The sequence below is a fragment of the Pyrus communis genome, chromosome 14 (assembly GCF_963583255.1).
Source record: "Pyrus communis chromosome 14, drPyrComm1.1, whole genome shotgun sequence".
Classification (NCBI taxonomy): Eukaryota; Viridiplantae; Streptophyta; class Magnoliopsida; order Rosales; family Rosaceae; genus Pyrus; species Pyrus communis.
In genome coordinates this window covers 12,679,325-12,751,413 of record NC_084816.1, presented here as the reverse complement: position 1 = coordinate 12,751,413, position 72,089 = coordinate 12,679,325, and the positions used below count along the sequence as shown (strand labels likewise).

Genomic DNA, 72,089 nt, shown 5'->3' with positions numbered 1-72,089 from the left:
GCAAAGTAAAAGAAGCAATCAACCGGCACTTGGAGTCAGTCTTCCGATCTGGAGCCAACTGCCTGGAATCTATTCCTGATTGCTTACCTAGCGTTGCTCTCGAGTAGTCATCTTCAACGGTTGTTACACTTCCAGAGAAGGGACCACTCCTGCAAAGATTGAACAAAGAAACAGATAACAGGAGGAAGCTCAGACCTTCGGGGGAAACCAAAAGAACCATCCTGCTGCCCAGTTCAAGAAGTAGCACAAAGGAAAATCAACGATGGGCAGAAACCAGTTCAAGAGTAAGCCTGTGGAATCACAAAGATCAAAGCCTCAATGCAATCACCAAGGAGAAGAGGGAATTTACACTCCATAACCAGATTTGCGTCCCTAAACTCTTCTCTTTGTTAATTACATTATGCCATGTTTAATATGTTTAGCTGCTTTTTGTGTGTTTACTTATGTTTTGTGTGAATCTATGCTTAAAACATTGAGGACAATGTTTGATTTAAGTGTGGGGGGGTAACTAAAGTGTTTTGATGCAAATTCGTAGGGTTTTATCCACCATAACTTCTAATGTTGTTCCTTGCTATTTTAAGGTGTTTTTAAGTTGTTTTAGAGTGTTTTAGTGTGTTTTGTTTTATAATTCGAAAATCCCATAAAAATTTGAAAAATTGTTTTGAAAAACCCAAAAAGAGTTGTTTTAAAGTTGTTTTTGTGTGTGTGTTTGTGTCTTAGGGTACCTTCCAACACAACGATAAGGATTTGGTTTATAATTGCATGACGGTTAGAAAGAGTTATAAACATAGAGAAAAGTTTGATTTACTCTTGGTATATGCTTGGTTATGGTTATAATGTATGACTTCACATGCAATCATAAAAGAAAAAAAAATTCGTTTTTGTAACATGCTTGAAGGAAGAAACTCAAACAAACGCTACATCCCTGTGAGACTCGAGCCATTACTTTCTTTGGAGAGTTATTTTCTGTGATTCTTTATTTTCTAAAGTTGTTGCATGATCTCATTATTCCTTGCTTGGTTGCTACTTAGAATGCAATTGTATCATGATAGAACTAAATGCTAGAACTCATGCCCATTTCATTCAAAGCATGTTATTGATTTGCATAACACATATTCAAGAAGAAGTTGTGTAGTGACCACCACCATAGCCAAATAGCCTTACTTCCCATACTTCATATATGTTGTAAGTTTTAACCCCGTTGAGCCTTGTTTAGCCTTTATTCTTTGTTTACCCACATTTTCCTCACCTAGCCTAGTTTAGGACAATCCCCACCCTTGTTCTTAAAAGATAGTGAGCATGACTTAATTGAATTCCTTTTGAGTTACATTATGAAAGAAAATAAGTGTGGGGGAGAGAATGTTTAAGTGTTGATGTTTTGAGATTCAAAAGAAAAGAAAAAAAAAAAAAAAAGAGAAAAGAAAGAAAGAAAGAAAAAAAAAAAAAGAGCTTGAAAAAAAAAAAAAAAAAAAAAAAAAAAAATGAAAGAATAAGTGATTGAAGAAAGGTTCCAAAACACCAATTCTGGGCGTAAATTGTCTAAATTCTCCCTTTTTGTTCAAAAGTTGAGTTTTCATTCAAAAGTGAATTCTAAGTTGATTCAAATGCTTTGCTCACTATTTCTTTAAAAACCTTTGTTTTCCATATCCCTTCTTTGTTATCCACATACCCCAAGCCCCGTTACAACCCTTGACTTCTATCTTCAGTGTTGTGTATTTCAATTTGTGGAGTTTGAACTTGGTATGAGCATATGGTATCACTGGTTCTCGCGTCTAAGTAGTAGCATTCCATTCATGAGATCATATCTAAACATGCTTATTAACTCCAGAAATTGCTTCCTTTGAAATACATATATGTGAGTGTTCGTTTTTATGATTACATCAATCTTCTCACATATAACTAGTTTAGGGTGTGTAGTCAGAAAATCTGTGTGAAAAACGAGAGCATATCTTGTAAGGAATTGAGCAAATTCTCTAAGGCATGTTACTACATTCAAAATATAGTTTTAAATGCTTAATTGTGAATTAGTATGTGGTGACTATGATTAAGAATGTACTTAAGTGTCAAGATGGCTAAAATCTGTGGGAATAATGATTTTTAACTTGTCTTGTGCATTGGAAATCCGTGAGACGATTGTTGGAAGGTGTAGGTTGTGTTTTGTTCGTTTTGTCTAGTTTCGTGTTCTTTTGTTTTGTTTTGCTCGAGGACTAGCAAAAGATAAGTGTGGGGGTATTTGATAGGAGCATATTCATGCGACTTAAATAGCTTGTTCTCGTACATTTACGTTATGTTTCTTTAGTTATTTTAGTACTTTAAGCTATTTTCGTGTGTTTGTAGGTCCAAAGGGCTAAAGGAGTAAAAAGATGCATTTTGGAGACTTTTGGAGCACTTTTGGGCTAAGGACGGATAGCTTATGCTTGAAGCCAAAGTGTTGGACGAAATTGAAGACCTAATTGGAGCCAAAGTGTTGGAACTTTGTTCTCTTTAGTTTTAGGACATTTAAACCTTTCCTAATCCCAATCATGCCATGCATAACACACATCCATTCTAACACATTGTCATTGAACATGCATTTCCTTCATTAGTTAACCCACATGCACTTATCACTTATCATCACCACATATCATATCACTTATCACTTATCACTTAACATAACATCCACCTACTTCACCTACAACATCCACTTCACCTACAACATCCACCCACTTCACCTACAACATCCACCCACTTCACCTACAACATCCACCTACTTCACCTACAACATCCACTTCATCTACAACATCCACCTACTTCACCTACAACATCCACCTACTTCACCTACAAATGACATAGCCATATATTCCCTCCACTACTCCTATAAATACCCTTGCATTCATTCATTCATGAACATCTCATTTCATACACAACACATTACAAACACATTCTCCCTTCCCTAGCCGTGAGCTTCCCATCCATTCCCTTATAATCCAAACACCACTCCTCATCCATTTCCATAATCCCCCAAACCTCACCTTAGACCTTGTGCTACAACAACGAGGAAGATAAGAGGGCCTAAACGTTCATACAATTCAACTGTGAGTTGTTGGAATGTTTAGGTGTTTCTTTGATTTCAAAGTTTAAATTTAATTCTCTTTGTTTTGTACGTATGAGGAATGGAAGAGAAGAGTGCCTAAACGTTCATACAATTCAAGTTTGAGTTGTTGGAATGTTTAGGTGTTTCTTTGATTTCAAAGTTATGAGGAACTAAACCCCCTTTAGCTAGGGGGTGATTCGAAACTATGTTTATATTTGCAATATGAATTGATTAACTTTCGTTGGAATTTCATAAGTTGTGGATTCAATTTGTTTAACCGTTTGATTGATAACTTATTTATGAATGTTTATTAAGAATGCGTGCTTAATTTTCATGCATGAATATGACACTAGAATATAAGTGAATTTCACCTAATCGTTATGAACTTATATTCACAAGTAGTGGAGGTTGCTTATAAACAATCGCGTTAAATGAATTCTTGGCACGAGTTTCATGCTCATCATAGTAACGAATGCCTCGTCAACACTTATAGTTTCCATAATGCTTAATGATCTTTGATTGTATCTTTATTGTGCTTTTCACGTAAAGGACTTTTGGAGAATGTGGTGAATTGCGTTGCGCTAACCCATCCAATTCATTAACTTAAGGAAAACTTGACGGTTAATTTAAGCGGACCTAATTAACCCGGGGCGTTGAGTTTCATAATTTATCGAAAGACCAACTGAGAATCAATCTTGTATGCAAGTGTAACATGTGTGGAGAAGAACCCCTTGGCTATTCCATCATCCATATTTTCATCACATTCATATTTACGTTTTGCCTTTAATTACAATTTGTCCATTTAATTTAATCTCGTCCAAACACAATCCCCCCTTTACTTTATTGTTCAATTTAATTAGAAATCAATTTAGTTTATGTTTTAAAGTATTTTTGAATTCTTTGAGTCTAGTATAGTGTTTTATATTGTGTTTTTACGTTTTTGAGTCAAATCCAAGTGATTAACAATCCCTCCTAATCCCCGGTCCAGAACGATCCCTACTTATATCATTACTACAATTGTCAAAAAGAGGGTTTAATTTGTGTGCGTATAAATCTCGCACCACCAGGTAAGCGTTAATTAACGATTGCATTAATTAGTGGTTAAAGATGCTTAGAGAGCTCATAACCTGCACCCCCGGTGTTAGTGCTCCCGCCCAGAGTAGGGCACAGTCCTTCACGTGTTGTTCACCTCCCGCACCATACGCTCAGCTTGGATCCAAGCTAGGTGCATAGGCCTGTCGTACAGACCACAATAGGTGGTTCCGACTCGTAGGTGACCCGCGATTATTCGCACAGCCTTCACGTGATCGTAGCACTAGAGCGTATATATATGTTACACCCAGGCTTGTCGTACAGACCACTTTAGGTGGTTCCGACTCGTGGGCAGGTTTAGATATTGAGATTGAGATTTGAGCTCTAGATGCAGCCGTACAGGTCACGTTAGGTGACTCCGGCTGCCGGATTACATGATATTGATATGGTTATACCTGGGCACATGCATATCACTTTGAGATTGTGGCATGGCATATTTTGAGCATGATTGGTATACCCTTGAGCATGTTTTGCATGTTTACACATACGTATATATGTTTATTTTCTGGGAGGTATACAGGTTTTACGGCGAGGGGTTAGAAAGTATTTTGTAAATGGTTTTAGAAAGAATTGTTTTTGCCCACTCACGCTTTTGTTTTGCGCCCCTCCAGGTTCTAGTTGCTTAGCCGTTGCGGTGGTTTCCCTTGTGAGCTTTTCGGCGTTCTGACAGACACTCCACATCGTAGGGTCGCCTTCGGGCGTACTATTGTTGTCGTTTTATTTGGACTGCTATAGACCTGCTCTGAATTTGTATCGCACTAACTAGCACTCATTTTAGTACTTGTATGCTAGTTTTTAATTATTCGTACTTTTATATTACTACTTACTAGCTTCCGCACGTGCACATGGCTACGTCACCTTTGTGCGACGGCCAGCACGCTCCGATCTCGGTCGGAGTGTGTCAAGACAAATGTGAGAGATATTGCTCTCTTTAAGCCTTGAATGAGTTGTATAACATTGATTTTGGGTTTTTATTTTTTGAATGGGTGCAAAGATAAATTTTCTAAATTGAATTGAGTTTGTGAGGGTAATTTAGGTAGTGAGTTTGGGTTTAAAGAGATATTGATAGTTTAATTAAAAATAATATGGGTCTAGAGAGTAAGTTGGATGTAAAAAAAGATTATATGAGTTCAAATAAAATTTTCCAAATTTAACATGTACATAAATTAATATAAACAACACACTCACTTACTGACCTATTAAAAAAAATCATAAAAACTCACTGTAAATATAATACTAGATTTTTGCATAAGTTCTACTCATGATATTTGTCATTCCATAAAGCTTAAACATAAAACACACAAATTTCTATGCAAATATGTACTCATTATCTTGTGTCCCTCTTCACTTAATGCCAATATAGATCCCAACAATCAATTTTCACTTCAATTCTTCAACAACTCATGGCAAAATCAAACCCGAAATCAATTTGGCCCTTTGCCTTCATAACCTTACCCTAACACCACTACAGTAAAAAAAATGTCTTTTACCTTCGTACAAATTGATTCCAGCGAGCCCTAGGAAGTGAATTTACTTTCAGGAAAAATAGACGGAAAGTAACGTAGGTAGTAAATTCCAACAGTTAAGAGAATCTAAGTGGTAAAAGTTAAAAGGGGTTTTTGAACTTTAATCCTTAAAGAAGATTAAAATTTAATAAAAACTGATGTTAGATTACATATTGATTTTAGTCCTTGAATGTGTACGTAATTCAAATTTATGTTATACTTTTGTTTTAATATTTAATGGAATTTTTTAATGTCTCCACATCAAATTTTAAATTTATTATTATGCACATTTAATTCTTTAAGTTTGTTTAACTTCCTCTAATTAGTATACCTAAATGTCCCATAATATATTTTACTGAACTAGTGTACTGAAATGTCCGTACCTAAATTATCATATTAAATTAGTGACACATAAGAAAATATACAAAAATATAAGTGTACTGAAAAGTCTATAACTAACATATTATACTAAATTTGTGTACCGAAACGTCCGTATCTAAATATATTATACTAAACTAGTGTATCAAAATGTATGTACCTAAGTATATGAAAAATTAGGTTCTCATCCCTATTTTTCCTACTTCATTGATTAAAACTTCATTCGTTTTCAATTTTTGATCAAGGTCTTTAGATTTTAATAAACGTTAATTATTTCAACGATAAAATATTTTTTATTTCTAATTATATTTATTTAGTGTTAGAAACATTACATTTGGTATATTTATACTTATGGCTAAATTTTTTATCATATATTTTTATTTTTAGTTTGTACCCATTTTGTCACATCCCAGACTGGCTCCATCGTAGGATGATATTGTTTGCTTTGAGCCCTGGCCACGCCCTCACAGTTTTGTTTCTGAGAACTCGCACGAGGACTTCCTTAGTACTTGGTAGTAAAACTCACATCACGTGTGAAATGGGTTTAATCCCGCTCACCCGTGCACTCTTTTGATTAGACACTTTTAGGTTTAAATTTATTCACATCCTTTTCCCATTACACTACACTACACTACACTTTATGGCTTCATTACCCTCCAAGTGTCGGCCAGTACAAACATCCCACATCGACCAACGGAGAAGGGGTGATGTGCCTTATATGTACATGCCCACCTCCATATAGCATGAGGCCTTTTGGGAACTCACTGGTTTTGGGTTCCGTTGAAACTCTGAAGTTAAGCTAGTTCAGGCGAGAGCATTCCCAGGATGGGTGACCCACTGGGAAGTTCTCGTGTGAGTTCCCAGAAACAAAACCTTGAGGGCGTAGCCAGGGCCTAAAGCGGATAATATCGTGTTACGACGGAGTTGAGACTGAGATGTGACAGAATGGTATCAAAGCCACTCTGCCGTGTGGTGTGAGTGTGTTGACGAGGTCGTTAGGTCCCTAAGAAGGATGGATTGTAACATCCCACATCGACCAACGGAGATGGGGTGATGTGTCTTATATGTATATGCCCACCTCTATATAGCACGAGACCTTTTGGGAACTCACTAGCTTCGGGTTCCGTGGGAACTCCGAAGTTAAGCGAGTTCGGATGAGAGCGGTTATAGGATGGGTGATCTACTGGGAAGTTCCCGTGCCGAGTTCCCAAAAATAAAACCGTGCAGGCTGGGCCCAAAACAGACAATATCGTGCTATGGCGGAGTCGGTCTAGGATGTGACAACGCCGTAGCACGATATTGTCCGCTTTGGGCCCCGTGCTATAGGAAGGGAAGCATGTACATATAAGGCACATCACCCCCTCTTCGTTGGTCGATGTGGGATGTTACACATTTTTAGTTTGCAACCTTCTTTTTTTAATTTGTACCAATTTTCTTTTCAGTTTTAATTGTACCCATATATTAATTCATTTTTGTGCCCATATTTTAAACTTTTATTTGTACTTGTACCCTAATTTTTAATTTATTTGTACCCATTTTTAATTTTGATAAATGTACCATGCTAATTATATGTATTTATTTTATGTTTTAAAATATATCAATAGTTATTTTTTAAAAGGGTTTTTATCACAAATGCCTGAAATTGAAAATCAATCAATGTGGTTCTTGAAAATAGGTGTCGCAAATCAATGTGGTCTTTCCGTCACAATTCTGTTAAAATTTTCGTTAAGTGCTGATGTGGCATATAAAACGGCCCCACAAAATTTACAGATTTTTATCACAAATAGTCCCTGAAATTGACTCACACCATTAAGAGGATCCCTGAAATTGACCCACACCATCAAGATGGTCCCTAAAATTGAAAATCGATGAATGCAATCCTTGAAAATAGGTGTCCCAAATCAATATGATCCTTCCACTACAATTCTATATAAAAAATAAAAAAATAAAAATTTATGTGTTTATGTGGGTTTAATAATTAATTAAAAAAATTGTCTAAATACCTTTTTGCGCAATAGAATTTTTTTTCTTATAGTAGCACCTACTCCGAAGAGAGATCCCTTCCATAAATTCTCAGAGGCACAAGGCTTAACCAAGGCCTAAGAGGGGGTTTGGAAATAGTTTTCAACCAACAATAGACGCACCTCGATTATACCCTCATTATCTCATGGCATACCTCGCTGTTATTTGAGTCACCGGACCATGAAAGTGCCAAACAAGCTATCCAAGATTAAGGTTGTGAGGATGTTAATCACGTAAATGTTAATGATGATGTCCTATGACACACCCTGAATGGACTCGAGGCATGCTGGCTGACACCCAAAGGTGACGTAACCAAAAAGGAAAGTGAAGCATAAAAGTATGGATAGATTTATACTGAAACTAACATTTATTTAATCTAAAGTAGAGAGTGTGCAGTAGTGGGAAAAACCCATAAAAACACAATTGTTCAAAGCATAGATGACAATTTGACATAAGTAGTGCAGTTGAAACTAGTTAAAGTACTTATTACACAACCGGGAAAAAGTTTCTACATTTATTTAGGGATAAGTCAAAACCACCAGAAATTCCTCGTATGCTACAAAGAATTCAACTATCTAAGTCCTGAAGGGGCAAAAAACAGAAGGGTGAGTGGGCAAAAACAAAGGTTTATAAACACATTTATTTTCTGAACATACTAACCCCTTACCGTAAAACATGTATAGTTTCCAGAAAATCATACTATGTATAAGTATGAAATCAAATGTAAATAAAAAATAAATCCAGAAATACGCCAATCATAATATCTCAATCGTAGCATAAGTAAAATCAGGTGCTCGTTAACTTATGCTAACACACGAGCACATATAGATAAGTTCAGTCATGAACAGGACTGGGTCTAATCATAAAATACGTTTTAGTATTACAATCACGTGAAGACTGGCGCTAGGCGTATCACATACGAGTCGGAGTTGCTTATTGCAACCTGTACAACAGGACTGGCACCTACAATGGATCCAATGTGAGTGTGTAGTGCAATGTGAACATACATGTGAAGCTTGGCCTTGGCCCGGGCTAGTACTACACCTGTGCAAGCATGCATGATGAGCAAGTATAATATATATGAACATGCCATGACAATATATAAATCTCAACAATATAATGGCATTTTTTAAAAATTAAATAAAACATGGCATGATAGGCGTAAAATTAATCAAAACACTTGTGGAAACTATAAAACTTTATATATTATATATAAAAACAAATGCCCACTCACTGATACGTGGTTAGATCGTAGCCTCCTAACCTTGCTTGTCCTCATACCTCCTTGGGGTAATTCTCACCTATATGTGAAACAACTATACCAATTAATTAATTAGGACATACACTAAAAGGCTAGGAAAATCCCTCATAGTTTGCTCAAACAGAGGGTTTAAATATACAAAAACATTCTACTCGATGTCATAGACATGTAAGCGTCAACCACTCATCGCCCGGAGGCCGGACGCACCCTTACGCACAGCCACGCGTCGCCAGGTCGTGGCCACATGCGCAGGCCATGCACCGACACGTTGACAGAAACCCTAGAGAATATTCCGTCATTTTTTGACAAAATATTCTGTTAAGTCTAACGGCGTTACCTAATGGTGTCAGAATATTCCGTTAACTTCATCGGAATATTCTCCTTCTCCGGTTGTCCTCTGCCGTCTGTCGCCGATGTCTAGTTCGTTGGATTCTGGAAAAAAAATTTAAAACTTTATATCTTCTCCAAAACGTGGACTAAAATAGACTGAAAAAGCTCGAACGTCTCGGACCTATTTTCAACTCCTTGAAACTGCATCTTTCGACGCTGGTTCATTTCCCAACTTAGGTTAGTGGCCAATGGGAGATGTGTAGTGGCTTCTAAGCTTCCCAAAAACTTGTAACTCGAACCGGAAATCATCAAAGAATCCACACCCAAGTCAGAGCTCCAAGTTACTCCGAGTTGGAAGTTCAAAACTCGATAATTTCATGATCGGTTTGTACGGTTTTAGAGGAGTGTGATGTGGTTGGAGGTTCAATCTATAAGTGTTGTTGATAGAGTATGGTTGTTGCAAAGCGGATAGAGCTATAGGTGAGGGAGAGAAGGAAAAAAGAGAGAGAATGAATATGATTGGACTAGAAAGAAGGAGAAACTGTCTAATTGGTGAGGGAAATAAGGGATAAAGTTGATTGGTGGGTTGTAACATCCCACATCGCCCAGGGGAGTGGATCCTGTAAGCCTTATATGTATATTTCCATATCTTCCTAGCACAAGGCCTTTTGGGAGCTTATTGGCTTCAGGTTCTGTAAGAACCCCGAAGTTAAGCGAATTCGCGCGAGAGCAATCCCAGGATGGGTAACCCTCTGGGAAGGTGCTTGTGAGTTCCCAGAAACAAAACCGTGAGGGCATGGTTGGGGCCTAAAGTGGACAATATCGTGCTACGGCGGAGTTGAGCTGGGATGTGGTAGGGGCCCAAGCCGGGATGTGACAATTTGGTATTAGAGACAATCTCTGGCCAAGTGTGTCGACGAGGATGTCGGGCCCCTAAGGGGGGTGGATTGTAACATCCCACATCACCCAGGGAAATGGATCTTGTAAGCCTTATATGTATATTCCCATATCTTCCTAGCACAAGGCCTTTTGGGAGATCACTGGCTTCGGGTTCCGTAGGAACTTCGAAGTTAAGCGAGTTTGCGCGAGAGCAATCCTAGGATGGGTGACCCCCCTGGGAAGTTGCTCGTGAGTTCCCAGAAACAAAACCGTGAGGGCGTGGTTAGGGCCCAAAACGGACAATATCGTGATACAGCAGAGTCGAGCTCGGGATGTGATGGGAGCTCGGACCGGGATGTGACAAGGGTGAGTAAAGGTCACGGGACCGATTTTTAAAGACAAAGGGTTCATATTTTGTACAATACAAAATGTACATAAAAACTGTAAAAAATCTAACTCACCCTATCTAAAACAGTGTTTCCAACACTGAATAATTAGCACACACATGTACAATTCTACCTGTTATTAACGCACTTTGTAATTTCTTCGTTACAAATCCGGTTCAAGTCTAAGTCGTGCTCGCGCGTTTATAACAACGAGTACTATTTAATTGCGATAATAGGAAAATTAAAGTAAAAGCCGAATAACTATGTCCATGTCAGGTTCCACTTTGCCAATAATGGCATAAACGTCATTTTACATACTCAGGAAGGAAATTATATGGAAAATTAGGGACGGGTCGTCACATCCTAGAAGTCATTATCAATTAGCCAAGTCGTCACCAAAAGTGATCTTGATCCAGGTTCAATTCAGTAAAGAGTGTCAAAGTGTGTAAAGATGAGTGTATTGAGATTTATTTTTTTTTAGAGAATAGACAACAAATAAGGTATAGGAATGTGGACTGGGATCAGAGGTGATTATAGCACTGGGTTTTTGGGTTCACAACTTTTTATTAACTATTAAATTATTGGCATATTTGTCGATTTGCCTCCTGAACTTGTGCAGTGCTGCCAATTTCCCCCTTGAACTTTAATTTAGTCGATTACCTCCATTGAACTTTTATAGTTAGCCAATTCCCCCTTGAACTGTAATTGAGCTGATTATCCCCCTAAACTTTTATAAATAGCCAATTCCTCCCTTGGCGTTAGATTTTAAAAAATTTCATCTAATTTTCCATCCATCTTGTTCACAGAAACAACACATGACAACTATATAAGGGCAAAACGAAAACAAAATTGGATGGATGAAAAATTGAGTGAAAGTTTTTAAAATCTAATGCCAAGGGGAGAGTTGACTATTTATAAAAGTTCAGGGAAAAGATCGGCTAAAATTAAATTTAAGGAGGAAATTGGCTATTTAAAAAAAGTTCAAGAGAGTAATCAACTAAAATTTAAGTTCAGGGGGAAAATTGACAGTTGCATACAAGTTCGAGGGGCATATCAACAAATAACTCTAAATTATTAAACTTATTTGTAATTTTTTTTAATTTAATTAAACTTGTGTGATCCATTTATGTGTCACATCAGCACATAACAAAATTTTGGACAGAATTGTGACAGAAATGCTACATTGATTGGGGACACTTACTTGCGAGACTACATTGATCGATTTTCAATTTCAATGACCATTTTGATGTCGCAAGTCAATTTTAGGGACCACTTTGATGTCGTGGGTCAATTTTAAGGACCATTTGTGAGAAAAGAAGACTTATGGGACTCATTTATGTGCCACATCAACACTTAATGGAATTTTTAACAGAATTATGATGGAATGACCACATTAATTTATGACACCTATTTTCAGGGACTACATTGATTGATTTTCAATTTCAGGGACCATCTTGATGGTGAGGGTCAATTTCAAGGACTATTTGTGATAAAAACCCTTATTAAAATATGTTAGTAATTATGTGGGTACATTATTTTTTTTTTTGCTATAATTTTTGTAAAGAACAATATTACTCTAAAATTGATTTTTAAGTATTATTATATTTTTAAAATGTTATTTGAATTTTTTTAAATTTCATAATTTGTGGGACATTAAATGCATAAATGCGTGAGTTAAATCTCTTAAATAAGACTAAGCACCTCGATCAAAATATATAAACAAATAAGGTTTCAGTCTAACAATTAGGTTGATTAAGGACTGGAACCAAAATAACCCTTTTAATAAACTAGTGTAGCTAAATGTCCCCATGACATACCCCGACCCGAAATGTCTACCTAGACTCCAAATTGAGTTGTGCTGTTCAACACCAGGAAGGTGACTAATCCATAAAGTGTAGTGATGTGGAAAATGTGAGTAAATTTAAACCTAAAGTGCCTAAATGTAAAAGTGTGCTAGTAAGTGGGAATGAACTCATTCCACACGTGATGTCAGAGCATAAGTAAAGCATAGTAGAGTAGAATGAGAATTATACCATCGAAGGTAACCTCCCATACGAAGATTTGCCAAGAATCCTTGTTGATACAAAAGCTTAGCTACTAAAACCTAAAGGGGCAGAAAACAAGGGTGAGTGGGCCTAAAAATAAGCTTTGTAAAAACCTTTTCGAAAACATAATAACCCCTTGCCGTAAAGTTTCCAAAATATACATACTACATGTAATATGGAAATACTTACAGTAAACCGTAATATTTCGAGCATGTAATATTTCACAATATCTCATAAAATAAGCACATCACATCAGATAATCATCACATCGCGTATAAACGAATATATCATATCGAGTGCTCATCGACATATGTTGACACATGAGTTCATGCAGAGATTTTTTGACATGAACAGGACTGAGTGTATTATGATTTACACTCTAGAACTACAATTACGTGAAGACTGGCGCTATGCACTTCACATACGAGTCCTAATTGCATATACCAATCTAAGACATGACTGGCACCTACAATGGATCCAAAGTGAGCGTACGGTGCGATGTGAACATACACATGAAGCCGAGCCCTGGCCCAGGCGAGTACAAACACCAGTGTAGCACACGTTGAGCATATAACGTAGATACGATCATTCAATGGTAAATCGATAATTCAATAATTCTAATCAGTGAAATACTATTCATGACCACAAATATAATTAAAGCATCCATACTAAAACGCATACATGTGCGTCATGTAGAACGTAGTATAATTTCATGAATTACATCAATACGCGAATTTTTATATACGTTAACCTAATCTGGGTATAACGTAGAAAATTTGTTATCAAATATGTAAATGGAAACTAAATAAATATATAATATTTAAAAGCAAAGAACCACTCATAGATACTTGTGATGTAACATTCGTTCGAGCTAGGAAAGCTAAAGTCTCCGGTAGTAATCGCACCTAAGCATAATATTGGGCCTCGTCAGTAAAACTCAACTAAAATGATTAAATTTGGAAAAACAGAGTGCGGATTTGGAATCAGGGCGTCGAAATACGCTTAGAAGGGTCTTGGGCAAGTTTTGTAAAAAGTTAACAAAAAGTCAACGATCAACCCTAAAAGTCAACTGATCCGCCCCGGCGGTCAACTACGTTAAAACTTCAGAATTTCATTAAATGGGTGTCAAAAACAAACTCAGGACGTCGAAATTAATTTAGGAGGGTTTCTGAGAAAATTTCAAAAAAGTTAATGCAAGAAATATTCCAAATCCATTAGAAAGTGGACTGGGCTGAATCCCAATTTAGGGTTAATAGGCCAGAAATTTGGGCCGGCCCATGGATCCGATTTTGGGCCCTTTTTTTTTTGTCCGCTGGTTGCTGCCGCAACTGCCGGAACCTGTGAAAGAGAAAGCCAGAAACGCAGAGGATGGTCGAAAAACTTCAGAGGCTTATAACGGGACCAAAACTCAACCATTTTCAAACATTTAAAAGCCAAAGTAAAGCTTAGGAGGTAAGAATCAAAGTATACCAATCTTGGGTTGAGTCATGGCCAGAAGATGGCAGGAAAACGCCTGCAACCTCACGGGTCCTTGGTCGAAAACTGGGGAATGTTTTCCCCGAGTGGTTTCTGCATCCAACAACACCAAATTGTCTCAAAAACAACCTAATCGTACTCTTAAACACAATTTACAAATTTTTTTTTGGAAGGTTTCAGGCCTTACCTTCGCCGGATTAAGTTTTTGCACACTGATAGTACTATGCAGTGAGGGAGAGAGGGAAAACAAGAGATCTCGGCCTCGTCTGGGTTCGTGATGGGAAGAATCTGAGGGTGGTGGTGCTCCCTGGGTAAGACGCCGGTGATGGTAGCGGTGCTGCAGCAGCACAAAGAGGAGAGAGAGGACTCAGGGAGTTTTTGAGAGAGAGAGAGAGAGAGAGAGAGAGAGAGAGAGCGAAAGAGAGTTGAGAGAATTAGAGAGAGGTCCATGAGGTGGAAGAGAGGAAACGGGGCAAGAAGAAAGTGCAGAGTTTGGGATGTATGGACCCCACGGCCAAATATAAATTATTAAAATATCCCACCATTTAATATTAAAGTAATAATATCCCACCAATTAATATGGAGAGTTAGTAATTTTTTACAAAAGTATTTTTCGGTTAATTCTCGTTCGCAACTCCAAATTCGATTTTGTTTGTGCCTACGTGTTTGTACCGTTGAGTACTTTGAGAATATGGTAAATTAAAAGCTCATATGTGTCACATAATGACGGTCAACGAAAATCAACAATCTCGCAACTATGAGTATTTTCGTCAATTCACTCTTTTAGAATTTATAAAATCGTAAAATTAGAGACGGGTTGTTACACCCCATATTTAATATATTAGCCTTTTCTTTATTAGTAGTCAAGCATTTTACATCTACATCTACGTATTAGTTTAAGACAAGATGTCATATATGATAAATGCTCTTAACTGTGAATACATAACAATTTTGTAGTTCGAGTGATTGAAAATAATGTTCATGCACACCACGTTAAGTATTCAATTCCCCATCTTCATTATCATTTGTATTCAAGATGAAATAGTTAACAATTTATTCCAAAACACACCTCTAACTTTTCAAGAACTAGAATCTCATTTTAAAAATGTAAAAGTAACACTATCATTCATTATCCATATGAAAATCGACGATAAACTTCAAGTATAGTCATTTCAAAACTTATAAATCAATCATATAATATGAAATGAGATGGGTAATATGTGCATGAGCGAATTGGGGCTCAAAATTAAGTTGGGTTTGTGTTGACATGAACGGGCAAGACATCAACCCAACCCAACCCAACCCAATAAATGATCGGGTTGAGGGCGGGTTGGGTTTAGGCAGATTTTGTCTTCATTTTAACTAACCAAATCGGTTTTGAAATAGGGTTGAGCATGAGCGGATTCGGGTTGACCCAACCTAAGTTACATGTGGGGAAGTAGGTTGAGCCTCATAACGGGTTAGCAATAATGTGGTTCAAATTCGCATTTAGCGAGAATCAAACCTAAATCTTTCACTTACCAGTGAAGAAGAATTCTCTGACCCTACTAAGTAACTGGTGTGTGTTATATTTGCAGTAAATTTTTATGCCAAATCACTCACAATGTTATCTTGTACAAGTATCTATCAAATATAGCAAAATTTTAACTTTTAATTTTAAAAATATCAGTTTTTATAATAAATATCATATGTAGCCAAAAATGAACTTCAAAAGACTTAAATGCCCTCAACTTCTATGAGCTCATGGAATATTTTCTTTGCATACCAGTAATTGCAAAAAATTTCATTTGCAAATGGGATTTTTTCTATTCTTTTTATTTATTTCATGTTCTTTTTCATTTTTAGGGATTTGATTATTTTTATACATCTCAATTCAATAAGTGGAAATAACGAAAAGAGATTGAGCCAATCAACTTGTCTAATTCCTTTATTGATTGATGAACACCTACAACTGTATATTCTTGCATAATAATCAGTTGATGTGTTTTCTAAAAATTTCATAGACGTGCAACTTCTGCATATTTTTAAGATAGAACTTCATGTCTTCGTTTGGATGGAAATCTCTAGTACACGGTTCCATGGAATTATGCATATATAATATTAAATTTTTTTAATAAACAATATTATCTACGTTAAGATGAAGGAGGGTTGACTTTGCCTCACAATGGGCTAGTAAGAATGTGGTTCAAATTCGTCTTTGACGAGAATCAAACCTAAGACATTACTTGCAAGTGAAGAGGAATACCCTAGTATTAATTTAGGTAAAATACTTTTGTATCGATCTAATTGTTGTTTTGATTGCTCCCATAAATTCAAATAAATCAATTTCTACTTCATTTTTATACTTATAATGCATTATGGTTTTACAATGGTGCAGTTGACATACATTCATGGTGTTCGGCTTGTTCGACAAAGCTTGCAATATCCCCGTTTGCCACTCCACCCTCCTGAACAATGATTATGAATAAAATTTAGGCCTTATTGGATTACTAGTCTCCGTGGTGATAGAATAGTTGGAAGATAGTTTATATGGTAAGAAAACTAGAATTTAAGCCGCTGTGGTGAAATCTTTTGGGATTTATGCCCAAAATTAATATTCGATCAACTATTCGCTAATTATTAGCATCTAAGCCACACATATTAAGCTAAAACGGAACTCTCTGCTAACTATTAGCACGTAGGACTTACATGTGAGACTAACTTTGTCCTTGTAGTCTCACATGTGAGCCTCATATGCTAACAATTAACGGAGAACTAACAAAATTTTCAATTTAGGTTTAAATCCTAATAGACTTCATTACAAGAGCTTAAATCTTAATTTCTTGGGAATTGTTATTATCACTCCAAAAATCTCATTTGGCACTCCAAACTTTCTATAATTAGAAAGAAAAATACACTTGTGAGGAGTGCATAATGAGATTTTTAGAGTGCTAATAACAATTCCCAATTTTTTAACCATGTGAACTATCTTACAATTACTCTATTTCCATGAGACTATTAATCCAATTAAGCCTAAAATATAAAAGACTGGTGACTTTTAGTTGTAATTAGGTTTTAATTTTGAGGACAATTGGGTATTTTTATTTTTATTTTTTTGGAAAAAGTTTTGACTGCAGCAAAGCCACACACAGGGCAATTGGGCATAATCAAGTAGAATTTTGATACATTTGAAATTCTTTATAAAAACCCATATTTATGAATTTAAATGCTTTGGTTGTCAATGATAAAAACTCATCTGGTGCCTCTGCCGCTTCAGAACTAATTATTCTGTCCGTCCTTCAATGGAAGCTCAGCGTCTGCTTTCTGGGTTTTGCTCAACATCGCCGATTCCAAATGCCAAAACCCAATGCTTCGCCAAATTTCCCTCCCCTTCTTCTTCCACCACTTCTTTTGCTCAATCCCACAAATGGGTCTCCTTCAAAGCTCGCCCTTTGTCTACCAAGTTAATAAAGTGCACGAACACCACACACACAGAGACAGCTGAGGTGGTGGTTTCTTCGGATTCATACAGTCAGGATTCGATAAGTGGGATTCCGCGGAAAAAGCTTGCGGTTTTTGTCTCCGGCGGTGGCTCCAATTTCCGGTCAATCCATGAAGCGTGTCTTAACGGTTCGATTCTCGGAGACGTCGTCGTTTTGGTCGCAAGTAAACAAGGTATCCTCCGCTCTCAAGTGCTTTTGTCATTGTCAATCAATCCAGTTTGCTTTTCTTACTGGATAATCATGGTATTTCCCTTTTATGCAACTGCTCGTTCTTAACATTTGTTGTTATTGCTTGCTCAAAATTTTGCTTGTGACCTCAAATTCTGATCTCGGTTTTGTTTTTGTTGGGAAAAATTGTGCATAGATTGAATGAAAAAGTTTTCGTAGTCACATGTATTAGCATCCTTTCGATGCCAGCATTGATGTTGGACATAGATGATGCATTTCTGATTGTGTTTGGAACAAAATGTTAAGTGTTTGGTGCTTTTCTAGGAAGCACTTAGGTTGTGAATGAAAATGTCTTATGCTTCTCACAAAAGCACTTATGAGCAGGAGTGCCTCCTGCAAATGCTTTTCTGAATCAGAGCCCTTAGACTTGCTCTGAAGGCTTGTTTCATAATGGTATATATTGGTACTTGGGGTTTCTTCTGCTAATGATAGAGTGTGGTAAAAATAGAAAGCAAGTTAGGAGCTTTAAAGATATATCATAGAAATCTTTGATGGGAATATTGTATATCCATTCATGTGTACTGTATGTTATTTTGCTTGTCAGGTTGCGGAGGTGCCGACTATGCAAGAGATAAGAGCCTCCCGGTTATAGTGTTCCCCAAAACTAAACTTGAGCCCGATGGAATATCTCCGGCTGACCTTGTTGCTACCCTTAGGTCAGGCTCTTCGACAGCTCAAAACTTTTGTATCTAAGTTTCTCTCTCACTTGGGTATTTAGAATGCTGAATCATCTACTTATACTTAAGATGGCAGAAGAAGTCTCCCTAACTGTATTGATATTTTATTTTAACATGAGAACAATTATGGTACTTGTTTGATTAAATGCCTCAAAGGGGAGGCTGAGGCAAGCACAAATATTATTGGCGTCCAATTTTTAAATAGGGTAACCCGCTTGTTTTAATGAATTTATACTTCCAATTTTACTCATGGCAAATTGAAAATCAAGGACACAACACATATTATGTTATTTACATTAGTTATCAACCTCTGCATTTTGGTTGATTTTGAATAACAAACGTGAGTTTTATTCACTATAAACAATCTGTAGGACCATAGTTAAAATTACATGCTTATTCTCTGGTGTTTCACTAGCCTAGGGACATAGCCCAACTTGAGCTGTTGCTAGCGTGGCACGAATTATCTATGAGCAGTCTTTTAAGCATCGTTTTATTGCTAATTAGCTTTTGATTGTTGATATGATCAGGGGATTGGAGGTTGACTTTGTCCTCCTGGCTGGTTACTTGAAACTTATACCGGTAGAGTTGATACAAGCGTATCCCAGATCCATACTGAACATCCATCCCTCACTCCTACCAGCATTTGGAGGCAAAGGTAATTATGGTATGAAGGTCCACAAAGCAGTCATTGCTTCTGGGGCAAGGTATGCATCTTTCACCAATATCCGATTGGCTTTTGAATCAACCTTCGCTCATTTGAGTTACATTTGCTGTTTGCATGTACGAGGAGAAGTTCTAATATTAGGTATTTCATTTTCATCAGATACTCAGGCCCTACAATACATTTTGTTGATGAGCACTATGATACAGGACGTATCCTTGCTCAAAGAGTTGTCCCTGTGCTTGCTAAGGACACTGCCGAGGAGCTGGCAGCAAGGGTTCTTAGGGAGGTAATGCAATTTTTTTGTCTTGTTGAACCACTGATTGAATCCAAAGAAGCTTTTCTCCGTCTGTTTGATTTTGGATACTGACCTCTTTCAAATGCTAGAATCATAACGTCTGCGCATTCTATTCATTTAAATTTCTAATTTGGCTTCATTATTGATTTTAGGAGCACGTCTTATATGTGGAAGTAACAAAAGCGTTATGTGAAGAACGGATAATTTGGAGGGAGGACGGTGTTCCTATCATCCGAAGCAAAGAAAATCCCGCTGAATACAGCTAGAGGGACCAAAGGTTTTCAGTTTTGAAGAGGCTTTGTCCACTTTATATACACTACTACCTGTTACTTGGATGCATTGCATTTCATATGCTCACAAAGAAAAAAAAAAGAAAAGAGAGAGAGAGAGAGAGAGAGAGAGAGAGAGAGAGAGAGAGAATGGTAGCAGAAAAAAGGGTGCCAAACTTAGACTGGCATGATTTCTATTCATTGTGTACGAGTAAATATAGTCAGCGCTTGATTCCTGTTAAACTGCAGGCTATCATTTTGTAGAATGGCGCGACGTGTATCGTATGTTTCTTTTTATTATCTAGATGGTTTGAGTGTATCGTACAATGGGATGTTAATTTAAAAGAAGAGAAAAGAACATATCAGTGGCAAACTCTTAAAGTTGGACGTACCACATTTCAGAATTTTCAGCTTTCTTTGCTTGTGTTGCTTTCTCAGTTAATGAGACCCAACTGAATTCATGATACATTATTGTTGATCCTAAAAACTACCAAGCCTACGTGGTGCGCATGCCGAATAATTAATAAGCTAACTACGTCCTTCGGTTGATGTGGGGCGTGCCAACTCGACGGCGGCTGAGCTCGGACGGGGAGTAAAATGTGCTGATGTTGCGTTGAGCGCGCTGCTGACTTCTCGATCTTGCGATTCCGGTCGAGGAAGGAACACATCTCGGCCTTCGGGTTCTAGATCCTGAAGACAAAGCTACTAGTTTTGCGAAGTTCAATATCAAATTTGGTTTTCAATGTGCTGAATGTAATAACCTGTAACAACTCACTTCACCGAGAAGGCTAATGAGATGATCTCTACCAATAAGGATTCAAAAATCCTTCTCAACCTAGACTTCGATAGATAACTAGTCGGCCTCGACGCAGTGCTGTTTATCCAAACTGAAGGTGCTTCGCGATCGGCTGATTCTATGGCAACAGTGCTGTTTATCCAAACTGAAGATGTTCGCCGGTTGCCTTCAAAGTGCTGTTTATCCAAATTGAAGATGTGTCGGAGAAAAAAAAAAATTAAAATCTCTAGGTTGTTGAGAGGTTTCGCGTTGAGCGAGAGTTTGCGCAAGGCAGTTTGTGTGTTGAATTGGAAGGATTAGAATGATGCACCCCCTTCTTATTTATAGCAGCCAATCTCATCATGGCCGAACCAAAACTATACTCGGATTAGGATTCTTTATCCTAATCTATCCAAGTCTCGCCCAATCCTACCTTCATTAGGACTTTGAACCAAACTTTTTATTCGACCACATTCACTTCTCAAATCTCAGCATCCTCATCCCATTGAGACTCCTTGTTATGCTAGGATTCGACTTTCCCATCAATCCATCTCATACTAGGACTCGGCCAATCCTAACCGAGCGGCCCATAATAACTAGAATTCGCGATGATTCTAGAATCATACTACCGGGCCGAAAACAACTCCTAACTCGGCCCACACCAATATTTTGGACCCAAACTAAGGGTCACATATTTTCGCTTGCAGTTGACATCCCAAGGAGCGTATAGTGGTGGTGGTAGAGCAGAGGTATGAAGATTTTTTTGCTATTCCCATTTCCTCATCCAATTGTTCCCTCATATTGGTCTTCAACTCTTTGTTTTCAATATTTTTGAAGTTAATCTTTAGATTTTTCTCAAGCCAAGTGTTTTTAGATATTATTATATCTGGAATTTATATGTTAAAAGGAAATTGAACTAAGATCAGATGATTCTAAGTGAACTTATAACGAGAGAGAATGAAAAGTAGAAAATTTTCTTCTTGTTTTTTTTTTATTTCTTGTTGTTCGGTATATAATTGTAAGCTCCATGGTTGTATTGACAACCCTCTCTTTTCCCAAGAATCCAACGTAATCTTGTAGCATCACCCAAATGTTGCAGTATCTGAATTCATGTATACATGTTTTCCAATATATGTCCTTGTTCTCTGAATGTCAAAAATGTCTTGAGACTGGTGAGTGTTCTTTTGTGATAAGGTATCTGGTAAGTGAAAGAGTTATGGTTTCTTTCTCTTCAAAACTCGTTTTGTTGCCCGAAAAGCCCTATAGCTGCCCCAGAAGAAGATTGGTAATCGGATGACTGTGTACCGACTGTTGGACCCGTGGCTGTCCAGGCGGCCCAATTCCGGGCGGTGTCATAGTACACGCAGAGTAAGGTCTACATGAGCAATGTTGGGGCGGACTTGGACCCCCTTCTTGGGTGATTTGATAACGTCTTGCTTGATATTTTGGTTGCCAATTCTATTGATATTCTACTTGTGTAAAGTGTTACTGATGTTTCAAGGTAAAATGTTATGAATGAGAAGACCGGTTTTCTGGAAGGTGGTTTTTGACACTTCTGTATGTAATGTAGTGGTACTTGGTTTTCTCTTTAGATCCTGCTATATATGTTCTATTGATATCTTGTCTTGATGTTTGAAGTTTTATTTGTGCCACTCCAAAATCCAAATATACTCGTGTTAATCTTCTTGTTGAAACCAAAAAATAATATTCGTGAGAAATAGAAAATGGCCCATATTTCCAATAGTACAAAAATTATGAACTGTTTCGGCCAATTTATCTAACAAGGGAAGAGAGGGGTGCGACAAAAGAAAGAGAGTGGAGAAAGTGAGGATTTCTCTGCGTGTATGAGTTTATAGTGGTGAAAAGAGAAGAATACTTTTCCTCCAAGTAGATACAATCTTAGTAGGAAAAGAATAATTAATAATCAAATATATTTAGGATTTACACAATTACACTTTAATATAGTATCTATAACACTCCCCTTTAAATTTGTACATACTCAAGTAGATTCGTCATCAGGAGAAGTCGACCCATCGACACTTATTTGGGAACACGTTAGTCTCAGACAAAGGAACTTGCATATGGAACTAAGTCTCACAAAAACCCAATGGCTATAGTAAAACCCAAAGCAGGACAAAAACCCATAGTCTAAGGAAAAGTGAGTGAGAAAGTGCAAAGCTAAATTAAATATCTAGATGACGTCCATCAGAGATATGATCAACTCATGATAGATGTTCGTCAAAATCTTGTGAGGTAGCAAAAACCACATAGGAAAAAACGGCTTCCAAATTTGGAGTTGGAGTCTTCAAGAGAGGAGAGTCATGCAGTCAACGAGGGAGAAAATGGAGATGAACAACAGAGATATAATCTCTGCATAAGGTACGATGGAAACGGTCCAAGTCGAGGACCCATTTTTTAAGAGATTCAGATCTAATTACATGAACCCGACCTGCCGCATCCCGTTTTGAATTTATAAAATATGTATTCGTCCCATACCCACCCAGAACTGACTGGACCCACCCCGCCCCAGGGGTCAAAGACCCATTTGCCCACCCCTGCTAAGCCTCCAACAAGTTGTGACTATACAAAAAGAAAAGGGTTAATGGACTAAATTGCCCTTTTAAAGACTTTCCCCAAAATTTGCCAGTTCTGTTTCAGCCGAGAACACTTGAAATCGAAGAGACTGGGTGCAACCTCCTTCACGTACATCTCGAGCAACTCAGCGCGCGAGCTTCGAACAGCCGGATGCGAGCCTCTCCGACGACGGAAACCCTGCAGATGCGCACCTCGACGCCGCCTCCGCTCCGTCGCTTCCAAAGCTGGTAACTTTATCATACCCCCTCCATATCTGCCTGGTATTATCTAGGAATATCGTTTAAGCTGATCTTTGTCGTTCCTCTTCGGGTCGTATCCAAATGCGTACGCTTTATCTGCTGGACTTGTAACTTGGGTCCTCAAGTATTAATGTTTTCGGTGGCTTCTATTTGTCCATGTTTTGATTTTGTTGGTCGAAGTTTTCCAATAGTTTCAATTTGGTCCATGTGGTTTTAGTTCACTGATTTTCGCAATTCTACGTTAGCGTAGCAGCTTAATTCTGCTATTTGGTTCGATAAATTTGACGAAAGTAAGTCATTTTTATTTGAATTGCAACAACTAGTAAACTAAGGGGATCAATGGCAAAAACTGAAATTTTACTGATAAGAAATTGGTCGTGTTTTCTGCCCCTCATTAGTCATTACTGGCAAGAGCATTTTTTCCGATTCTCAGATGAAAATATCAATTATCTTTTTAATGCTTTGCATACGACCATAGTAGTCATATAAATGCGGTTAGTTGGTATGGACCAGTTCATAAACGGATAAATTTCGTCGTCAGATGTATAATTGGTACAAATTATCAAGGGACGAAGATTTTTCTGTTATATCCTTAAACCTTGTTAGCATAGTGTTTTCGACCCACCACTATGAGTGATGCATTATGGATTAAACAAGTCCAGAGGCCTTTTTTTCATGTTTTGATGGAGACTTATTATTTTGCCAAACCCATAGCACTTCTAAGTAATTTGCATCATCCTCTGCTTCAAGTTCTGTAACCCTTTTTTAGATGTAATATTAAAAACACACAAACGTTCAGATGTGTGTGCCATGGTTGAGGTTATAGCTGATGCCATTTTCTATTCTTAGTTTCTTACTCCAATACTGCGTTCTTTTCTCTAATTCTAGGAAATCTCGTAGAAGTCTCTGAGGGAGTTAAGCCTAATATCTCTAATGATGGAGATACTGCCAGCTCAACCCTTGAAGCATCTATATCATCTCTCACGCTTACTAGTTCGTCATGTCTCAAGCCAAGAAAGTCTTTCCAAGAAAGTTATTCTTTGTCCTGACCCCTCCTTGCAACAATCTTACATGGAATTGTCACAGACATTCTACGAAGCTATGAAAACTTGTGCATCTCTCAAGTCGATACCCATTGCCAGAAAACTCCATGGCCAACTCATTTCTATAGGCTTGGACTCTGCTATTTTCCTCCAGAACCATCTCTTGCATATGTACTCCCAGTGTGGCCTGGTAGATGATGCTTGTCGGGTTTTTGATAGTATTCAACAACCTAATGTTTTTAGTTGGAATACAATGATCAGTGGCTTGGTAGATTCGCATCGGATGATGGAAGCAGAGAAGTTGTTCGAAGAAATGCCTGTGAGAGATTCTGTGTCTTGGACTACAATGATGTCTGGGCATTTTAACAATGGACAACCAGCAAAGACCATTAAAGTGTTTGCTTCAATGGTTCGGAACTGTGATAGTTTTTCCGACCCATTTTCCTTCTCTTGCGTAATGAAGGCTTGTGGTAGTCTTGGCTACATCAAATTGGCTCTTCAGTTGCATAGTCTTGTGGAGAAGTTAGATTTTGCAAACAACATGGCGATTCAAAATTCGATTATTGATATGTACATTAAGTGTGGTGCATTGAGCTCTGCTGAGAAAATGTTTTGGAGGATCCCATATCCGAGTTTGTTTTGTTGGAACAGTATGGTCTATGGTTACTCGAAACTTTATGGGGTTGGAAGGGCTCTTCATTTGTTTGTTCAAATGCCTGAACGTGACTGTGTGTCTTGGAACACCATGATTTCAATCTTTTCTCAACATGGTTTTGCAGTTGAGAGTCTCAGTATGTTTGTTGAGATGTGGAACCAAGGTTCTAGACCAAATTCTTTGATATATGCCACAGTACTTAGTGCATGTGCAAGCATACATGATCTTGAATGGGGTACCCATTTGCATGCTCGTATCATCCGTATGGAACCAATTCTTGATGTTTTTGCAGGTAGTGGGCTGATTGATATGTATGTCAAATGTGGACACTTGCATTTTGCAAGGCAGGTGTTTAACACCATGACAGAACGCAATGCAGTCTCTTGGACTTCTTTGATCAGTGGAATTGTGCAGTCCGGGCTCGAAGACGAAGCTTTATTGCTGTTTAACCAAATGAGAAAGGCTCCTATTTCCTTGGATGAGTTTATTCTTGCAACAGTCCTTGGGGTTTGTTCAGGCCAAAAGCATGTTTTAGTTGGGGAACAGCTCCATGGATATACAATCAAGGCTGGGATGACCTCTTCTACTCCTGTGGGGAATTCTCTTGTCACAATGTACACAAAGTGCGAAAATACTCATAGTGCAAACCAGGCATTCAAGCTGATGCCAGTTAAAGATATAATATCATGGACAGCAATGATCACGACATTCTCTCAAATTGGTAATGTTGAAAAAGCTCGAGAATATTTTGATAAAATGCCAGAGAGGAATGTCATAACTTGGAATTCAATGTTAGCAACATATTTCCAAAATGGTTTTTGGGAAGAAGGCCTAAAATTGTATATTCTAATGCGAAGGTTGGAGGTTAAACCTGATTGGGTCACCTTAGTAACTTCAATCAGTGCCTGTTCTGATTTAGCAGTATTAAAACTTGGGGTTCAAGTTATAGCTCAAGCTGAAAAACTAGGGTTTATCTCTAATGTTTCAGTCAAAAATAGCATTATTACTTTGTATTCAAGATGTGGGAGAATTGAAGAAGCGAAAAGAGTTTTTGATTCAATTTCTGATAAAAATTTGATTACTTGGAATGCGATTATGGCAGGATATGCTCAAAATGGTGAAGGTAGGAAAGTGATTGATGTTTTTGAGAATATGTTGAAAACGGATTGTGAACCTGATCATATAAGTTTTGTATCGGTTCTATCAGGTTGTAGCCATTCGGGGCTTGTAAAAGAGGGGAAACACTACTTCACTTCCATGACTGAAGAATTTGGCATCTATCCAACATGTGAGCATTTTGCTTGTATGGTAGACCTACTTGGTCGGGCTGGGTTATTAGAGGACGCCAAGAAATTGATAGATGAAATGCCCTTTAAGCCAAATGCTGCCATATGGGGGGCCTTGCTTGGCGCTTGTCGGGTTCATCGCGATTCAAAGTTAGCAGAAGTTGCAGTGAAAAATTTGGTCGATTTAGATATAGATGATTCTGGGAGTTATGTCCTTCTAGCTAATACATATTCTGACTGTGGACAATTAGAAGCTTTTGCAGATGTTAGAAATGAGATGAGAAAGAAGGGCATTGAGAAAAAACCCGGTTGTAGCTGGATAGACGTTGATAATAGGGTACATGTGTTCACTGTAGACCACACTAATCATCCGCAAATAAAGGATATTTATAGAATACTGGATGAGATTGTTAAGAACATAGGAGATACAAGTTGCTCTGTGAATCCACTTAGCTCACTATTTTATCAGGATAAACACATTGAAAAACTTGATGTTGCTGTTGGGATTGCTTGATGCCTATCTACATGATGAAAAACCTTCAAGTTTTCCTTGATTGCCACATGGTAACGAAGCTGATTTCCCTTTCTACCTCAAGGGCACTTATAATGCAGGGTAGATACCGGTTTCATAGTTGCAAGGTTGGAATTTGCTTCTGTGGTGATTACTGGTGATCTCTGGTATGTAATAGATTCTCCTACTATTGTGTTCTCCAGTCCTTGCTGCTGCTGTTATCACTATTTGTTTGAGGAAGACTACTTTTTTGAGTATATCTGTTACTCTGATAGATTCCTAAACTCTAAAAATGTGCATGTGTAGACACACCGGTACATGACCAATGGGCACTAACACAAAATTGATGACAGATATTTCTTGCTAGTTACTAATTAGATGTCATTAGATGTCTTTAGGAATATGCATCCTTGGATATGCGGATTTGAAATGAAAGATTGGGATTATTTTTAGTGTAGATTGCTTAACAAGACTTTGAAATATAAATCTTTAATGTTAATAAGATCCACTTGTAATTCGAGTCTTGACTATTTGAGCAATTTCCAATTCAAGGGGAAAGTATAATTTCAAATTCTCTCTGAATTACTTAGATATGGAAACTTCTTTTTCTTTGCTATGTTTTATCTGCTGTTTGGGACAATAACTGTTTAATTGCAAGCAGAAAACTAGATGCTCCGTTGCTATCCTACCCCACACCAGAAAGATAAACAAAACAAAAATAGTGTTTTTTTTGTTTAATTTTTGAATTTCCTGTCTCTTATTTTTTAGAGTTTGGTAAAGGTAGATAATTAGAACAGGAAGATATCTTAACAGAACTGTTCATATCAATTATTCCTTCTAGAACAAGATAGGTTTTTCCTCTTATAAATTCTGGAAAATAGAGTGGTCCTCTATCAGATTTTAGTCTTCCATGAATGCTGGTTTTAATATTTACTTCTTTGAATGCATAGATGGTTTTAAATCTGCTTCTTTGACTCCTTTATTCCTCTGTATGCATTAAAGTACATTGCAACACTCTTCTTTTAGAACTGATTTATAAGGAATACCAGTAAAAGTTAACCGTGCGTCTATTAGTTTAAGATTGCAGAAATCCACGTTGCGGTGCTAGGTGATGCAATTTTGAATAATTAGCTGGGCTTCTAATGCTTGCAGTTCTGTTCCACCTTCATGTGATGCACATGGACACTGAAATCATCGTAATACCTGTGATTTGCTTGGGATATGGATGATGAATTCAGATTTTCTCTCGGTATAGTGGTAGATGCTGTTGAATCGTTATTATTCTCATTTTTATGGTTGTTTTCAACGGTTCAGATGTTTAAGAGGTAGCAATGAACTGACAGTAAAAGTGTTTTTACGTTTTTGTAGGGAGCAAAACCAAGTTTGGATGTGATGAAGGATACCGGCCTTGGTCGCTAAACTCGCCAAAACGAGTGAAATTACAATGCTAGCCTTTATCTACCGGACATTGGGTTCAAAACGAGAAGCGGAAAATGGCGGGTTGTGGTTTGGATGAACAAAGGACTTGAAGCAAATGCAAGTTGCTACAACAAGAGGACTACATTTTGCCTTGGTCAACATTTGTCTGCTGGGTCCATGATTAGCTGTAAATTGGTAAAAGCAAGCCCGCGGGAGGAGCCGAAAGGGGCTGTATAGCTATTTTAGAAAGTAACATGTATTGGTTGTTTTTGAGAAAACCGACATTGATATTCCAAAAATCTCACTGGCGTAAAAGAATCTCATCCTAAACGACTCCACGATATATATATTTTTTTCAAAAATTTTGGGATCAAATCAGTTCTTTTGTTATCAATGTAGTTAAGATTCTTAAGTAACCATACAACATTGCCCTAATTTCAAGGGTAGAAATCTTAAAATTTCGAATTAAGTAATTCCCGAAATAAAAGCTTTCATTGGATAAACGAAATTTAAAGAATAACAAGTTAAAGTTTTTATTTTTTGAAATAGAGTGATATTTTTACGTTAAGTTAGAGTGTTTATTGGATAAATGTATTCCGAAGAAAGTGCTTTTGCTCCTGGTGGTTCCAGTGACCCGTAAAAAGTAATGATAAGGATAAATCTGCTATTCGGAGACATTAGAATTTTAGACAAAGGGGGATTTGTGAAAAAAGTTTGGTACATCAGGGGTTGTTTTTGTAGTTCTCAAAACCCAACAGGTCTTTTGTGAAAACATGAGAAACCTCGGGGTGTTGGTGCAATTAAGCACTTTTTAAAACCACATTTTGCAGTAACTTCCGAGACAGAGAAAGAGGTGTCTCTCTTTTTCCTCCGGATTTTGCCCCTTATCCTCGTTTTGCCGAAGCTTGTTGTCGGGTAAGTGAACTGAGTTAATTTTCCTTCTTCAACTTCGAATTCAGTTTTGGTTCCGGTTAATTTCGGTTAATTGTAGTTTGCTGTAATTATTTTGGTTGATTCCGATAGAATTCCAACTTGAATGCCCATAGCTGGATTAGGTATATTTTGTGCTAGTTTCTGTCGTTTTTGATCGTTGGATTGTTCTGGGCCAGAGGATGTTGAGTCGGCTTAGGCTTGTTCATCTTGGAGCTCGTTTTAGGAGTGCTTTTAAAATGATTGAATACGATTTTGATGAAAATGTTTTTTAAACCAATCTTCAGTACAAATTCAAGTGGATTCTGAAAAAGTATTTTAAGTATTTTCTGCAAGAAGCACATATTTGGTGCTTATTCCAAAAAGCACTTTTTGGAACTCAAAATATTTTACTGAAAACGCTTTCAATCATTTTAAAAAGTACTTTCAAACGAGCCATTGTTTTATACATTGAATATATCCATTGATCAAATTTTATTGTGAACAATTGTATCTCAAGGGAGAGTGCACTAATATGCTAGGAGTTTCATGAACGAAAACATTTTTTTGCTTTGCTTGTGCAATGGAAGTTTCATGCAATAATTATCTGGTTATCCACGCTTTGCTTATTTGTTGAACTCAATCCGCAGAAGTGTATCTACTAAGCAAGTTATTGTCCTTGCATTGCGATAATTAGTGAACTAATAAGAGTTCGACAACAACAACAACAAAGCCTTATTCCACTAAGTGGGGTTGGCTGTATGAATTCTAGAACGTCACTGCGCTCAGTTTTGCATCAAGTGTTCTATAAGCTCCAAGTACCCCATTTCTTTTCTTGAAGTCTCTTTCCAAGTCTTCCTCTACCCTTTTTCCGTGAGCCTCTGTCACATAATTGCATTTTCTAATGTGTAGGTCTTCAGTTCACATGCCCAGCACCTTAACCAATTTTCTCTCATCTTATCTTCAATTACAGCCACTCCTACTTTACCTCGGATATCCTAGTTCTTAATCCTATTCTTTCAAAACTTAGCCCAAACTGTGGAGACAAAATCATAATTTGGCCTTTGTTGTATAAAACTCTTGTATACTCATACGGTTCAGTTTTCTTCTTACTGCAATCAGGAGAGCTTTTATTAGCATTGCTTTAGAGTTTTTTTGCTCTTAATGGGCCGCTACTTTATTCTTGCGTCGGACTTTTGCTTCTTCTTCTTCTAAATTTCTAATTCGGCTCAAATTCTACCTCCTTAATTTTGTAGTTCCTTCTTTTAACTACTCAATTTCACACTATAAATTTCTGATTTTCAAGAATTTACTAGAGATTTAGGATTGAGAAAATGAGGGATTTGTTATTGTAGTGTTTTATTTCAGATAATCTTCTTGGAGGACTTGGAAATTAACATCTTTCAGTTCTAGAGGTGAATCGCAACGGCAGGTACGTTTCTTTTAATTTACCCTTTTAATGAAAGTTTGGGGGGATTTAGTATCAAAATAGTTGTTGGCAATTGGTATCTTGCAATTCTGAATGTTGTTGTTTGTCGGTTGTTGATAGTGATTCTTTTGATAAAATCCTTTCACTAATGAAATTTGGCTTCAAAGTTCATCCCACCCAAGTTCTGTGTCTTGGGTCCATGCTTGGGCATAGTAGACTAGTAGTTACGTAGAATGAAATCATCATGCAATCTCTGAGCAGCTGGCCTTTATCTGCACACTTAGTTTGTGATAATAGTTGGAGTAATCAGCTACAGTAATATGGAACTAAATGTTAGTATATGTATTTAATCGAAGTCTTTTGCGAGAGTTACGGAAGACTCGTATATCAGTGCTTGGTCACTACTGGGGCTGACAACCGTCTTGCAAGAGTATCATAACGTCAACTTAGTTGGCTTCTTTATTTTCTAATACGACTAGCATTTAACAGTATGCTTTAGTCAGTTGTGGCTGAGAAATCTGAATGAGTATTATAATATGGGGTGTGATATCCACATACCCCTTTTTACACACACCCCTTATTAATTCCTGTCCTTTGATCTTCTTCAATCCATTCGATCCGACGGCCGGAAATTAGAAGGGTGTGTGAGAAGTAAAAAGGGGTGTGTGAATAGCACACCCCTATAATATTAACTTAGCCCCTGATCATGAGCAAGAGCTTTTCTCTGATTCTCAGATGAAAATACCAATTTTCTTTCTAATGTTTTGCATCAATAGTAAATAGTAATTTCCTAGGACCATGGTAGTCATATAATTACTGACTGTTGGTACAGACCTGTAACGTGGGGCATTCAGTCGGAAGTCTATAAATGCTGGTGTCTTCTTTCAAACATACCGTTGGCAATTTTTTCAAGCTTATACTGAATATGTTGTGTAATTGGTCGTATGACTCGTATCATTGTAAGTTGTTGGGGTTGTGTTTCCGAGCTTTGATGTTATAGGTACCTTAACGTATATTTTATCACTTTCTTTGTTTCACTGGAAAAGTAATATCAAAATTTCACTGGGAAGTCTATGAATTGTACGCTGAAAGTTCTATTAAGATCCTTGCATGTGAATTTCGACAATACTTTTCCTGTATTTATTCTGCAAGCTGTTTACGGTATTGAAGAATGGCTGACTGTTTAAGAAAGAGTAGCGCAAACTCTTAAGAATTAAACATTTCCATGTTTTGTCGGATACTTCTGATTTTGCCAGTCCCTTGAATGTTTTAGCGATTTAACCAAATTTTAGATGTAAGTTATAACAACATACGAACCAATGCTGCTTTTCAGATGCTTGCTCCTTCCAAAGAATGCCGCTTTTAAGTGATTAATTTATGTGCCGCCAATTAACTTCATTTTCTTAAGCTGGCCAGGTTCTCCAGCATGGGAAACAAGCCTGCGAAGCAAGAAAGGGAAGAGGTCTTGTTGAAAGTTGTTCCTCCGTTGGACCGTGCATATGTTAGGTGGCTTGCTCGCGATCTTGAGAGGACTCATGGCTTTACACCAGTGAACCCTCGTGCGGTGAAGCCGCCAGAACATTATATTGAGTACATGCATTTGAATGGCTGGTTGGATGTAGACTTGGGTGATCCTGATCTAGCCCATTTATTCAAGTAGATAGCGATGGCGATGCACTCAAAACCAGATTTGAGAAGAAGAAAAAGAGTGGCATTTCTACCAGTATAGCAGTGATTGGATTGTGATTTGAGTGCATATCTGGCCCTCCAATTTGATGTAACATTTCAAATTTTGGATTCAAATGGGGCTTGTTGTATCGAATGGCTTATTTCACTTTTGCTCTGGAATCCACATTTTGCCACTTAACACCTTGAAACTCGATTTTGTTTCACTTTTGTTTATTTCGTTAAATTATTGTTAACTTGCCGACGTGGCCATGATGGTGACTACTGATTTGTTGATGTGGTAGCCACCTCAATTGCTTTGATACCGATAGGCATGTCAATTGATTGAATTTTGATATGAATCGATGAAATTAATAGGGTACGAATTGAGACTTTTAATCCGATTATTCGAATTAGATTCGAATCTGATAATCCAAGTTAAAATGAATGTCGATATGGTTCAAGGTTGATCCGATCCAACTTAATATGACCTAACATTTAATTTTTATGTTATTTTAAAAATATTTTAAAGTTGTAGGTCTATTTGACTGAATTGTATTTAGGATAGAGATGGAGAGGGGTCGGCGGCAACAGAGACAGAAAAAAGAGATGTAATTCTGAGGTGTGTGTTGTATCATCCCATTGTGCCTTTATTTGTAGTAGTAGGGAATGTTAAGTCCTTACCCTATTAGAATTACAACTCTAATATAAATTTAACTACTAAAGGGAGTATACAAAAATACTCCTAGATACATTAGGATTTACACAATCACATTCCTAATCCAATAGAACTGCAACACTCCTCCTTGAGTGTGTAAATACTCAAACAAGACATCGCATCAGATCTTCAGCAGATAAGGTAGAACAGTGGTGAATGCGAGTCTCAAATTTAAAAGAAAGTATGCATTGGTAGTAAAACTCACAAAACCTCACTATGGTAAAACCTAAGGTAGGTGAAAACCCATATACCAAGGAGAAAAGTGAGTAGTATGCATAATGTCTAAAACCAACGTCAAACAAGACGAAAGTAGTGAACTCAACGGAGTATGATCATTCCAGGATGGGTGCCTTATTAAAATCTCATTAGGTAGCAAAAATCCAGTGGGAAAAAAGCTCCTAATCGTAGGAAAAGAGTACATTAAGATCAAGTGAGTATGCTTTAGGATACTCCCCTTTAGTTAGACATAACTCCAAATAAGAAAACCACAAGCAATTCAACTCAGATAATTTACGCATACCGATTCCTTGGACGAGCTTCTGAAAAGTAGACTTGGGCAATAACTTGGTGAAGAGATCGGTTAAGTTGTCATGGGAACATATTTGCTTGACTTCAATGTTCTGATGCTGTTGTTGCTGGTGAGAATAAAAGAACTTCGGCGCTATATGCTTGGTGTTGTCTCCCTTGATATATCCCTTTTTTAACTGCTCGATACATGTTGCATTGTCTTCAAAGATCATCGTAGAAAGGTCAACGACGGAAGTAAGACCACTAGTGCTTTGAATATGTTCCATGACTGCTCTCAACCAAAAGCACTCACGCGATGTTTCATGCAAGGCGAGAATCGCAGCATGGTTCGGGAAGTCGCAACTAGCGTTTACTTGGTACACCTCCAAGATATAGCGGTGTCTCCAACGGTAAAGACATAACCCGTTTGTGAATGTGCCCTATGTGGGTCAGACAGATAACCAGCATCTATGTAACCAACGAAGCGAGAATCAACTTGAGGACCGAGGGGGGTGGCGGTTCCTCTCGAGGATTCATAGGGGTAGAACAAACCCAAATCCATCGTACCTTTAAGGTAGCGGAAAATATCTTTAACACCATTCCAGTGTCTGCATGTAGGTGCATTGTTGTATTTAGCCAAAAGATTAACAGTGAATGAGATGTTGGGTCTAGTGCATTGAGCCAAGTACAATAAAGCACCAATATGAAACTTTAGGCTCCAAAATCTCTTCCTCATCCTCCTTGGAACGGAAGGGATCTCATTTAACATCTAGAGTTCAAACAACCATATGAGTACTCGAAGGCTTCGCTTTATCTTATTAAAACATCGTAACACCTTTTGGGTGTAGTTTGATTGATGCACTAGGATTCCATGCGAATAATGCCCGATCTCCAAGCCGAGACAATATCGCGTTTTCCCAAGATCTTTCATTTCAAATTTTGATTTCAAGTGAGCGGCAATTTCCTCAAGCTCTGCGGGAGTTCTAATGAGGTTCATGTCGTTGACATAAACTGCAACGATTGCAAATCCAGAATGTGACTTCTTTATGAACACGCATGGGCATAATTCGTTGTTCACATAACCCTGACTTGTCAAATATTCACTCAGATGGTTATACCACATCCGCCCGGATTGTTTCAATCTGTAGAGTGATATTCTCAATCCAATCGAGAGAGTGTTCCGTGGTCTAGAACTATTTGAACTAATCAATGGAAGACATTCTGGAATTTTCATGTACATTTTCGTATATAAATCCCTATAGAGATATGCGGTTACCACGTCCATAAGCTGCATATACAGTTTTTCGGAAACTACCAAACCAATAAGGTAGCAGAACGTTATGACGTTTATTACAGGGGAATAAGTCTCCTCGTAATCAATCCTAGGGCGTTGAGAGAAGCCTTGCACTACGAGGCGTGCTTTGTATCGCACTATTTCATTCTTCTCATTATGCTTCCTCACAAATACCCACTTGTAGCCCACAGGCTTCACATGTGGTGGAGTAGAAACTATAGGCCCAAACACCCTGCGTTTCACTAACAAATCGAGTTTGACCTGGATTGCTTATTTCCAGTTTGACTAATCTGTTCTACATTGACATTCATCAATGGAACGTGGTTCAATGTCAGCGCTAAGCATGATGTCGGAAGCAATGGTACACGCAAATGCATAATCAACATTCATCTCATTTTGATTCCAAATCTCATCCAATACTGCGTAATGGACCAAAATCTCGTTATTTTGGGGAGGCCGTTATGTCTCATCTAAGACATCGCCATATTCTAGAATAACCTCATGCGTTGTAACATATGAGTAAACAATGGTCGGATTCAGACTAGGGTTACTAGTTTGTCCAGTTTTCCTCTTCCGAGGTTGTGAATCCTTTGAACAAGGGGGCCTGCCACGCTTCAAGGTAGGAGCAACTGATTGGCTAGCCGCCAATATACTAGGCCGCATGGGAGGTGCGGCCGCCCCACCCTTAGGGACGATTTGGCCTTCCAAGGCCGTATTACGGTTTACGTTAAGTATGTCCATCCTTGCAGATGCGTTTGCAGCATGTATATATAATCTCGTCACCTTTCCAAGATTAGTAAAAGCATCCGGCATGTTTTGAGTGATGCTCTAAAGATCTAGAATATGTCGCACTTCAGTTAGACTGAGGGGTGCAGGGATCTAAATGAGACATAATGGGAGTAATTCACGGCAATTCGCGGCGTTCTACAGGAACATTAGTGATCTTATCTCCCCTTAATGACATGAAGATTATCTCATCAAAGTGATAATCCGCAAAACGTGCGGTAAAGAGATCTCCTGTCAAGGGTTATAAGTAGCGAATAATTGATGGCGAATCATAACCGACATAGGATTCCCATTTTTTCTTGAAGACCCATTTTGTTACGTAGTGGCGATGCTATTAGCACATAAAGTGCGCACCTAAACACACGTAAATGTGAGACGCCAAGCTCGTAAATAGTAACCAATTGTAATGGTGAATGAGGTTGGGTAGCGGTAGGCCTCAAGCAGACCAACATAGCTGCGTGCAATATTGCATGGCCCCAAGCTGATACTGGCAAATTGGTTCGCATAACCAAAGTCCGAGCTATCGTTTGAAGGCGCTTTATGAAAGCTTCTGCAGGCCATTTTGGGTGTGAACATGGGGTACAAGCTTCAATCCCAACAGATATGCAATAATCGTCAAAGGTTTGTGACGAAAACTCTCCAGCATTATCCAGTCAAATTGACTTGATCGGATAATCAGGGTGGTGAGCCTAAGCTTAATAATTTGTGCTAGGAGTTTCACAAATACAACATTGCATGTAAACAATAAGGAGACAAGTGACCATCGCATTGATGCATCAACCAACACCATGAAGTATCTAAATGGTCCGCATGTTGGTTGGATAGGTCCACAAATATCCCCTTGAATCCTCTAAAGAAACTTAGGGGGGGTCGTGAATAATCTTTGTAAGTGAGGGTTGAATGTTCAACTTCCCCAAGGAGTATGCTTTGCAAAGCGGATGGCTGGGATAAGATTTCAAGTGATGCCCATGTGATGCTTTGAGGATACGGTGCATCATATCTCGTCTGGGGTGTCCTATTCGATCATGCCAAAGTAGGAAAATGCTCTGGAACTCGGCCATAGGGTCGGCCACATGATGGGTCTCAATTGCGCAAGTGGTTGTTACGTACAACTCACTCGGGAGACGTTCCAACTTATCATGAATACGTTTCTGGCCATATTCGTAAGAAGTGATACAAAGAAATTCATAACCATTCTTTTTAGTGGTTTTAACATGATATTGATTATCTCGAATATCTCTAAAACTTAGTAACGTTCTTCCGGAACATGGAGAATAGAGTGCCTCTTTAATGGTTAATTCAGTACCATTGGACAACATAATATGGGCGTTTCTGTATCCTTCTATTAGGTTGGATGAGCCTGAGAGGGTTGTCAAAGGTGCATTTTAGGTACGAAGTTAGTAAAATAATGTTTCTCATGTAATATGGTGTGCATGGTGGCATTATTAGTCAAACAACTAACTTCCCCACTAGTCATACCTAGAAATAAATTAATTGAATCGGCACATGCATATATAAAGGAAAACTAATGAAAAATGCTTCAAAACTTTGAGTTTTAACGATAAGGACAAAATAAAGAGTAAAGTGAATAGTACTAGGATTGACTTTTTAGTGGAAAAATGTAGTTTTTCCTTAAAGTAAACAGTACCAGGAGCTTTTCGTTAAAGTTCCCTAAATATAATTCCACAAAATAATTATCCATCATTCAAAACAAACCAAAACCAAACAAATAATTCCAAAAAACTAAGAAAAATTGTTCGAAAATTAAACCATAGTCCTAAATTTTTTTTTTTCGGGGTGGGGCGTGGGGGTGGGGGGGGGGGGGTGGAATGAGTGGTTTGGCCACTAGGGGTGTAAAACGACCTAACATGTCTTAGAAAAATAAAAATTTATTCTTCCATGGGAGCGGATGCCTCCTGAAAATCTGAAATCTCCAGAGTTGTTGTAGTATCTTCGGGAAATTTTACAAGTGCAAAGTTAGACTCATGACAGACATAATACTTGACAATAGCCTTAGGAGTAACTTGGTATATGCGTGACCAATGATCCTTTGATCCACAACGATAACACATGTCCAGTTCAATGGAAGCCGATTGAACGGTAACTTTTCCCTTGTTCTTAAAGTTTAGGGCCTTAGGGGCAAGGGGTTGGCGCTTTTGGGTCAAATTCCTTCCCTTGGGTGGCTCTTTGTTTTATTGACCTTAGGCTCATGGTGGGGCTTGCCGCCCATTTCCACAGCCACGACGGGATTTCCATTAGTTGTGTCTGCTAGAATTGGTCGTATGCGCTTCAGACGCAGTGTTTGAGCCAGTGGGTTAAGCTTGATGAATCTTCATCAAAAGCTGGTTCTTCTTTTCAACGAGAAGTAAAACAGATATCAAATCAAAAAATTGAGGAACTTATGTGCCTTATATTGTTGTTGCAGGACAATATTGGTGGCATTGAAGGTCGAATAGGTATTCTCCAAGAGATCCTGTTGGGTTAAGTCCTCATTATAGAACTTAAGTAGTGATCGGATTCTACAAACTTCAAATTTGTATTCATTCACAGACTTAAAGTCTTGGAAGCGTAAATGCTGCTAGTCGTGTCTTGCTTTAGGCAAGTAAATGTCTTTATGGTGATCAAAATGATCGGCCAGAATGAGCCGGAGGGTATGTGGATCCTCCTTTGCAGGATACTCAGTTTGCAGTGCATCATGGATATGTATGCGAATGAAGATCATAGTAGTAGTTTTCTGAGTTTCGTTGACGAGTTCATCGTCGGTAGGTTCCTCGATAGTAGCTCTAAGACTCTTTGTTGTAAGATGAAGCTTCACGTCTTAAACCCACTTCAGGTAGTTTCTTCCAGAGCGGTGAAATCAAGCTTGTTCAAGTTCGACATGTCCCTCAAATGGAGGGTACAACAAAACGTGGTTAGTCGTAAGGAAAGCCATAGACATATATCATAGAGCATTCGAGTTCTATAGACATGTATTGGTTTAATTTAAGCATGAAAGCTATGGGTTTCATGTGGTAAGTTTTGAATGAGAACTTCAGGTTTCAAAGGCACTAAATTCGAAACTACATGTTCGATTTAGTTATGAACGTTCAATTCATATATATAGGGGTACTTGCAAGAACACAAAATACAATATACAATAAAGTGTAGTGAATTTGTGGATTGCTTCAGGAACCCAAGTCTGAGTGCTTTGGCACTACAAAAGATAGTTAACGGTTCAAAGAAACGAACTAATTTATTGAATCGTTAATTGCCAAAAAGTGAGCTTTAAGCCAATAATTTTGGATTAATTGTCAAATTAATAGATTGCTGGTCACTTTAATTAATTCAATAGATCAGACCGTACATGGTCAATTGTAGAAGCAAAAATAATTATAACATTTGGGTTAAAATTGTAGAGAATGCCAAAAATAGCATTGGATTCGAAAAACCATAGCCCAATTTCGATGGGCTTGGGTGCCGTGTGTAAGGCAAGGCCCTAAAAGTGCTTAGTGGGCCTTAGGACTGGCTTCGGATCGCAGGCCGAGGCTCGGGACAAGGCCCAGCAAGCACAAAGGCTTGTTGGCAGGTTGGGCTAGGCTACAAGGGACGACCCAGCAAGGCTACAGACCTGTTGTTGGGCTCAGGGCTTCAAGCGCATGGGAAACCCAACCCAGGCCGAAGCCTGGTTGTCTGTGCAGGAGTAGTAAGCCCATGGCGTTGCTGTTTAGTGGTCTATGGCATCAAAACAATGCCATCCCAAAGTGCTCCATGCAGTTGGGCTGCAAGCCAGCGACGGGGCACAGCGGTGGTGAGCCACAGCTTATATCGCAAAATCCCAGAATTATTTTTTATTTTTTATTTTTTTATTTTTTCCGAATTCTAGGGTTAAAAACCCTAATTGCCTCTAAATTAATTTCGATACTTTGATTCACAAATTCCACATAGCATAATTGTGTATTGCATGAACAAGTATAAATATTGATAAAATATATGAACACATATACAATATATATATATATATATATATATATATATATATATAATTGAAAGGAAAATATAAATATAGGGGGTTCATGCATCATGGGGAATGTTTTCATGCTTCAAGGTTTTTTCAAATATCTTAATTTATTTTAGAAGAACTTGATTGGTCGAAAATAATTGAAAGCCTTTGACGTTGTAGAAGAAAACCTCCTCCACGATCCTTCAGTTACTTAGCTTCTGACAAGAGCATACTGATAACGTGTTGTAGGTCTATTTGACTGAACTGTATTTAGGACAGAAAGGAAGAGGGGCTGACGGCAACAGAGAGAAGAGAGATATCTAATTACGAGGTGTGTGTTGTATCACCACATTATGCCTTTATTTATAGTAGTAAAGAAGGTTAAATTCTTACTCTATTAGGATTACAACTCTAATAAGAATTTAATTACTATACGGAATATACAAAGATACTCCTAGATACACTAGGATTTACACAATCACATTCCTAATCCAATAGGACTGCAACATTTACTTATATGTAATAGTAATTTGAGTTTTTAGTTCAAAATACATTTGTACTTTTATGATTTTATTATACAACATGGAAGTTTCTAATTAAAAGTAAAATAATGTAATGAAATTAATAATGTATTTTAATCTTTTTAAGGTCTTAAATTAAATTCGATAAGAATTTAGTCAAATTCGTAATCGATGCTTATCGGATTTGGACCTACAAATTAGGTTTGATGATCCAAATAAGAGCCGAATCTGTTAACCTAATTATAAATGAATCCAGATATGGATCAAAGTTTTCAAATCGAATTCAACCCGTTTATAGATCTACTTATTAATGTTATCATTGCTAAATCAATGCCATGTGTATAAAATAAAATAAAATAAAAGATCATTTAATATTTTGAATATGCTTCAATTATATCAGGAAATAATGGAAACATCAATTTACCATTTTAATGAAATATAGGCCGTCTTTTTTTTTTTTCATTTTCAAAATTCTTTTTTTATTTTTTTTCAAAAAACGTAGACCAGCTGCATCTTTCGTTTTAAAAAAAACTCAAGTTGCATCAACCTAATTGATGGAATGAGGTAAAGTGACACAAATAAAAGCACATAGGATAAAATGAGATATGATAGAGTAGTGGGTAAAATGAATGAGAAAGTGAAGGTAAAAGAGTCTCATATTGGTGAGAAGAGAAACCTTGTAAGAGTTTATAAGAGGTTGGACTACTCTCCATATTGCCAATTGGTTTTCTGGTTAAACCTCAACTTTCTTTATGGTATCAGAGCATGTTGGCCCACGTGTGAAACTCAATGGCTACATGTTTGTTGGAAAATTTAACATTATTATTATTATATTAAATTAAATAATTGAATGGAAATTAGAAGTGATGCCTTTTGGTAGAAAGATGTATCTATTCAAATGAAGAATTGCAACTTTTCATTCTTCATAAATAGTCACATGTTTTTCAAAGAAGTATCTCAATTTCTATAAATAGGGAAGCACCCTATAATTACTAAACAACTTTTAATCAATACATATTTTATATATATATATATATATATATATATATATATATATATATATATATATATATAACTAGGCCCTTTAAGGGAAGGGATCCCCATTTAAAAAAAAAAAAAAAAAAAAAAACAATAGGGATACCCTCTTGACCATTAGATTTGACTTTAATGAAATTCTGTGATTGAGATTAAATCACAGGCCACATAATCTCAACCACAAGATTTCATTAAAGCCGAATCTAATAGTTAAGAGGATGTCCCCTTTGTTTTTTTGAAAAATGGGGATCCCTTCCCTTAAAGGCTCAAGGGACAAACATTTTGACAAATATTTTTACACTTTTTTTAAACCTTTAGATTACAAAACATCCAAAGGTTCATATTCATTCATTAAATGACATGGACGCTTAAGTGGATTTTAACTAATATTAAACATAAAAATGAAATCCAAAATGCATAAAATATGGAAGGTAATTAAAAATAAAATTAAAAAGGAAGAAACCCTAGTTTTAAGCGTGCAAACAAGAAAGGAGGTAGAATTCCATTGATTTGAAGTATTGCAACCTCCATCTCCCTCTTTGCCGATGAGGTCTGCAACTTTCATAGGATTGATATGGGATTTGATGCCTTTAACAATGAATTAAGCTATTAGTCTCTTGAATCTTCATTACATAAGCAAAACGTACAAAACAGTAAACCGTATATTATTGTTCATACATGTAGGGTGATTAAATTAGGTTTTGCAAAATCTTTTTAGTTTTGTCGATTTAGCTCATTGATGATTTTTCTACTTTTTTTAGCTTTTCGAATCAAACAAACAACTTGATTTCATTCATTTGTGCTTTCATTTTTTTTATTTTATTATTATAGCAGTTTCGTTTCCATTAAGTATTAATCCAATCCCTAGCATCACTTTTTTGTTTTTAATCATTCCTTTTTTTATTATTTATTAGGGTTCATTTTTTATAAAATGAAAGAGGAGATTTCATCCAAGGCATTGCAGGGAGGGAGACGTTGGTTACAGTATTTTCACGTTTTTTTTTTTTTTTTTTTTTGTGATTTTTTATGCTAGGTTCAAAGTTTGATTATTGGTTTTTTCAGTTTTATCCTATTAGATATTAATTTTTAATTTAGATTAGTGTTTTCCTTATTAGTTATAATCCACATCATCATCCAAGTCATTTAATGTTTAAAACTCTCCACATCACTCTTAATCTAGACCGTTGAATGTAATAAAATCTAAAGGCTACAAGGAAGTGTACAAATGTTTGTCAAAATATTTGTCCCTTGATCCTATCCCATAGATATACACACACACACACATACATACATAGTGCACTAAATATTAAAGAGTTGCACTGAGTCCATTCGAGAGAGTTTTCAACACAATCGTGGTTCATGGAACCTTGTGGTTTGGAGTGTGACTATTACAAGAACGTGGTCGTTGTATCCTGAAAGACAAGTGCCAATCAGCCATGAGCACCACAGTAGAGCGTAAACTTGTCTTAAGGACAGAGTGTCCAACACTTGCCTCGACCGTATTTCTTGGTTTTTCTAATCCATCATATCATGTTCATTTAACATTGGTTACTCATGTGCACGTGTTACTTTGATATATAATTGCATGAATTATTTCTTGATTTTCTATGTGATTTAATATAGCAATTAGATTACAAATTTTCTAACATGTTCCATGTCACCCAATTTATGTTGTTCACGTGTTTGACTTGAAAATTCGTCATGCGTGAAGGAGTATGTGAGAATGTAAAGGTCAAAGAATCCCACGTTAGTGAGAAGAGAAATGTTGAAAGAGATTATGAGAGTTTAAAAACCTCAACTTTCTTCATAAAATACTGAAAAATAACTAAAAATAAGCCAAGTATGAACACCCGGATATGTCATATCAATTATCAAGGAAGAAAATTCGCTAGAAGTTGATGGAATTATTATTGTAGGTAGATAATAGATTTTATATTTAAATTCCAGTGAGGATGATGACAAGTTGGCCTCCAAACTTTGGTTCCATACTGAAAAGACTTACGGATTTTTTTCATAACCATTATATTTTTAATTTTCAAACTGTAAAATTTAAAATTTGTTTGATTACTAATTTCAATTTTTGGTTTTCAAATCAAGCTAAATTTTGAAGTATCTTTAAAATCAATTTAAGATCACAAGTTTAAGTTGGCTTTTATTACAAAATGTAATTAGACAGAGCATCTTATAGCTAAGCTAAGAAATACAATATTAAAAAAATTATTAGACTCTAAACTAAGAATTGCAATAGATTAAAAAGATTAAAAAAGAATGATAATGTTAGAAATAAAATATTAAACAGAGAATAGGGATAGAGATAGCTAGAGACGAGAGAGATTGGGAAGAGAAATTTAAAGTATTATTTCATTTTTATTAGAGAGCTTAATTATAGGCTTAGGATTTACATTATTATTATTATTAGTAGTAGTATTATTATTATTATATTAAATTAAATAATTGAATAGAAATTAGAAGTAATGCCTTTTGGTAGAAAGATGTATCTATTCAAATGAAGAGTTGCAATTTTTGACTCTTCATAAATAGTCACATGTTTTTTAAAGAAGTATCTCAAATTCTATAAATAAGGAAGCACCCTATAATCATTAAACAACTTTTAATCAATACATATATTATATATGTATACAGGCCCTTTAAGGGAAGGGACCCCCATTTAAAAAAAAAAGGGGGACACCATCTTGATCATTAGATTTGACTTTAATGAAATTCTATGACTGTGATTAAATCATAGGCCACAGAATCTCAACCGTAGGATTTCATTAAAGCCAAATCTAATGGTTAAGAGGATGTCCCCATTTTTTTTTTTTTTTTTTGAAAAATGGGGATCCCTTCCCTTAAAGGCTCAAGGGACCAACATTTTGACAAATATTTTTACACTTTTTTTAAACCTTTAGATTACAAAACATCCAAGGGTTCATATTCATTCATTAAATGACATGGATGTTTAAGTGGATTTTAACTAATATTAAACATAAAAATAAAATTCAAAAAGCATAAAATATGGAAGGTAATTAAAAATAAAAATAAAAAAAGGAATAAATCCTAGTTTTAAGCGTGCATACAAGAAAGGAGGTAGAATTCCATTGATTTGAAGTATTGTAATCTCCATCTCCCTCTTTGTCGATGAGGTCTACAACTTTCATAGGATTGATATGAAATTTGATGCCTTCTACAACGAATCAAGCTATTAGTCACTTGAATCTTCATTACATAAGCAAAACGTACAAAACACTAAACCGTATATTATTGTTCATATTTGTAGGGTGATTAAATTCGGTTTTGCAAAATCTTTTTAATTTTGTTGATTTAGCTCATTAATGATTTTTCTACTTTTTCTTAGCTTTTCAAATCAACCAAACAACTTGATTTCATTTGTTTGCACTTTCATTTTTTTTTTAATTTTTTTTATTATAGGAGTTTCGTTTCCGCTGAGTATTAATCCAATCCCTAGTATCACCTTTTTTTTTAATCATTCTTTTTTTGTTATTTATTAGGGTTCATTTTTTATAAAATGAAAGAGGATATTTCATCCAAGGCATTGCAGGGAGGGAGATGTTGGTTACAATATTTTCAATTTTTTGTTTTTCTTATTTTTTTATATTTTTTACGCTAGGTTCAAAGTTTGATTATTGGTTTTTTTCAATTGTATCCTATTAGATATTAATTTTTAATTTACATTAGTGTTTTCTTTATTAGTTATAATCCATATCATCATCCAAGTCATTTAATGTTTAAAACTCTCCACATCACTCCTAATCTAGACCGTCGAATGTTATAAAATCTAAAGGCTATAAGGAAGTGTACAAATGTTTGTCAAAATATTTGTCCCTTGATCCCCTATATATATATATATAGTGCACTAAATATTAAGGAGTTGCACCGAGTCCATTTGAGAGAGTTTTCAACACAATCGTGGTTCATGGAGCCTTGTGGTTTGGAGTGCGACTATTACAAGGACGTGGTCGTTGTATCCTGGGAGACAAGTGCCAATCAACCATGAGCACCATAGTGGAGCGTAAACTTGTCTTAAGGACAGAGTGTCCAACACTTGCCTCGACCGTATTTCTAGATTTTTTCTAATCATTATGTCATGTTCATTTAACATTGGTTACTCATGTGGATGCGTTACTTTGATATATAATTGCATGAATTATTTCTTGATTTTCTATGTGATTTAATATAGCAATTAGATTACAAATTTTCCAACATGTTCCATGTCACCCAATTTATGTTATTCACGTGTTTGACTTGAAAATTCGCCATGCGTGAAGGAGTATGTGAGAATGTAAAGGTCAAAGAATCCCACGTTAGTGAGAAGAGAAACGTTGAAAGAGATTATGAGAGTTTAAAAACCTCAACTTTCTTCATAAAATACTGAAAAATAACTAAAAATAAGCCAAGTATGAACACCCGGATATGTCATATCAATTATCAAGGAAGAAAATTCGCTAGGTGTTGATGGAATTATTATAGTAGGTAGATAATAGATTTTATATTTAAATTCCAGTGAGGTTGATAACAAGTTGGCCTCCAAACTTTGGTTCCATACTGAAAAGACTTACGGATTTTTTTCATAACCATTATATTTTTAATTTTCAAACTGTAAAATTTAAAATTTGTTTGATTACTAATTTCAATTTTTGGTTTTCAAATCAAGCTAAATTTTGAAGTATCTTTAAAATCAATTTAAGATCACAAGTTTAAGTTGGCTTTTATTACAAAATGTAATTAGACAGAGCATCTGTGACATCCCACATCGCCCAGGGGAGTGATCCTTATATGTATATTTCCATCTCTACCTAGCACGAGACCTTTTGGGAGCTCACTGGCTTTGGGTTTCGTAGGAACTTCGAAGTTAAGCGAGAAGGGGGCTAGAGCAATCCCATGATGGGTGACCCACTGGGAAGTTGCTCGTGAGTTCCCAAAGACAAAACCGTGAGGGAATGGTAAGCCCAAAGTGGACAATATCGTGCTACGGTGGTGGAGCAGGCCCGGGAAGTGGTCCTTCCAGGCCGGGATGTGACAACATCTTATAGCTAAGCTAAGAAATACAATATTAAAAAAATTATTAGACTCTAAACTAAGAAATGCAATAGTTTAAAAAGATTACAAAAGAATGATAATGTTAGAAATAAAATATTAAACAGAGAATAGGGATAGAGATAGCTAGAGACGAGAGAGATTGGGAAGAGAAATTTAAAGTGTTATTTCATTTTTATTTGAGAGCTTAATTATAGGCTTAGGATTTACATAAACTTTTTTTTATCTAATTACATATTTACCCAAAAGTGAACAGCCAGATAATAGATATAATATTTGCAACACTCCTGCTACTTAGTACTACGGTCTAGTGGTATTCATCTTCACTTGTAAGTGAGAGGTTTTAGGTTCGATTTTCCCCAAAAGCGAAATTGAACCACATTATTGCTTTCAGGGGGACAAAACCAAAACGAAGGAGAAAAATATGGCACTACGTTTATGAAACATTAATATGGTGGTGGATGCGCATAATGTTGCCTTACTAAAACTCTGCCAAGAAAAACTCAATTGCATAAAAATCTAGTAGAAGGTATGGTGGTGGACGCGCATAATGTTGCCTTACTAAAACTCTGTCAGGAAAAACTCAGTTGGATAAAAATCTAGTAGAAGGGAAAAGAGCATAGCGCTTATATTTACGTTTCAACATATTATTGAAGACTTCCCTCGATGAATAACTTTGCTAGACAATTGACTCTCTCGATGGTAGTAAGCTTTGATTTGATTGGTCATCATTGACAAGTTTGAAGTGATATGACTTTAGTCTTCAAGAAATTGAACTTCAGTAGAACTTGCCCCTGAAAAGTGTGAAAATTTATGAAGTTTACAATAACCTTTTATATACCTAAAAATAACAAAGGGAATTGTTATTGACACTTCAAAAATCTCATTTTACAATCCAAACTTTCTATATTTGGAAAGAAAAATACAATTGTGAGGAGTGTAGAATGAGATTTTTGAAGTTCCAATAACACTTCTCTTAACAAATAAATACAAAAAGAAAATCTTAGATTCAAAATAAATTAAGAGTAGTTTAAACTCCATCATAAATATAAACCATACATACAAATAGCTTCATATGGCTTTCAATAGTTCTATAAAAATATGAACTCTTTTAAGAGTATGTAGAAATAATATAGTAGTATTTTAATCTTTGAGATTGACATAAGTCCTCACTTTGGTCCTTAAGATTTAAAATCGATATATGTGGTTCTTAAGTATGTCTACCATCAATCATTTTGGTCATTTCGTAAAAAATCTCTCTTAAAAATAAGGACCAAAATGAAAAAAATACCCTTAATTTTATAAATAATGGGCCAAAATGATTTGAAAAATATTGAGGGTATTTTTGATCATTTTTCGTTATGTAACAGAGATTTTTCACGGAATGACGAAAATAACAAAAATATTCTCAATTTATTAAACATTTTGGCCCATTGTTTCTAAGAGAGATTTTTCTCATTTTGGTCCTTATTTTTAAGAGAATTTTTTCACGGAATGACCAAAATGATTGATGAGTGGACAAAATTAGAGACTAATTATATTAATTTTAAATCTCAGGAATCAAAGTGAAGAGTTATGCCAATTTCAAGGGCTATATATAATCCCGCTCTTGTAGTATTCATATCATTCTTTTATACGTTTAGTTTTATGTTGAAATGAAGAGCGTCTCTTGCTGACAACGTGTTAGAATTAAAATATGAAATAAATAATAAAATTGAGACAGATTGAGAGAAGGAATTATAATTATCATTTCCTTCTCATTAGGGTGCTATTTATAGGTTTAAGATTTACATAGAAAGTGTTCTAACTAGTTACATCTTACATATTCACTTAAAAGTGAACAACCAAATACTAAATATAATATTTAGTAAATAATAAATAAATAAATAAATAGCTATGAAAAAGGTGATTGCTTCCCTCCATATCTATATCCGAACCAAATTCCCTCCTTCTTTCCTTTCCCTCGTTTTCTGCTCTCTCTCTCACCCCTCCCTCCCGCTTTTTTATTTTACCAAACACAACCACCACTACCGCCGCCGTGCCGCTCCAGATCTCGCCATCTCACCCACCACTCGCCCCATCACCTCACAACTTTCCCTCAATTTCAATTTCCTATTCCATTTCCTTCAATTTCCTCCAGTTTTTCCCGATCCCTCCTTTTCTCTCTCTCCCCCTCCCCAAAAAATTAAAACAAAACCTCAAAACCCACAATCGGGTCGGGTCGCTGGATGTCGGGCTCGCGGGCTCCAAACCCGCCGGCGCAACCGCCACAGCCGGTCATGCAGCAACCCCTGAAGCGGCAACTCCCCTTCTCCTCCATGAAGCCGCCGTTTTCAGCTGCTGCAGACTACCACGGCTTCCTTCCCGACCCCCGCCAAACCACCGATCAAGAAACCTACGGCATAACCGTTAAGACCCCTGTGAGTGTTTGCCTTTTTATTTATTTATTAAAATATTTATGTAATTTTTGGACTATTGTTTTGGAGATCTGCTTAATTAGTGAGTGTAATTACTAATTTAGGGGTTTTATTTTACTGAAATTAGTGATTGGAACTAGTTCTAATGCTTTGGATTTTGTTCAAATTGTCTGTTTTGACTGGGTTGTCGTGTTAGTATTTGGGATTTAGGTGGAATTCTAATGCTGTTAGTGTGATTGCAGTTGGGGAAGATCTAGATCATGATAGTCTTCGTCCCCGGTCAACAAAGGCGGGTTTTTTGGGAAAATGAAAAGGCACATTAGGTTTTTTGATGATTAAGTGGGAGTGATTGTTAATTTCTTAGGCTAGGGTATTATTTTACAATCTATAAATTGATGTCCTATTATGCCCTGACCTCTGTACTTTAACTAGTGGACTTGTTGCGTTGTGAGTGCATCAATATGCGTTTAATCAAGAGTTGTTACTCGAATATATACACTATACAGTACGGAGTAGTATTTTGGTGAATTGATTGTATAGAAACTTGTTGAGTTAGGTGTATGTTTCCTATGATTTATTTGGGTCAGGTATCAAGTTTATTGATGGGTGATATGTGATAGAACAGCATAGGAAATATCTATGACTGAACAAGTTGCCTATTGCTTTTCATATTATATGTTGCATATACTTGTTGGCAGGATCTTGTAATAGTAGTGCTAACTTCTGATAAAGTTGAAATGAATGTCAATCAACTCTTCTGATCTAATTTTGGAGTGGTTCTGTGGGTAACACTTTTGCTTAATAACTTTTTGTTAGAAGCAGCCCAAGTGCTTTTTCCTACGTATTCACTTGGAAGTTTTGACAAAACACCTATCGATCATTTCTCAAGAAACCCCAAAGTGCTTCACTGATCCCATAAATCATGGTAGCTCATTCTTCCAAACACTATAGAAAGTACTTTTGACACTTCCAAAAGCTATTACTAAGATCTCCAAATGCATTTTTTCAATTTTCTGTTGTATGTTTGTCCTTGATGCATTAAAACCAACAAACAAAGATGATAGCATTGTTAATTGAAATAATATCTGCTGCTTACATGTATATCTACACACCCAACAGTAAAAAGAAAATTTTAAAGAATTTGTTTGTCACTGTCTTTTCTTGGATTTGGTATTTGTTAGACCAATCTCTCCAAACTATGTTGATGACTGAATGAAATACTACATATCAATCTCTAAATTACTGTATGTTGTTAATGTCCCAATCTTAAGCTACTATTGAGAGATTCAAGTGGTTAGCTGATGTTCTATCTTTCGTAGTAACAGTAACATGTTATGTTACATGACTACATTCGGTATTCAGGACCTTTGATCATGTGGAATCATAACTGAATGTGTGGTTTTATCTACAAACAAAGATAATAGATCGTTTGGGAACACACACACAAACACACTCTCTCCTCTTTTGGTATCTGTTCCCCTTGGAGACTTTTAAGTTAATTTTTCACGTAAAGGCCCTGCACATATCTTGGGGCATGCTTCTTAAGGATGCTGATATTGTTAAATTCTTGTTGTTGCACTGGTTGTTTGCCTTGTGATTCTTCCGCTTTACTTATGATCAGCCTCTGTGTTTACTGCATTCGAGTGTGAACAGCGCATACAAAAGTTGTTCCAAAATAAAGTTTGCATATTTCTTGATATGCAGTGTTTATTCTATTTAATAATTATGTATTGTTCATGAAGCCTTCTTGGCCAACCTACCTTCTGGGAGTTGCCTTTCAATGCCAGTGGTTGTACTGCCTAGTTTTTTTGTGTGTTCTGAATTTTTTATGCAGTATAGACAAGTTGGTTCTTTGTACAAAATTTCAAATACCGTAGTATTCTATAGAGGAAATTTATCAAATGTAATTTATTGAATATACGGTTTAGGAAATAAGAGAATGAATAACAATTGGTTTTCCCTTAATGGCAATGGTGTTTATTTCTCTGCTGTGACTGTGTAGAGGTTAGAATGCTCTAGAGATTAGACTGGATCTGTAGAATTTTGAATATGTGATTCCTTAAGTTTATAATTTGGAGTGTGTTGTCCCCTTGAAACTTAAGTTGGTTTGAATGTTCTTGTTAACATTGAATGTAATTGGATGCTTATAATAATCATTCTCTTCATAGTTATTATTTATGTTGAATTGAGCATTAGTTTTTATGTTTGTAATTATTTATGTGATATGGTTTGTTCATTTGGTGCTAATTTTATGTTTTGGAAAAACTGAATGGTGGGTTAGCAGCTAAAAAGGAAGAGTGATGCAGTAGATTGTGAAGCCGAGTCTAGTGATAGGACAGCTGCTCCTGGATACACTGACGTAGGTAACAGCCCCCTCCAGACTCCTATGTCAACCAAGGTTGGAAAGGCGAACAAAACATCAAGGCTTACAAAGTGCAGCAAATCTGGACCGCGGACTCCGGCTTCCAATGTGGGTGAGTGTTGCTAATAAAATATTTTGCCAAGGCCCTAGCCACTTATTCTGAGGAAAATTTGAATTGACTTCGAAGAATGGATTAGTTGCTTGTTTCGTAAAGAATGAATTACTTGATGGTACAATAATTTACTAGAGTTGCATAGTCTATTACCAGCATCTAATCTGTATGATTGACAGGTTCTCCTTCTGGTGCTAATGTTACTCCGGCTGGTCCATGTCGTTTTGACAGTTCCCTAGGTAACAGAACATTTGACTATGTTTTTGTTAACTGATTTTCAATTATTATTTAGGCTCTTCATGAGAAAATTAAGTTAAAATTTTCATCAGCCATTTACTAGAATAAAATATTACTTATTGTCTCCATTCAGGTCTCTTAACAAAGAAGTTTATCAATCTGATCAAACATGCGGAAGATGGTATTCTAGATCTCAATAAAGCTGCTGATACTTTAGAGGTGACTACTTTCCTTTCTGTTGTAATATATTCTGTGTAAATGGTCTATTAATGAGAAGTGTTCTTTTCCTGTAGGTCCAAAAGAGGCGGATATATGATATAACAAATGTTCTCGAAGGAATTGGTCTCATAGAAAAGAAGCTCAAAAATAGAATTCAGTGGAAGTAAGGGATTCATTGGCCTTCTTTCCCGAAATTTAACAGCTTTTTTCTTTCCACTTTATATTAAAAATTTGATTATCCACTGTACATTAGAAGTCAATTAAACTGATTGATTGGTTGGTTAGGGGACTTGATGTCTCGAGGACAGGAGACGTGGACGAAAATTATCCTAGTTTACAGGTACAAGAAACAGTGAACTTTTTTATTGGCATGCTTATATTTCGATGACTCAGTCTTGCGTCAGCTTTTGACAGTTTATCTTTGTCTGCTTAGTAGTACTCATGCTGTTTGTGTTTGTATTTGTGTCATGTTTTTTTCTCTCTTCTTTTTGGATGTGTCAATCTCCAACCTCAAGGTTGCATTGACTTTGTAAGGAAGTAAATGGCCATATAAATCTGAATTGAACAGCCCATTACTGACTGGTTCAATTTCCTATGCAAATTGCTTTCCTTTTTTACACTCCAGCATGATATCGTTACTCAACCATGACATCAGTCATGTCAATGCAGTCCGCATGTTTTGTACGGTTCCAAATTTTAGTGTAATGCATTCGAATATGAAGAATTGGCATGACGACACAGGATATTATGCTCTTTACTTGTTTGTTGTAGATTTCAGTCGACATGTTTTTTCCATTCCCAATTTCTGTATAATACATTCAAATATCGATTGATATGCCAAAGCAGGATTTGCGTTTGTGATTAGAAACAGTTTGCTAGGATTTTGTCTAGTTGAGCTTGCTAGATTTCAGACCACATTTGTCCAGTTCCACTTCTGTGTTGTGTATTTTAATTTGAATGACTGGCATGAAAAGGCAGGATTTGCTTTCTCACCAGAAAGAGTTTTCCAAGGCTTTTGTTTGGTTGAGCTTGCTAATTACTGTCATGGTGGATTAAATTTATGTGCGAGCTGTTCCTTGAAAGTAGCAATGAAAATAATCTTTGCGTATATCTGAAGTACAGATATACTCATTCACTATATTTTATAATTTGTCTCAGGCACAACTTGAAAACCTATCTATTGAGGAGCGCAGATTAGATCAGCAAATAAGGTTACTTAGGATGATGTTACTTTTTCTTCTATTATTATTGTTGTTATTATTTCTATTGCTATTAGTTTTAGTATTATTATTATTCTGTTACTTTTTGTTGCTGTTGTTTTTGGTGAACTCTGGGTTGTGCTGAGGCTGTTAAATTGTCCAGAGAAATGCAGGAAAGGTTGAGGGACCTGAGTGTCGATGAAAGCAATAAGAAGTAAAGTTTTATCCTTTTATGTTCACCAATATTCATTTACCTTCATGGATGGTCAACATTGATCGGTTTTCAACTGTCCATTGTAATGCAATGCATGCACACACTTATCTCAGTTTACCTTTTTACTCTGATAGATGGCTTTTTGTCACCGAAGAAGACATTAAGGGCTTACCTTGCTTGCAGGTAAAATTTTGGTGTTTGCTATTCTCATCAATGCAACTGACATTGTTCTACATTCTGAAATTTCTTACAAAACGTTTTCCTTTGCGCTGTTAACCTGAATGTACAATTTATTTCTTCTGTCAGAATGAAACCTTAATAGCAATAAAGGCTCCACATGGCACCACTCTTGAAGTCCCAGATCCTGACGAGGTAGAGTTCAGGACAAAACGTTGTTTCATAAAATTTCTCTACTGGCTTGCATATCATTATTATTCGATCAAAATTTTCTTTCATGTAATAGGCTGTTGACTATCCCCAAAGGAGATACAGGATGGTTTTGAGAAGCACAATGGGTCCTATAGATGTTTACCTTGTCAGGTATTGTTGCTTCATGATCCATTATGATTACTTTACGAACAACAGTGAATGTCTTCTCCTGCTTGCCAAGTAAAAAATTACGATGAGTTTTAGTGATCTCTCTTTGTCTCTCATTGTAGTCAATTTGAGGAGAAGTTTGAGGAGATTAATGGTGTCGAAGTACCTGCAAATATCCCTGCAACTTCAGGCGCTAATGAAAACCCAGCTACAACAATGGTTTCAGAGGATAGAGGGAAGGATGTTGAACTGCAGGTACCAGATGATCATACAATGTCCGCTGATCCTACGGCTGCCCAGGACTTTACTGGTGGGATTATGAAGATTGTTCCCTCAGATGTTGATGTAAGTTTGGCTTCTAAATTGATTTTACCACTGCCTATTTGAAAGATGCGATATGCTACAAAAATTTTCTTAATTGGTCGGGTTCGGTGGAGTTAGCAAGAACTGTTTTCATTTCTCTTACATAATTTTGCAAACCCGGTATTTAATGGCTAACATGTTCTAGAGTTCTAGTTTTTTAGCCAAATACTGATCTTTTATGAACTTAAATAACTTTGACTTGTAGTGTGTCAACATTTCCTGTTACCTTTGCAGAGTGATACGGATTACTGGCTTTTATCAGATGCTGATATTAGTATCACAGACTTGTGGAGAACAGAACGTATCCTTGTGCCGAAAGATGTTATATTTCTTTTCACTTAGTTTTCTTTGTGTCTATATTTGACTGGTAAAAAATTTCTTTGGGTGAATTTCTTGACCATATCAACTATAGCTGGGGTTTTGTGGAATGATTTGGGTGCACTTGATCATGATTATCCGTTGGGTAATGTCAGCACACCACCTCGGCCCCAAACTCCGCCATCCAGCTTAATTGAAGTACCTTCTACTACCAGCAACCCTACGAAGACTTGAACGTATAAGTGATTCGTTAAATGAATCTAATTGTAGATGCAGGCATGTTTTGGGAACACCTATGATGTCCAACCATCTCCCGTATTTGTTTGACCGCGGAGGTTGGGTTGAAGGTTCGGGAAGCTGCCCAAGTGTTCCAGGAAGACCCATCGAAGGCACAAGGAACAACGTAATGGTGGGTGGAGGTACCTGTTTCATTGTACAATAATGTAATATAGAATAAGAGGTTACAATGGTTAGTACATCCTTGTATATATTAGAGTCTAATCAGCAGGCTTTTGTTGGAGTAACCGGAGTGAAGAAGGCTGGATATCGGCGGATAGAGAATGTTAGTATGGTCGTACGACCCCATAATCGCCTTGTTATGTTTTCAATTATTCTTATGCTGAGTTAGAATTGCTGCATTTTCGGATTCCGAATTACTTCATGACAGTTCGATTTGAAGGGTATAGTCCCCTACTCTCTCTCTGTAAAGCTTTGGGTTTCTTCATTGATCTCAATTTAAGATTTGAATTACTCAAGTAAAGCGTGTTCATGCGATGTTGAAGATGCCCAAACACACGATTTGAACGCATGAGTATGCCCAGGAGTGATTCATGCCTTTCTCTAAATAAAACCGAAAACCAACAAAAATCGAATGGAGATTTTGATGTGGATTATGGCTACACAACCTAAAGTTGCAATGCAGGAACTCCAAGTTCAAAAAAAAAAAAAAAAAACAAGGACCATATAGCACGCAATGAGTGAACACAGAAGCTAATTCTCCTTTTCGACTTTCTTTCCGATCCATCTGGCTACAACTGTCGGAGGAAACCTAATTGGAGAAGCAGCCTTGTGTGCAGCGTATGCCAAAGCGAAGGTCCCAACCTTCTCTCCGGTCTCGCCATCAGACATTCCCACCTGAAAAACACCATAGAATGAAGGGTCATTCTTCCACGTACAAAACGAATCAAGTTTGCATTGGGTTCATATGGTGATTGCTTGTACCTATTGCAGCAAAGCTTGGACATCAACGGCGGCGCCGATGAGTGCATAACATAACGAAAACGAGATGAGGGAGAGAGTGATGGATGTGGCTAAGTATGCCCCTCCATATTTTGCTAGCAGGTTCTTGGCTTCATCTCCCCTTGACGACTTCTCTTCTCCTTCCTTTCCTTCCTCTTTTGAGCTGAATATCTGCATGTTCCCATGACATTTTTGATCATAAATTGGACTTTGTCCACTCCAAAACTTCACCACTACTAAAACTAGCTTTAGTGATACCAACTGTTTACTACAAATTCCACTGTTTGGTGAGTGAGAAAACACTATGGTTAGGTGAGTCAGTAAAACCTCGAGCATGTATAGAGCATTGGGAACTTTAATTAAAAACTCTCGGTACTGTTCTGTCACATCCTAGTCTCGGCTCCGCCGTAGCACGATATTGTCCGCTTTGGGTCCTGGCCATTCCCACACGGTTTTGTTTATAGGAACTCAGACGAGAACTTTCTAGTGGGTCACCCATCTTGGGAATACTCTCGCCCGAACTCACTTAACTTTGGAGTTCCGATGGAATCCGAAGCCAGAATTGACATTTACTAAACTTAGCGTACAATTGATGTTCCCTCAATCTCTTTAGAACCAGAGTGAGATGTCTAGTATACTCTGCCTTAGATTTAGAATATACCAAAATATCATCGATGAAAACAATAACAAACTTGTCAAGATACGGGCGAAATACCCGATTCATTAAATCCATAAAGGCTGCTGGAGCATTGGTTAACCCAAATGGCATTACAAGAAACTCGTAATGCCCATATCGAGTTTGAAATGCTATCTTCGGAACATCCTCACGCTTGATCTTCAACTGATAATACCTAGATCTCAGATCAATCTTTGAAAATACACATGCACCTCGAAGCTGATAAAAAAGGTTGTCAATACGAGGTAACGGATAACGATCTTTAATCGTCACCCGGTTCAACTGTCGATAATCAATACACAACCTCAGAGTTCCGTCTTTCTTTCACACGTACAATACTAGAGCTCCCCACGGCGAAGTACTAGGCTGAATAAAACCCTTCACGTGACGGCCAGCATGTCTCAGCTTCAGTCGGGGTGTGTCAGTTCACTTTAATGAAAAACCACATTTTACACTAAAAAGTCAATTCTAGTACTATTCACTTTATCCTTTATTTTGTCCTTATCGTTAAAACTCAAAGTTTTGAAATCTTTTTCATTAGTTTTCCTTAGAGCATTTTCACTCATTTTGGTGGATTTGTATCTAAAACTAGACTTATGACAAGTACTATTCATTTAACTACAAACTGTCATGGCAGTTAAATTCACTTTCCACCCATTTTGAATAGTAGTTGACATGACAATTACTATTCTCAAATGTTTTAAAAGACGAAGGCGAAGCCAATGCATTTCTGAATAGTCTCGCCTAGGCGATAGTCTTGAAGCGTAAGACAATAGTCATAGTACCTAAAATTATTATAACAGTTAATATATATATATATATATATATATATATATATATATATATATGTAACACTTTGTAAAACAATCAAGCAAGCTACGAAACAATCAAATATTTGACTACTAGTATTATTATTATTATTATTATTATTATTATTATTTCACTAGTTCACATCAGAAAGTCATAATAAACTAATAGAAACTAAGTTAGAAACATAAAATTAGCATTTAAAAAAAAAAAAATGCCCAAAATGATGTTGTTTCGAATTTGACCTATGTTTTTATTTATTTATTTTGAAAAGTTCAAACGCCCAGGTCACCTAGTCACCTGAAGGGATAACCTTGACGTTTAGGCTAGTCTATAGGCCACTCCCATTGGGCATAAGCATTTTCTTCATAGCCCCGTCACAAAAATAACCTAAGCGAGTCGTAAAACTAGTTTTAAAAAAAACTCCTATTCTCAATGATTTATTTTATTTTAACGTATCATTCAATTATTTAATAATTATTGAACGGATGAGAATAATTTAAAATAGGTGACTATGATTATGATGCATGAAGAAAAAAGGAGTCTCAAGGAGACGAAGAATGATAACCTGGAATCACTAAACCAGTGGCAACAGATTCATTTGACGTTGCTAATCGTATATTCACTCATTAGACCAAGCCAAACGCTTGATTTAGGAAGGAGAAACAACTCACTTCAATTGCACAAAGCAAGTAATGTTTTTTCATTCAATGTAGTCTCCAGTTCAAGGCTTTCTAGTACAATAATTATAATCGTCTACAAAATTAATAGACCTCAAGTTTCTATGACACTCTTACAGCTCCCAAAATAACTTAACAAATTTCAAGGAGTCTTGAAGAGATAGGGGATAAAACTTGGGAATCACTCAGTACAAGCCAAGAGGTCGTGAAGAGACGGGTGGTAGAACCTAGGAATTACTCAAGCAGGGGCAATGGATTCGTTTGACGTCGCTAGTCGTGGATTCACTCGCCAGGACCATGCCTAACACCTGATTTAAGGAGGAGAAAACAACTCACTTTGATTGTAGAAGACAAATATATATATATATATATATATATATATATATTTTCATTCAATCAAGTCTCCTATTTGAGGCTTTCTAGTACAATATTAATAATCGTCTACAAATTAATAGATCTCAAGTTTCTATGACACCCTTACAACTATCAAAATAACTTGACAAATGCCTATGTGACAATAATTCGAACTTAATCAAGATTTAGACTTCCAATAGGCATGGGCTGTCAATTAATAGATTATATTCAATATGTATAGTGGATGCCTCAATCGAATAAAAAAGGTGTTCCATGGTCTAGAACTATTTGATCTAATCAATGTAAGTCCTTTAAGAAGTTTCATGTAGATTTTCGTATTAAGATCCCCATAGATACGTGGTTACCACGTCCATGAGCTTTATATGCAATTTTTTGGAGCTACTAAACTGATAAGGTAATGGAACGTAATGACGTCCATTACGGGAGAATAAGTATCCTCGTAATCAATTCCAGGATGTTGAGAGAAGCCTTGCGCCACAAGGTGTGCCTTGTATCGCACTATTTCATTCCTCTAGTTATGTTTTTTTTACAAAAATCCAATTGTAGTCAACGGCTTCACATGTGGCGGTGTAGGGCTATAAGCTCAAACACCCGGCATTTCCTAAGCGAATTGAGTTCAACCTGGATTGCTTGTTTTCAATTTGACCAATCTGTTCGCTCATTGACATTCATCAACTGAACGTGGTTCAATGTCACCGCTCGGCATGATCTTAGTCACTGCTGCATATGCTAATGCATCGTTGATTATCATTTCATTTCTATTCCAAACATCATCCAAGCTAGTATAGTGGACCAAAATCTCTTGATTCTTGGGAGGCGGATTTGTCTTTTCTAGGACGTTTCCGTAATCTAGAATTTTCTCATGCGTTGGATAATATGAGTAGGCGATGGTCGAATTCATGCAATTTTCACTAGCCTGTGCCGTGGTTCTCCTTTTCTAGGGTTGTGAATCCTTTGAACCAATAGTATTGCCATGCTTTTGGGTAGGTGCAGATGATTGGCTAGCCACCTATGTGCTAGGATTAGACACGTTAGTGGTGTCTAGTCTTTCTAGAATGAAGATTCGACGTACATTAGGTACATCCATCTTTGCAGGCACATTTGTAGCTGATATATATGATCTCGTCACTCTCACTAGATCGGTAAAAGTATCTGGCATGCTTTGAGCAACACTCAAGGGATTTAGGATTTGTCACACTATAGTTTCAGACTCTGCAGTACGAGGATCTAAATGAGACATAGTGGGAGTCATCCATGATAATTCGCGTCGTTCTTATCTCCACCTAATGACGGAAAAACTATCTCATAAAAGTGACAATCCACGAAACGAGCAGTAAAGAGATTGCCTATAAAAGGCTCAATGTAACGAATGATACCGACATAGATTCTCATACTTCTCTGAGGACCCATTTTGGTATGTAAGGGCGGTGATAAGTCAATATTATAATTATATATATTACCCTATTCTCATTATGTTTTGGTAATTATCTTGGTAGAATTTTGATATTTTGCTTTATATTTTCAATATAGGACATTCGACTTCTTCTGAAGAAAAACATGATCAAACAGATGAATTTTAAAGTGATTCAAATTGGAGGACGTTCGTGAGTCGCTTGGCCTAATTTTATCAAAATATCAAAATTTTCCACCAAGCGGTTATTTTCTCGTAATGAAATAAAGAAGCAGTGCACGGTAATAGAAAGCAACGTTTTTGGGCTTAATTGTGATTTTTGAAGTCCAAGATGACATCTGATGGGCTCGTGGCCTTCTGGAGAAGTGTTCAGGATAGTTCAAGCTTTACATCCAACTATTTTGGGCTGATTATCCTAGTCAATTTAGGATTATGTTTCCTAATTTATTTTAATTTATTTGGTTTCCTAGTTTTATTCTAAGTCCTTTTCTAGGAAGGATTGGATTTTCTAGGTAGTATAAGTAAGGCATTGTGGCCTTCTTCTTCTTTACGTGATATTGGAGAGAGGAATTTGGCTAAAACTTAGATATTTTCGGACTTTATTGTACAAGGTGTTTTCATTCTTTTTCTAGTTTAATAACACTCTTTTGATTTTAATTATGAATATGCGTAACTAACTTTCTTTTTCTAGGGCGATGCCTTGAAACTTAGCATGAATATGTAGTTTTTATTTAATTGCTTATGATATAATGCATGCATACTTTGAATTATTAATCACTGTGTTTAAAATGTCTTTGTGTCTTAGTGCTTAGCGACCATTACGATGTTTAGATAAGTAATCGGATGCAATTCGGTTAGAATACCACCAGAAGATTGAGTATTGCTTCCTGTGATTGATAGTTGTAATTTCACTTAGGGCGAATGCCACGTCTTTTGGGTTGCATGATTTTTCAAAGGGTTTTCATAAAACTAATGAGTCATGCATGTTTATATTTGATCTGAATGCCACAGACGGTTTGCATGTTTGATATACGTTTTATCCACCAGTAGAATATACATTAGGAAAACCTGACCTTCAAAGTTGCATGGGTAATTCATAAATAATTAGTAAATCTACATAGGATTGCTAAGGGGACGACGGAACCCTAGTGCTTTTCCAAATTTATTTCTCAAAACCTTTTATTTTTAATTTGATTTCTTCTTAATTGGTTACTAGTTGTTTTTCCTAAATTACTTTTATTAAATTCGTTTTCATTGTATTTAAATTCAAAATCAACCTTTTCCAATCTTTATTTCAAATAATTAACTAAAATTTTGGTTTTGCTTAAATTGTTTTAAATAATCCTTGTGGGAACAACCTTGCATGAGCAATTTTACTATAACTACATTGTTCTCTTGCAAGTATTTTCATCCCTACTTTTGCAAGTGGTAAAAATTCTATTAGGCGGCGCAATCGGCACATAGACCACATGCATAACCAAAGATGTGTAATGCAAGATGTCGGGCTCAAGTTACCAACTGAAGCACAAAATAAGGTTGGGTCGTGATGGACCGTAGGTGGACCAACATGAATGCGTGAAGTATTGCATGACCCTAGGCAGCGATCGAGAGAGAGTGAAGAGATTGTAGAATGCCTTGGGATTCTTGTGTGTATTCCTCCGTGCTCAATGCCTTTATTTATGGTTAAATAAGAGAAGATGATTAACTTGTACTCCAAGTAAATACAACATATAGGCAAAGAAGAACTAGACTAATATATAATCTAGAAACCAAATTTATCTAGGTTTTACATAATCATAATCAGAGAACATCCATAACACGTTTGATTTTTTTTAAATCTATCTTAGGGTATATCACGTTTCTTTCCGAGATTACCCTGTCTCGGATTATGAAAGAAACATTGGATAGCCATTGGAAGGAAGAATCCTTACTTTTCCAAAGTCACATGCTATGCTATTAAGCCAATTTTTTGTCCACAACATCCCTACCTCAAGTCAAATGCCCTCATAAAAAAACCCCTTCTCTCTCTCCCTCTCCCTCCTTCAACAACATTGCACAGAAAATGACTCCTAACAAATTCATACACTACACCCGCCTCTTTCGTTCCCACACATTTCTATTCATTACTGAAAAGGACTCCTACCAACAATACTTTCCCACCCATAAATCTCCCCCTCTCTCTCTCTGCGAGCAAATCATAAGGAGTCTCTATATCTCCTTAATGTCTTCTTCCAGCAAAAACAAGCTCCTCACTACCATTCTCACAGCCAATATTCCAGGCTGCGATTGCCGCAGGCCGAAGCTCTCTGACGTATACGAGCCAACCCCAAAACCCAAAATCCAAATCCACAAAAACCCTATTCACCGATCCCACTCCTCTTCAAGTTCCGGTGATCAAAATGGCAAGAGTGTCACCGTTGACGACGACGAAGATCAGTGCACCTCCACCACCGTCTCTTTCAACAACTCGTCCTCACAGTCAAAGCCATTCGATTCAGCAGAGAGTACGAATCCGAAGAACACAAAGATTTCAAGCCCGAATACAACGAAAACCAGCGGCAGCATTGCGGTGGTGAAGGAATCAAACGACCCGTATCAGGATTTCAGGCAGTCGATGCTGCAGATGATTGTGGAGAAGCAGATTTACTGGAAGGAGGATCTGCAGGAGCTGCTCCGCTGCTTTCTGGAACTCAACTCTCCGTCCCACCACGATGTTATCATCCGAGCATTCACACAAATCTGGAACGATCTGATCAGAGAAAGCAAGAAGCCGATGATCATGTGAATCCCAGATGGGCACCGCCTTCTAACTGTGTAGGTTTAATGATTTTGTAGTTGAGCTATCATTGTTGTTTTCCAAGTTTGGTTGGTGCTTGGCATTTGAGGGTGCATAGATTGTTGACTGTTCCCTTAGATCTCAATACTTTGATTGTACAAGTACTGGAAGGGATTTTTTTTTTTTTTCAGAAATAGGCCTTATAATTGTAATTTTATTTAATTTAATTTTTTTTGTTTGTCAAAGGGTAAAATTCATTACCAAAAAATCCACCTACAACAAGATAGGGGTGGGTTCAAAAAACTGAAAACGAAAAAAATTGAACCGAATTAAAAAAATCAAACCAAACCGAAATCTTTTGGTTTGGTTTCAGTATTAATGGCTCGAAAACCGAACCTAACCGAGTTAAATATAATTAATTTTATAGAAAACTTTATTTTAATCCTTAAAAATGATGAGTTTTCAATGTGTAAGATTAAAATTTGATTTTAATCTCTGATACATTTAATTATCTCATTTATTTTTGATATTTTAATTCTTTCTTTTTTTTCTATATTAATTACATTTCATTTTCATTTTCGTTTCATTCATCATAATATATTTTGATGTCTACATTTAGGTAAACTATTTATTTATTTTTATATAACATAGGAATATACAATTTGTATAATCTTCATTTAGGTACATTAATTCATTTGATATATTTCATTATATCCCTTGATACAAATACGTAGGTGCATAAATTCAATATAATATATTTCGGTACATATATTTCGGTACATACATTTTAATACATTAATTCAATATAATACATTTTGGTACGTACATTTCGATACATACATTTTGGTATTGACATTTAGGTACATTAATTCAATATAATACATTTCGGTATATACATTTAGGTTCATTATAATATATGTCGGTACAAACATTTCAGTACATCCATTTTTGTACACTTATGTATTTACATATTTATGTGTGACTTTTTTTTTAAATTTTTTAAATTTTTAATTTTTATATTTTCTCATTTGTGTTCATTTATAATTGAAAGAACTAATATGGACATATTAAAAAATTACAATTTTATTGTGGAGATATTAAATAAAAATGCATATTAAATAACAAAAATAGAATATAAATTTTAATAAAGGGAATTGTTATTAGCACTTCAAAAATCTCATTTAGCACTCCAAACTTTCCATAATTAGAAAGAAAAATACACTTGCGAGGAATGTCGAATGAGATTTTTGGAGTGCTGATAACAATTCCCTTAATGAAAGTACACTTTAAAGGATTAAGTTCAATACGTAATCTAGCAACAGTTTTTTTTAATTTTAATATTTTTATAATTCTAATTTTTTTTGTAAGGACTAAGGTTTAGAAACTCTTTAATTTTATTTATTTATTTTGTTATTGGGTGTTTATATTTCAAGCCCAATTTTCAGTTTAATGCAAATTTTAAGCTCTTATTTTAGGCCCGGTTATTAACCTATATTCGAATTCCATTTTTTTTTCTCCCTAGCCCACCCTCTTCTTTCTTCTTCTTCTTTTCTTCCTACCCAACACTCTTCTTTCTTCTTTTTTTCATTCCCAGCTACATCTTCATTCTCTCCCTCCTCAACGGGAAGATAAAGACGACGACGAACACATCGAAATCTGGCCATCGCTGCTCCTCCTCCCCTAAAACCTTTTGCCTTTTCATCAATTCCTGGCTATTTTGGTTAATTTGGTATTGGACACTTGCTCTGAAGGTTATAATTGATGCAGCAATTCATAAGTTTTGGCTCTTCTGGGTAGTACTTAGTTGATATGCTTTGTGAATCTCAAGTTTCTTTGTCATTTTGTTTTGTAGGTAGGAGTAGGACTCCGACTAATTTAATCAATTTTCTTTCTTTGTGATTGTTCTCTAGGAAATGTAAACTTGCATCTTTTTTCTTTTTGTTTCTTCCTTTACTTTCTTGGAAATGGAAAAACTGGAAACAAAGTTGTATGACATAGACCAATTTTGAGATTAAAAAAAAAAAGGGTAAATTATATTTTACCCCCTCAGGTTTGGAGTCGATTTTAATTTCTTACAATATCTTTAAAACATTTCAATTTCATACATTTATTTATCATTTTATTTCAATTTCATACATCCGTTAGAAAATCTGTTAAGTAAACCGTTAAGTGATGATGTGGCAAATAAAGGGTCTCCATTTGTACTGACATGGCTGCCATATTTATGTCAAAATTTAAAACATTAAATAATTAATTAAAAAAAGCAAAAAAAAAAAAAAAAAGAAGCCAAAACCCAGTTTGTCTTCCCCACCCCTTCTCCCCACTTGAGCACACCCCTTCTCCCTACTTACAACCCCCAAACAACCCTCCCTCCCTTCTCTTTCCATGACCGACGCCCCCGCAACCCCCCATGCCATCGCAAACCCAGCCGACGAGATCTGGGCGATTGTCTTGCTGTTCAACAAGATTTGGATCTCCTCCTAGACTTGTGGAGTGCTCAAGATCTTCTTGGAAAATGTGATCCGTGACACCGTGACCTACATTGAGCACACCAGGAGGAAGACCGTGACGACGATGGACGGGGAAGATGGGTGGGGATATCAGACGGGGAAGGTGGATAGAGAAGGGAGAAAGGGTGATGGGTGTGTAGGAGGGGAAGGGGAGGAGCGCCATGGGAGGGATGTGGAGATGGAGGAAGAGAGGGAGGAGTTGCAGAGAGGTGAGAGGGAAGGAAAGGGATCTGGGGGTGAGTTTGGGCTTTTTTTTCTTTTTATTTTTTTATTTTTTTATTTTAATAGGGTAAATTATTATAATATTTTAAATGCATAAAATATTATTTTTTTTGCCACATGTCACAAATTTGGCAGGCACATCAACACAAATGTGACAACCACGTCAGCTCTTAACGGACCAATGGATGAAAAATGTAACAGATGTACTATATTGAAATAAAATAGTACTTGAGGTATGAAAGTTAAATGTTTTGAAGATGTTGTATGAAGTTGTAATAGATCTCAAACTTGAGATGGTAAAGTGTAATTTACCAAAAAAAAAAAAAAAAAAAAAGGTTTATATATATATATAACTGAATCAAGCCAAAACTAAAACGAAAAATCAAGCCGAATAAAAACTAAAAAAAAATTGAACCGAACCAAACAAAATTTTGGTTTGGTTTTCGGTCACGGCAAAAAACCAAACTGATTGGAACCCACCCCACCCGTACAACAAGGGCCCAAAACAAGTTATGCACAAACAAAAGTGGGCTACAAATACACAAAAGACAAAGCCCCAAGACCAGCCTTGAAGCCTAGGACACACAAACTAAACAGATTGAAAATCCCTAGAAATTGGTCTTCCTGATGTTGTAGGCACCTATGCCTCCACTAGAGAATCACCCAATAATCATCACAAACCGCCTCCCATCACTATCACCTAAGATCGCACCATCAAGAAGCCAAGAGAAACATCGCCGACAAGGGTAAACAACGGGCATGACCAATAATGGTCAACAAGGGCGATGGTGCTAGCACCCAAGCTAAAGCTCTACACACCCTGCCAAAGATCTGCGACAAATCACAATAAACGAAGACGGTAACTGACCGAAATTGAGGAGAGAGATGGCAACCAAAAGATGCAGGGGAGGGGTTTAAGTCTCAAAAAGGTGAGATAAAAGGAAAAGGAGAAAATATAGGAGGAGATTGTGAAAATTGTAGGGGAGGGGAGGTAAAACTAAAGGCAATAGATTGAAGAGAACGAAAACTACCCACATATGGTGAGAAAGACTCTAACAGGAAAGAGAAAAGCTTAGGAACAAAAATACACAAGTTCTAAATATTTTAAGCCTATCTCTAATCTAAAGTTAAAAGTTGGTCAATTTTAAAGTTAATTTCACTTTAAATGTTATATCATTTCATTTTTTTTATTTTAGGAGTTGAGTGATAGCATTAATAAGTTGAATATTAGATTAGCTACTGATGGGGTTTGAACCCACGTCATCATGCAAGGGCACAACACCTTTCCACTATTACGGTAAACGGCCACTTGCAATATCATTTCTATTACATTTGGGATTTGGGTGCATGTATTAATATAAATATTATCTAACAGTTAGATATAGTCATGTAGTTATTGTATTCAGTCTCTTAAAATAAAATTGTCAAATAGCCAATCTCTTAAATTTGAGTCAAATATAACTAGAGATGGCAATTAAACCCGTGAAATATGATCATAGCAAGTAACCGATCTGAATGGTTCTATTTCGGAGATAAATTTTAGGTACTTTACGGTTATGGGTAACCGTTGGGTAAATATTTCAGTTTTAGGTTTGGTTATGGTTATTGGGGCATCCTCCCCAATCCCATACCCGAAACTGAACGGTTTCATTTATTATAAAAATAATATAAATATTTATTATATGGAAATGAGTTGTTAATAATCATGCATTATTAAATATGAATATTAATTATTTACTTTTAGATCATTAATAGTATAAATTATATGCTTATAATTTTCAAGAATGTAAATGTTTCCTTACGTATTTAATATTACTTATTAGATGCATTGTATCAACTGATTAATAATAAAAATTTATTTATTATCGTTTTTTATTTAAAATTCTTTATTTAATAAATATAAATAAATATGTAAATATTATAATGGGGAAACCCATTCCCTGAGAAAAAATAGATTACCCGATGGGTTCAGTTATGGAGAAAACCCGTTCAAAGATTCCACGGTTTCCAGTTCGGGGAAAATAAAAGGGTTTGGGTATGGGGATGGCACATCCAAACCCAATCCGCCTTGTTGCCATCCCTGAATATAACGTTTCCAATCAAATACATAATCATATATGACTATTTGAGAAAAGTACATATGACTTTACACTTATTCTAGATTTATATATATATATATATATATATATATATATATATATATATATAATGCATTGGAAAGAAATTGGGTCAAATTTGAATCCCAAACTTATATTTGACATTAACATTCTATGTGCATTGGAAATAGCTGTAAAATCTAAATTTCAAATAGTCTTCTATGTAGATGAATAAATGACCAATACAATAAAAGGGAGTATTTTTGCTCACCACCATTAATTAACGGCAACTTGTGGTCAAGGGCAACCGGATGAACCAGATCTTATACGCCCTCCAGTTATCCGACATTAGATCTCCGATGTCATTATTTGATTCCCAGCCACTTCAGCCATCGAGTTTCCAGCCACACAACCCAGCATATTCCCAGCTATACCTCTATAATCATTTTGTTTTAGGATTGTATAATATTTTTTTTTATTGTTTATACGTACATTTCTATATATAATATTAATAGTTTTCGTACATTGTTTATTACATTTTTTGTTTTTAAAAATACCAGATAATTAAATTAATTAAATAACTAGTACATATTTTGTCACTTAAAAGTACGCGTGATGAAATACTAATAAAAAGAAAAAAAAACTCAAAAGCCAAATATGCAAGGAAAGATTTCATTGCGTCTTGGTTTACCTGACGATGAACTTTGTCACGTAAAGTTTTTTGACACGAACACTTTTCGTTGTCTACACCCTAGTGCAATGAAGATGTGTTGTTACCTTAAACCTTTTGCGATGGATAGGCTTCGTCCCCTAAATTTTAGTGCAACGTTGTATTTTTTGTCACGTTATGTTTCGTGTGACCAAGTTTTCCATTGTGTTTCTAACCTAAATTATGTCGCGCAAGCACTATTGTGCGACGAAGCTTTATATCTTGTTGCGCAAAGATTTGCATCTCGAACTTTGCCTGAGTACAAAGGTATATTTTGTTGCCCAAATTTTGAAGTAATGAATTTTCACTTTGCGCGATGAATAGACTTTCATCGGAAAAACACTTTTCTATAGTAGTGATCGGTGATTTCCTTGAAGAAATTTTGATTGATTGGACCATTGCAATTGAGAAAGTGCAGCATAATTCTTAACTTTGTGAAGTCTTTCGTGGATGCAAAGCTCTCCAACTATCTTGACATCCAAGATTCACCGATCGTCTTGGCCTCTACTTTCTTTGAAGATGCAAGAGAAGGTGGTGGAAGTGCTTTTCGAGAAGATACATTGATAGCCTTTTTAGGGTTGTTCGTGGATGTAGGTTTTGACACACCCCGATCCGGGATGTCCACCTGAACTCCGAATCGAGCTGTGTTGGCAGACACTAGAAGGGTGGCGAAGCCATAAAGTGTAGTGATGTGAAAAATGTGGGTAAATTTAAACCTTAATGTGTCTAAATGCAAGAGTGCGCTAGTGAGTGAGATTGAAACCAATACACACGTGATGTCAGACCATAAGTAAAGTACAGTAAAAGTATGATAAGAATTATACAATTGAAGGTAATCTCCTATTCCAACTTTTACCAAGAATCCTCGTCGACATGAAAGCTCAGCAACTAAAACCTGGAAGGGCGGAAAACAAGGGTGAGTGGGCCTAAAAACAAAGTCAGCTTACGGTGCGTTATGAACATACACATGAAGACTGACCTTGGCTCAAGCGAGTACAAACACCAATGTAGCACATGATGAGCAGATAACGTAAATATAGTCATGCCACAGTGATTCGATAATTCTAGTCATCATAATATTATTCATAATAAATCTAATTAAGGCATCTTGTAGGATTTATAATGATTTCCTAATTCTCATCATTATGACATTTCTTATAAACATTACTCTAATCGGGGCATCACGTAGAAAATGCTATACTAAAATGTATGGAAACTAAATAAATAAATACACACACACACACACACACACTAACTAACTAACTAACTAACTAACTAACTAACTAACTAACTAACTATATAAATATATATATAAGAAATGACCCCACTCACAAATACTTGTGAGGTCGCAGCCGTTCGAACTAGGAAAACAGAGTCCCCGATAGTAATCGCACATAAGCATAATGTTGGTACCCATTAGTAAAACTCAACTAAAATGATTAAATTTGAGAAAATGGAGCGCAGATTTGGAATCAGGGCATCGAAATAAGTTACGAAAGGTTCCTTGTAATTTTCAAAAAAAGTCAATGAAAAGTCAACTGTTAACCCCGAAAAGTCAACTGAGCCGCCCAGGCGGTCAATTACGTTAAAATTTGAAATTTCACTAAATGGATGTCAAAAACGGACCCGGGATGTCGAAATTAGCTAGGAGGAATTCCGAGAAAATTTCGAAAAAGTTGACACAAGGAATATTCCAAATCCTTTTAAGGAATGGGGTAGGCCGGATCTCGGGTTCGGATCTGGGTTTTTGGATCTTTTTTTTATGTATTGGGTCGGGTTGGCCCATTTGGGCTCGCGAGTTGAATCCATTAGACCTAATGAAGAAGGCTGGAATTGGGCGAGTCTAGCCAGGAAATTTCCCGAGCTCCATTCAAGCTCGACTCTTACCTACTTTCAGAAAATTTTAAGTCAATTTGAAGCTAAGGAAAATGAGAATAATAATTTACCAACACAAGGACCAGCCGTGGTCGGAAAACACCTACAATTCGAGGGTGTATCGCCAGAAACTTGGAATTGTTTCCCTAAGTTGATCTCTATATAAATCCTACCCAAAACCCGCGTGTAAGCTCGAAATCAAGCTATTAATCGAAGGTTAAAACGATACAAAGTGGTGCGAGTCCTTATTGAGGTTGGGAGAGAAATGGAGTTGCTAGGTTCTCATCAGCAATTATCTGCAGTGAGCGCATTGAGAAAAAGAGTGCCTAGAGTTCGAGACAAGAAGGGAACTGGGAGATGCACGGCGAGGTGGTGGTCGTTGGAGGTGGTGGAGTTCGCCAGAGTGGCGAGTTGCGTGGGTCTCAGTGTCTGCAATTGTAGATGAGGGAAATAGAGAGAGCGAGAGAGTTAGATGAGAGACGGAGATGGTTCAAGAATCCTGAGAGAGATAGGAAGGAAGACATGTGGCAGGAGAAGAGTGGAGAGTTTGTGATGTGTAAGCCCCACGGGCGGTAAATAAATTATTTAAATAATAAAATATCCCACCAAAAATTGTTATAATAATAATATAATAATTATGAAAAATGTTACATCCCGGCCCGGGCCCCCACCACATCCCAGACTCAACTCTACTGTAGCACAATATTGTCCGCTTTGTGCCCCAACCATGCCCTCACAATTTTGTTTCTGGGAACTCACATGAGAACTTCCCAGTGGGTCACCTATCCTGGGAATGCTCTCACCCAAATTCGCTTAACTTCGGAGTTTTGATGGACCCCGAAGCTAGTAAGCTCCCAAAAGGCCTCGTGCTAGATAGAGATATAAATATACATATAAGGCTTACAGGATCCTCACCCCTGGCCGATATGGGATCTTACAATCCACCCCCCTTAGAGGCCCGATGTCCTCGTCGGTACACTTCCGGGCAATGATTGGCTCTGATACCAAATTGTCACATCCTGACCCGGGCCCCCACTATATCCCAAGCTCGACTCCACCGTAACACGATATTGTCCCCTTTGGGCCCCGGCCACACCCTCACGGTTTTGTTTCTGGGAACTCACATGAGAAATTCCCAGCGGGTCACCCATCCTAGGAATACTCTCAACCGAACTCGCTTAGCTTTGAAGTTCCAATGGAAATCGAAGCCAGTGAGCTCCCAAAAGGGCTTGTGCTAGGTAGAGATGGGAATATACATCTAAGGCTTACAAGATCCTCACCCCTGGGCGATGTGGGATCTTACAAAAAATATATAAAATATAAAATAGTATTTTTAACAAAGTATTTTTCGGTTCCGATTTTGATTACGATTCTGCTTACACCTATGCGTTTGTACCATTGAGAACTTCGAGATTATGGTAAAATAGTACCTCATATGCTGCACGAAATGATGATCAACAAAAGTTAACAATCTCACCTCAACGGGCATTTTGGTTAATTCACTCTTTTAAAATTAATAAAATCGTAAAATTATGGATAGGTTGTCGTAGGCTTCTTCATTCCTTGGTTTGCCGTATTAGTTGCTCTTTTTAAGTACAATGATATATTTTAGGGAACTTTAACGAAAAGCTCCAAGTGCTGTTCACTTTAATGAAAAACCACATTTTTACACTAAAAAGTCAATCTTGTTACTATTGGCTTTACCCTTTATTTTGTTCTTATCGTTAAAACTCAGTTTTCAAACTTTTTTCATTAGTTTTTCTCTTATATTTTACACAAAAGAGGGCAAGGCTGGGGGGGGGGAGGGGAGTTCGGCTAAGCCAGATAATGGGCAACCTAATTTGGTATTGAATTTGCCATCCACGAGATTTGAACCTAAGACCTCTTACTTACAAGTGACGATGAATACTACTAGACCGTAGTATTGAAAACAAGCTTAGGCGACGCCTTTATCTAAAAATTGGAAACCCTAACTAACAGTCCAAATCCTTCTAGGAGTGCTCTATTAAACTTCCTTAAAATTACTGGCTACTTGGAAAGCTCGACACCGACAAATTAAGAAATTTTTATGAAGCCATTTAAATGATTTTGACTTTTTTTTCCCCTTTTGATTGCCTTTGTACAAAGCTTTTTCTATATCATTTCAACTTCGTCTCTAAATTCACATATATTATGACATTTTTATATGTAATCATTTTTCGTTTCCAGTAGTTTCTTGGTGGAAGACGCAGTTCAATTATCTGTAAAGTCAG

General features: G+C 36.6%; 5 protein-coding genes and 1 pseudogene across 7 annotated transcripts; 5 read left to right on the top strand and 1 right to left on the bottom strand.

The window, feature by feature from the left end:
• Nucleotides 1–17,653: 17,653 nt before the first annotated feature.
• On the top strand, nt 17,654–20,170 carry LOC137716493 (phosphoribosylglycinamide formyltransferase, chloroplastic-like). Its single transcript, XM_068455950.1, has 5 exons — nt 17,654–18,101; nt 18,702–18,813; nt 19,362–19,538; nt 19,658–19,784; nt 19,946–20,170. The coding sequence occupies exons 1-5, from the start codon at nt 17,729–17,731 to the stop codon at nt 20,057–20,059; spliced, it is 903 nt and encodes a 300-aa protein (XP_068312051.1). The 5' UTR covers nt 17,654–17,728; the 3' UTR covers nt 20,060–20,170.
• Nucleotides 20,171–22,130: 1,960 nt separating this feature from the next.
• Nucleotides 22,131–28,941, top strand: LOC137714386 (pentatricopeptide repeat-containing protein At2g13600-like; annotated as a pseudogene).
• A 480-nt stretch (nt 28,942–29,421) lies between these two features.
• On the top strand, nt 29,422–32,815 carry LOC137715429 (uncharacterized). 2 transcript variants are annotated; one of them, XM_068454762.1, is made up of 3 exons: nt 29,422–29,500; nt 30,850–30,926; nt 32,340–32,815. In XM_068454762.1, exon 3 carries the CDS (start codon nt 32,350–32,352, stop codon nt 32,581–32,583), a length of 234 nt encoding a protein of 77 aa, XP_068310863.1. In that variant the 5' UTR covers nt 29,422–29,500; nt 30,850–30,926; nt 32,340–32,349; the 3' UTR covers nt 32,584–32,815. The 2 variants fall into 2 exon arrangements, with proteins under 2 accessions (XP_068310863.1, XP_068310864.1); XM_068454763.1 differs by having other exon boundaries at nt 29,428–29,500; nt 30,863–30,926.
• A 15,611-nt stretch (nt 32,816–48,426) lies between these two features.
• LOC137715827 (transcription factor E2FB-like) lies at nt 48,427–55,148 on the top strand. Of its 2 annotated transcripts, none has more exons than XM_068455175.1 (14): nt 48,427–48,903; nt 51,185–51,374; nt 51,554–51,613; nt 51,745–51,830; nt 51,905–51,993; nt 52,116–52,170; nt 52,989–53,041; nt 53,193–53,243; nt 53,378–53,426; nt 53,550–53,615; nt 53,707–53,783; nt 53,903–54,125; nt 54,378–54,444; nt 54,556–55,148. In XM_068455175.1, the coding sequence occupies exons 1-14, from the start codon at nt 48,712–48,714 to the stop codon at nt 54,693–54,695; spliced, it is 1,398 nt and encodes a 465-aa protein (XP_068311276.1). In that variant the 5' UTR covers nt 48,427–48,711; the 3' UTR covers nt 54,696–55,148. The 2 variants fall into 2 exon arrangements, with proteins under 2 accessions (XP_068311276.1, XP_068311275.1); XM_068455174.1 differs by having other exon boundaries at nt 51,182–51,374.
• Nucleotides 55,149–55,451: 303 nt separating this feature from the next.
• Nucleotides 55,452–55,877, bottom strand: LOC137714385 (uncharacterized). The gene is made up of 2 exons (XM_068453617.1): nt 55,704–55,877; nt 55,452–55,595 (listed from the first exon to the last, which is right to left on the bottom strand). The coding sequence occupies exons 1-2, from the start codon at nt 55,875–55,877 to the stop codon at nt 55,452–55,454; spliced, it is 318 nt and encodes a 105-aa protein (XP_068309718.1).
• A 5,828-nt stretch (nt 55,878–61,705) lies between these two features.
• LOC137714207 (transcription repressor OFP8-like) lies at nt 61,706–62,616 on the top strand. The gene has a single exon (XM_068453476.1). The coding sequence runs from the start codon at nt 61,712–61,714 to the stop codon at nt 62,432–62,434; it is 723 nt and encodes a 240-aa protein (XP_068309577.1). The 5' UTR covers nt 61,706–61,711; the 3' UTR covers nt 62,435–62,616.
• Nucleotides 62,617–72,089: the final 9,473 nt, after the last annotated feature.

Coding starts and splice junctions, on each gene's coding strand:
- LOC137715429 (XM_068454762.1), top strand. CDS start 32,350: ATGGGAAACAAGCCTGCGAAGCAAGAAAGGGAAGAGGTCTTGTTGAAA.
- LOC137714207 (XM_068453476.1), top strand. CDS start 61,712: ATGACTCCTAACAAATTCATACACTACACCCGCCTCTTTCGTTCCCAC.
- LOC137716493 (XM_068455950.1), top strand. CDS start 17,729: ATGGAAGCTCAGCGTCTGCTTTCTGGGTTTTGCTCAACATCGCCGATT. Junction 18,102..18,701: donor TTTGGTCGCAAGTAAACAAG/GTATCCTCCGCT, acceptor TTTGCTTGTCAG/GTTGCGGAGGTGCCGACTAT. Junction 18,814..19,361: donor GACCTTGTTGCTACCCTTAG/GTCAGGCTCTTC, acceptor TGATATGATCAG/GGGATTGGAGGTTGACTTTG.
- LOC137715827 (XM_068455174.1), top strand. CDS start 48,712: ATGTCGGGCTCGCGGGCTCCAAACCCGCCGGCGCAACCGCCACAGCCG. Junction 52,171..52,988: donor AAAATTATCCTAGTTTACAG/GTACAAGAAACA, acceptor AATTTGTCTCAG/GCACAACTTGAAAACCTATC. Junction 54,445..54,555: donor AGACTTGTGGAGAACAGAAC/GTATCCTTGTGC, acceptor TATCAACTATAG/CTGGGGTTTTGTGGAATGAT.
- LOC137714385 (XM_068453617.1), bottom strand. CDS start 55,877: ATGCAGATATTCAGCTCAAAAGAGGAAGGAAAGGAAGGAGAAGAGAAG. Junction 55,596..55,703: donor TCATCGGCGCCGCCGTTGAT/GTCCAAGCTTTG, acceptor GGTGTTTTTCAG/GTGGGAATGTCTGATGGCGA.